The sequence below is a fragment of the Nyctereutes procyonoides genome, unplaced genomic scaffold, assembly GCF_905146905.1.
Source record: "Nyctereutes procyonoides isolate TBG_1078 unplaced genomic scaffold, NYPRO_anot_genome, whole genome shotgun sequence".
Lineage (NCBI taxonomy): Eukaryota > Metazoa > Chordata > Mammalia > Carnivora > Canidae > Nyctereutes > Nyctereutes procyonoides.
The window spans coordinates 19,384,779-19,456,867 of NW_026575044.1; positions in this window are offsets into that span (position 1 = coordinate 19,384,779).

Sequence of the window (72,089 nt, forward strand, 5' to 3'; positions counted from 1 at the left end):
CCCCCAAATAGCAAAGGAACAGGAAGTAGGAAAGGAGTAAAAAAGAATGTAAGATGAATACATGAAAGGCACATTTTAATCTTGTCTAGAATTGAAATTTGGACCATTAAAAGGAAACATTCTCTAATGTCATGGGGCCTAGCATACCCTTTATTCCCTTCTATGGTGGTCAGAAAGTCAAAGATTTTACATGATCTCTAGTTAAGTCTTATCTTTACCATGAATCTGAGCTTACCATCCCAACCACAGAGATGGTCTCCTTTTCTGAAGTCCTTATCATTTATTGTTTTCCCTGTTCTGATCCCCAGTTCCCAAAGGTGTGTATTCAGCCACAGAATGGAGGAATGTGGAGGTGTATCTCAGGCAAGAGTGGAGCTGAAAGACAGGAACCATCAGTGAGGCGATGGGTTTTGATATCTTTGTGAAGAAAGCCAGGAGGGAACATAATCATTTCTTTCAAAGAGTTGGTGGGTTGACATGTAGAAAAAGAAATAGGTTTCTCCTCTACTTTCCCAGAGTACAAGGAACTAGGCTAATAAGTAGATAGTATTGGGAAAAGGTTTCAGTTTGACAGAAGAAAAAAATAAAATTAATAGTTGAAGATCCCAAAATAGAACATAGAATAGCAGCTTCCTCTTTATCTGCAATACTCATGAGAAACTCAGTTATCATCCATCAGGGATGCTTTGTACAGGGGATTCTAGTGCAGGTCTCCAGTATGAACTAGATTAGATTATTTTAATGATTCCTTCTAAATTTAAGACTATATTATGCTAAATCAAAAGCACAAATTATGTATGTTTTACAAAAGTAACCCACGTTTATGCTAAAATTAAAATACTGATAAGAAAAAAATTACTTGTATAAATCAGTCAGACTTAAATTCACTTGTATTTTATTTTAATCTTTTCGTAATTTTATTTATACACAAATCTCCTCAAGAATTAATATTCCATGGATTATTTTCCAGTCTACAATTCCACCTCATCAATCCATCTTGAGCATCTTCCTATTTTAAAAGATATAGACCTAAGTCGTATTAATAGCTGTGCTATATACTAATTCTTACTATTATACATTAAGGTTATCTTCAATTTTTTCACTATTAATAATGGGCAATGAATATCCCTATACATATATCTTCATAAATTTGTTTAATGAGGGATCCCTGGGTGGCGCAGCGGTTTGGCGCCTGCCTTTGGCCCAGGGCGCGATCCTGGAGACCCCGGATCGAATCCCACGTCGGGTTCCCGGTGCATGGAGCCTGCTTCTCCCTCTGCCTGTGTCTCTGCCCCTCTCTCTCTGTGTGTGACTATCATAAATAAATAAAAATTTTAAAAAATTGTTTAATGATTTCTTCAGAATATGTTTTTATAAGTAAAGCTAATAGACCAACTTTATGTACATTCTTCATATTTTTAAGGAAATATTACCCTCTAGAAAAGTAGAACTAATTCCAACTCTCAATAGCCATATATGAGAAAGCCTGTTTACTCAAAACCTTGCCAAAGCTGAACACTCTTTTTTTTGATCCTTACCAATTTGACAGTTGAAAAATTATACCTTGTTTTAATTTTTTTATTCCTAGTGAAATTAAGCATTTTTTTCATACATTTACATTTACATTTATCTTCTATGATTTGCCAATTTATATCCTTTGCTCATTTTTCTCCTGGAGAATCCTTGTTGATTTATGACAACTGTTTGCATATTAATGATATTAGCCCTTTTTATTTTTGCTGCCAGTATTATTTTCCATTTTGATATTTGTCTTTTACTTATACATTGCCTTTTTTACCTAGAGAAGTTTTACATTAAAAACATTTTTAATTCTAATATAGTTAACACACAATGTTATGTTAGTTTCAGGTGTACAATATAGTGATTCAACAATTCTATACTTTAGTCAGTGCTCATCATGATAATTACTCTTAATTCCCATCACCTATTTTACACTCTCCCCTCCTCAGCCACCTTCCCTCTGGTAACCATCAGTTTGCTCTCTTTATAGTTAAGAGTCTGTTTCTTAGTTTGGCTTTTTTTTTTTTGAGAAGTTTTACATTTTTATTTGGCTTAATTTCCCAGCATATTCTTTTATAGTTTCTCATTTCTACACTATGGGAAGTTCATTTCACCTCAAGTGTGAATATCAACTTTTGAAAGCAAGGCCTGTATAATTTAATTGGAATAATATACTTCTTTATATGCCCTATGTACTTCTAGACTTATATTTACTGATTGAGGAGTCACTGGTAAAATATATATATAATTTAAATAGACAAACAGACCCCTTTCATTTACTCATTCTGATCAGAGCCCTTTTTATTATATATGGTTCCTATATATTTACCTTCTAAGATATGGCTGTGGGTAGGCTTTGAAGCAAAGCTCTCTAAGAAATTTGCATTGTTGGGAGAAACGTTTTGGGACAGAGTAGTTTCATTATTATAGGATGGATTGAGTTCACTTGTGTGTGTGTGTGTGTGTGTGTGTCTGTGTGCATACACACCTTATATATAATTATTTCTCAATGTTACCTCCAAGATCTTTGGATTTCTAAAAGCACTGAAAGTTTATCTGTGGTAATCATCTTCATGGGTTCCATATAATATGGAGGCTGTATAAGTATATGTGGATAGTCGTTTGCATTCATTAACAGATCTTTGTCATTATAATTGTCAATAACAAAGTAATTTATTAAGTATCTTCTCCCTATAAGTCACTATACTATGTCATGGAGATAAAAAGGAAGAAATATATGTCTGGAAGTAAAGGTGGAATATATTGAAGAAGAGATTGCGATGCCTCTGCAGTGGTCAGGATAGGGAGGTAATGAGGACCAGAACCACACTGGTGGCCACATCAGTGTGAAAGGGGGAGGTTATCTGAGCTGTGCTGTATAAAAAGCACTGTCAGGACCATTAAGAGGTCCATTTCAAGGCTGAGGGAATCACAACTATATGTTAGGGAAAAGAAAATCATGCCATCCACAGATTATAAGACTCATTATAAAAGAGTACAGTGAGAAATGAGTTTTATCTTTGGTGTATTTAGTGGAATCAGAACAATGCATGTTTGAGTAGAAAATGGTGTTTTTGCCTGACTATAAGCCTGGCTCTTAGCATTTACAAGGAGGAACAAGTCCTTGAAAATTTATACAATGTTTTAAAAAAATCTTTGCAAAAATATTACCTACAGAAGTAAAATAGAAATTTTCTAAGAGGAATTAAGGGAAAATCACATTCAGATTAAGGGTAGAGCATGGGCAAAGAAAAAGATGAATGGAATAGTATGCCTATTCAAAGGGCTATAAGTAATTCAGTATTTGTGAAATGAAAAGTGGGACTTCAGAGGATTTTGAGAGATGGAACATGGTTTTCTCTGTCTTCTCTGTAAGAACTTGGAAGTCATATACTTAAGATGGCAGTACCACAAGATGGAAGGAGCCTGAATCTTGAGTCATCATCAGTTGGCAGAAAACTATAATAAAGAGCCTTTCACCTTAACTGAAGCATAACCATTATTATGTTATACTATGAAAGTTTGGGTTTGGTGTTTTTCAACAAACTGACTTAAATAACAAACATAAGTATTCCCCTCATAAACTTATTTTAAGTTTCAAAGTAACACATGATAAATGCTCGTACATTGCCTAGCACCAGCACAGAGTAAGTTTTCAATAACTGTATAACAATCAATAATTATATATTATCATAATAAATTATGTTACATATCTAACATGACTATTAGTTATCCTTTTTTAGACAAATGAGAAATGGAAAAATAAGTAAAATCCAGTGCTCACTATTCACATTCTCTCCACAGTCTGAATTTTGAATTCTTCCTTTGCTACCACATCTCACCAGGAATCTTGATTATAGCACTCATTATCATATATTGTGCTTATTTATTGGTTTTTGTAGGCTTCACACCAATTTTACTACAATTCTTTAAGGGTGGACACTGTATTTTATATATCTTTCTAAGTCTAGAGTCCAGCATAAAATCTGGGACAGAGGAGCAGAAAACAGATATTTAATTAGATTGATAAATGATTTCTAAACATAGGGTGGTAAACTTGGACCAAAGTATGGAGATTGGCATCAATTTAACACTTTTTCTTAAGAAAAAAAAAGATTAAGAATATTTCAACAAAATAATCAGTGAGATTTTTCTCATTCTGAAGGTTTCTTTGGACCAGTGAGCTTTCCCAGTAATAACCTTTAAAGTTCACAAATTCTCTAGAAGAGGAAGGGGCAGCTTACACAAAACCACAGACAGGATTTGAGCCATGGAGCTTATCTTGAAGCTCGGCAGCCTCGTATATGCACCTGCAATGGGGCATCAAAGAGACACTTATAAAACCACAATAAGATTCTCTTTTTTTTCCCTTTTTTTTGAGAGTGTTAGCTTCTGCCTATGGTTATGAGGAATGAAATAGCTTCCAGGAGAGATTGCTTGGGCTAATGAAACTTTAGAACCTAAAACTGAAATTTGCCACTGGGGGAGGGGCTGAGATAGTTTTGTTAGTGCACAGCTGTGGCAGGAGGCTTCAAAGGAAAGAAACAAAATTAAGAAGCAACAACCCCCTCCCTTTACCATCAAGCCCTACTGATTTCAAATCTGCTGAATGAGAGTGCAATTTAAGAAACATCTGGCACATTGGGGAGCTAGAAGGGAACCAGAACACCAGAGAAGTGAACCTGGGAACACACCTGGTGGGGCCCACTGTAATTAGGTCATGATGTGTATGTGTCCAAATAAACACAGCCTCAAAGTCCCTTAATCTCAACACATTCTCAAGGGCTCTCAATCTTAAAGCCAGAATTCTAAATATGAAAGTAAGAAATGTATCCTCCCTCCTCCACAGAGAAGTACACACATGTGTGCATGTATGCACAGGGACACATATACATGTACACTGGTGAATATTCAAGGGAAAAAAAAACAAAGATAAAGACTCTAAGATGATCCTATTATGCTAAAGACATGAAAGATCTTACAGTTGAGTGATTATGTTCCAAATTAAAGTGAATAGTGGGATTTTGAGAGAGAGAGAAAAAAAGAGAAGAATGACAGTTGTGTAGCACTAATGCACTGTAAATTTTGTTTTTTAAGGGGCCCAAGTAGGAGGATGCCTGGGTGGCTCAGTAGCTGAGCCTCTGCCTTTGGCTCAGGGTGTGATCCCAGAGTCTCAGGATCAAGTCCCGCATTGGGATCCCGCAGGGAGCCTGTTTCTCCCTCTGCCTGTGTCTGCCTCTCTGTGGTTTCTCTCATGAATAAATAAATAAAATCTTTAAAAAAAAAGGTCCAAGTAGAAAAATGTATCCTGTGTTTTTGCTATCAAGATCTAAACCTTGTTGGTTAACACTGAGATGAAGGGTCAGATGTATGACAGTTACCTCTATGAGGGAAATACACTTATGCCAATGATTTAGGTCCCACAAAGAGAGAGTTCCAACATGGATACCCACAGCTTTAAGCAATTTTTTAATGTTAATACTTGGTTTTATAAGAAAATGTGTATTATGCCTTGTCTATACTATCTTGTTTGCCAGAATGGCTTGCTGTGAGGATCAAATCATATAGCATATGTACCCACCTTGGAATCTCTACTATATAGATGTAAGGATTAAGGCTAACCTGGGACTATCTAAATCATCCTGTCATCTCATTTCCCTGTTCTTATTCCACTCTTTCTCTTATATGCAATTAATTCATTGTAGACTTAGAATTATAACTCAAAACAAAGGAGATGTGATTTTTTTTTCTCAGCCTTGTGCTGGTCAAAGCGGTACCTGAAGCATTGGTACCGTTCTTAGAGAGAGTTCTTAGAGAGTCATTCTATTTTACTTTTTTTTAGAGAGAGAGTGCACGAGCATGTGGGGGAGAAACAGAGGGAGAGAGAGAGAAGCAGAGGGAGGGAGAGACAGAGAGAGAGAGAGAGAGAGAGAGAGAGAGAGAGAGAGAATCTTAAGCAGGCTCCATGCCTAGTGCCAAGCAACTCAAGGCTCAATCCCCATGACCCTGAGATCATGACCTGAGCTGAAATCAGGAGTCAGACAATTAACCACTTAACTGACTGAGCCACCCAGGTGTCCCTAGAGTGTCATTTTAAAGTGCATTGTTACTCCTAACAACCAGAAGAGTGGGAAATGTAACCATTCTAAATAAGAAGACTATCTTCAACTATTTAAATGACTTATGTGAGAGAATTTTGAGGGAGGGTGGAGAGCCAAAGTTTTTGGTTTTTAAAAACCAAAGTTTTTAAACCAAAGTTTAAACTCACGGTGAATCAATACTCTGGTCCTTGGAGAAGACCACTTTGTAAGAGTGAAGAATCAAATCCAGTTTTCTTGAAAGGCAGGGGAATGACAAATGTGGAGATATGCTGTGTCAATGTACAAAGAGTGGAGCTTGGCTGCGTCATAGAAGCCTCTATTTGAGGCAGCGGTGAATCTTAGTCAAGACGATGTCTCCCGACAGATGGCATCTAGGCTATTTCAGCGAAATTCAAAGTAATAGTAGCAGCTATAGTATGAAAAGAAGCCCATGGCCTCAGATTCAGAGCCTGTACTCTAGTTCTATGTCTACTTTAAATCTAGCTTAATTACCTAAGGGTGGACTTTTTGAGCTTCAAATTCCACTGAGTTATATAACCATTCCTATAGACATATATCTGGAATGTTTTCTGGACAGCTACATTCTTTCCTTTATTAAAATCAGTTATCTATGTTTTGTCTTGTTTAAGTCTTATGACATCTATGTAGGGCATAGACAAATTGAAATAGACAGATCATGGTTCCTTTAAAACTAGGCTACTCTGATCTGAAGTTTAGAACCACCTAGAGTTTTGAAGGCAGGAACTCTCAAACTGGGGGCCTTCATGGAAATAATTATCTTAGAAATTCTACTTAGCTCTAAGATGACTCTGAGTACATATACGTGTGTGTATGTGTTATGACCATGCTAATTCTTGGATTCTTCTATGATCTCTCTGTATATTTGGATTTACTGCTATTTCAAAACTGTTAATTGTTTTGTTCTACTTTACTTTTTCTTTCAGTTGTTGGTTCTGTTCACCTTTAACTCTGAATTTTGGTCTTCCTTAAAAGATTTATAATGTAAGCTGTCACTTGGTGCCCACTGTTCTCTCTTTGGTACTGATGACTCTTGGTTATATTTGCAAAGGGGGGAGAGACAGTAAGAAAGTCATGAACTAAGTGTCCCAAATATAAGCACTCAACCTTGTCTAGTCACCTGGCATGATCATAGGCAGGTTTAAGAGAGATGATGTTTAAGGAAAACAAAAATGCATAGCTTATTACTATGCGATGTTGGTCCTAGAATACATAAGCTGGGCTACACTGCCTATGAGGACTCACTAGTAAGGACTCAATGCAACCATCCTGATTCCCTTGTATGAAACTTCATGACTTAATGAAGAAAAAAGTAGCAAACGAAATCCAGTGGAAAGCTCAGCAAAGTATGTGTTTCTTCCCAAAGTGTCAGCAGCTGGTTTAGTCATCCACTGCCTGCCCTTTCTACCTTGATCCTCTTCCTGGTCTGGTTAGATATTGTAAGTGCCAGGAGCCCTTACTACTAAAAGGCATCTCAGGCCAGTTTTTATGTCAACCTCCAATATATTTCTGAGAAACAAATTTCCAAAAAAATGACTAAATGGCAAATTCCAAAGAGGGCACAGCACCTAATAATGCAAGGGTTTGTACCCTTCATGATGTCATAAGCTTCAGGGCCTGGCTGGCACCTACATGGAAAAATATCCTTGGCATTCAACTATACTGGCATTTCTCCTTTCCGGAGCTGAGCCCGGAATGAGGTCTTGAACTCCTGCTTGTGAGTGGATTGTACTGGTGCCAATCACTAAGCTCAGATTCATATAACTGCAGTAGTTCAAGGATGCTATCTACTGAAGACTTTGTATCATATTAGTCTTATTGCATGTTGTTTTGCTGGCCATATATTGTGAATATATTTGAATTTGACCAGAGAGTAAGAGAAATTTCAGATGAGGAGTGTGTCACAAAAAAAGAGTCAATATCAAAATTAATGTTTTTGCAATCTGTAAAAACAATTTCTTTTGGAAAAAGAAACAAATAACTAAACCTCAGAATGTGCAAGTGGGTGATTCATATATTCCATAGAGTGAAAACGTTAAATTCTGAAAGCCTTTAGGCTGTGATTTTCTTGTCTCTCCTCTGTAACTTAAAATAGATGGAGGAAAAAGACAGCAGAGAGAAGGAGGGGGGATTAAATGAATCAAGAGGGGGACTGTCAAAGCTGCTATAAAGTCTGCAGGAAGGCAATAGCAGTAAGGAAAAGTAAAAAGGCTACAGTCATAAAGATGATGGCATTTGTGAAGCAGCGGAAAGAAATGTCAGAAAGGGTGCTTTCTAAATCTGAATAATATAAGACTTAGACATTTCACATTCTAGATTATTTTATTGGTTCAACCAATCCACCTTGTACTAAATTTTGCATGTGCAAATAATTGGGCGCTTCAATAGTAAGGCCTTAAAGGCTTAGGAAATTCATTTATTATAACAATCTATATCCATCATGAAGTTTTTTTTGTTTTTGTTTTAGATTGGGCTAGGTATGTTCCATAAGATTAGTTTTAGAGTTTTTCAAAATTTGATAATTCTCTAAGACAGTGGTTTCCTAGCCTAGCTGTGCTTTTGGATTGCTTAGAACTTTTTTGAAATTTTATTATTTTTTTATTGTGACTTCCCAGAGGCTATCCAAAATCGACTACATTCAGAATTCAGAATTTTTGAGGTGATATATCTGGGAATCTGTGACCTAAAAGATTTGCCACATTTGGGAACCATAATTCTGAAGCAATGGTAAGGAAATTGATCGATTAGATACTAATTTTCTAATACTCTAAAAAGACCAAAGTTACATATTAAATAATTACCATTTCAACATTTAAGGAAAAATGAGCACACAAAAGAATAATTATTTTGTGTATGATTTGCCTGATGGTAAGGTATAAACTATCATGAGACCAGTTTTGACTAATAAGTAATGTTCTTTGAAAAAAGACAATTGGAAATGGATTACAGGAGGATAAAAATAGGACCTGTAAGTTAAAATGAAGAGTGAAGAATAGCACGACTAGACTAGAAATCAGAAGAAATATGCTCAGTGTCATCTTTAAACTGGAAACTAGCTCTACTTTTCCTTTCCTGTAAAATAAGTCATTTGGATTTTTTTAAAAGTCTGTCTTTTCAAATTCTAACATTCCATAATTCCATGATTCTGGAGACTATTGGATTTAGAGATAACACAATGTAAAATAATAACTTAATTTGATATGCCAGTATATTTGAAATATCTTTAATTGTCTTAGCATTTCTCAATAATTAAAATAGCTTTGTTTCAGTTAGAAAAGGTGGCATTTCTTTACATTCTATCAAGCTTTGAACTAAAAGTCCACCAAAGAGATTAATACATTTTTTAGTTAAAAGATCTTTAAAAATTCTGCCCTTAGTTTTCTCGATTACCACACTTTTTCCACACTTCATTCACATGTGTGTTATTTACATCTAGACCATAGTAATAAGTACAGTGAACCAGTATTTTAATATGTTTATTAATTTATTCATGTAGTGATTGAACAATGTTGAATGGATACCTAAAATGTGCCAGAACTATAGGGGATGTTAAAGGTAGAACAGGTCAAGCTTTATGGGCTGAAGTGCTGAAGAGACATTCATTACATGATTTTATAATCAATATTAAATTCCTGTTGTGATGGGCATTCTGAAAGAAAAGGAAAATTTAGCCCAAGAACTAAGAGTCAATGTGTCTTCAGATGAGTAGGGTGGAACTAGGGCAAATCTAGAGAAGGAAAGTTAAAGGAAGCTGCATGTATAAAAGTCCAGCAGTTGAAAGCAATATGAAAAATATGGAGAGTCAAAGAAAGTATGGGGATCAGAAAGCAAGAGGGGAGGTGTTTTAGAATTGGTTTGAGTGGTAGTAAGAGAAGTGATCATGTAGACTCTCAAGGCTCTCTGTTGTAGTCAGTGTTGTTCACCAAATATTTTCAGTATTCCTTCTGGGAACATGGGCAGGATGGCACCTCCCTGTGCATTTGGAGTTAGGTGAGGCCTTTGCCTTCTTTTGATTTTAGACCTTCTCACAGATTTTAATTTGTGGTTTTAATTGTTGTGGTTTTAATTTGTGATTTACTAAGAAGTAATGATATTGAACATTTTTCACATTTGTATTTTTCATTCTTAATCTTACATTTTCATTGAAGTGTTTGTTCGAATCTGTTACCTGTTTTTTTTCTTTAATTGGGTTATACGATTTCTTATTATTGAGTTGTCCAAATTCTTTAGTTTGGATTACTAGTCCTTTATCAGATGTGTTTTACGAATATTGTCTCCAATCTATGCCTTGTCTTTTTGGTTTCTAAATGGCATCTTTTGACAATCCAAAGTTAATAACTTCAATAAAATCTACTTTGTCAAGCTATTATTTTAAGACTCAATTTATAATAGAACTGAAAAGATAAAATATCTAGGTATATATTTAATAAGAACTATATAATGCCTATATGAGGAAATATTGAAACATTTCCAAAAAGGACATGAGTAGGGCACACCTGGGTGGCTCAGCAGTTGAGCGTCTGCCTTTGGCCCAAGGCATGATCCTGGGATCCAGGATCAGGTCCCACATCAGGCTCCTGGCAGGGAGCCTGCTTCTCCCTTGGCCTGTGTCTCTGCCTCTCTCTTTCTGTGTCTCTCATGAATAAATAAATAAAATCTTAAAAAAAAAGAGAGACATGAGTAAATTTGAATTTTAAAAATGCCATGTTGAATAATTTTGTGTGTGTGTTAGAAATGTTGATTCTAAAGTTCATAGAGAAAAATAAATAAGACTAGCCAGAACATCTTGAAGAAGTGCAATGATGAATAGTCTCACTATATATTAAAGTCTATAAAAATATTTCTTTGTAAAACACTGTTGTATCAGAATAACAGCAACAACAAACTCTATCATCAATGAAATGGAACAGAAGACTGGAAAAATGAACAATATGTATATATATGGAAATTAGATATATGATAACAGTGACATTTCAAATAACTATATAAAAATGTACTTTCAAATTAATGGTTTTAAAAATACAGGTTAGCAATATAAATTTTGTTACACACTTATACCCATACCTGAATAAATTCCACATAGACCTCAAATATAAAAAATAAGACCAAGCAAGTACAATATAAAAAGTGAATTCTGCAATAATCTGCAGTGTAAAAAGTTTTTCTTATGTGTTTCAAACCCAGAAGCAATTAAAAAAAACTTAAAAAAGGAATAAGAAATTACATGGCAAAATCACCATGAGCAAAGTCAAAATATAAATAACAAATTATCCTGGGATAATCCTGGGATCCCTGGGTGGCTCAGCGGTTTGGTGCCTGCCTTCTGCCCAGGGCATGATCCTGGAGTCCCAGGATCGAGTCCCGCATCGGGTTCCCTGCTTGGAACCTGCTTCTCCCTCTGCCTGTGTCTCTGTCTCTGTCTCTCTCTCATGAATAAATAAATAAAATCTTTAAAATAAATAAATAAATACATACATAAATAAATAAAAAATTAGAGGGGCACCTGTGTGGCTCAGTGGTTGAGTCCCCCTTTGGCTCAGGTCATGGTGATTCCAGAGTCCTGGGATCCAGTTCCTCATCAGGCTCCCCAAGGAGCCTGCTTCTCCCTCTGTTTATGTCTCTGCCTCTCTCTGTTTGTCTCTCATGAATAAATAAATAAAATCTTTAAAACAAAACAAAAACAAATAACAAATTAGAAAATATCTCAAAATTAAAGAAAATCTCCCTAAAATATAAAATGTCCTAAAAAATAGAAATGATAAAATTCAAAAATATAGTAGAAAAAATAGACAAAAAACACATGCATGGAGTTCATTTTCACAGAAAGTGAAACAAAGCAAAAAGGTTCTTAAATGCATAAAAAATATTTTCCCCTCTATTTCACTTAAATAAGAGAGATTGAGAAGATTATTTGAAAATAAAACTTCTCATCTATTAGTTGAGTTGAGTCAGTATTACCCAGCTTCCTCCATCTCCACTCCCACAAGGAAATAAAATGCCTTGACAAAGCTGTTATGAGACAAGTACTCTCTCACAATGCTAGAGGGAGTAGAAAATGATACAAATATTGTGAAGAATTTCACAATATACAACAAAATTACACATGTACTTTCCCTTTTACTCAGCAATCCTATTTTAAGGAATATATCCTAAAGACACACTTCAACAAGCACATATGTACAATTTTACTCTCTGTTCAGCAGTAGGAGTTGCAGGAGGGGGCATTTAAAGGAGCTCTGGATCCTGCTGCAGAAGAGAATACCATCAAATCTTGGAACACAATGAGGATTATCTCTGTGCTGATCTGACCTTCAGTGCACATTATTAGAGGAACAAACCAAGTCTCTGCAGAGTATTCAAACAATGCTGTCATTCATGTAAACCAGTGGTTCCCAACTGGTAGTGATTTTGCCCTCCAGGAAATAGTGGGCAACGTTTAAAGACATTTTTGGTTGTCATAACCGGAAAGGTGCTACTGGTATCTAGTAGGTACAGGTCAGTGATGTTTAGAACAAACTAATACAACAAAGAACTAATATATCTAGCAATCAGATCTTGGCTCTTTACTCAAAGGAATCGGGGATTTTGGAGAAAATTACTGATATTATATCTGAAAGAGGGAAAATACAAATTGACTTTGGAATGTCATCTGGAATGTGCATCTAGAACCTACTGAGAGTGTGTCAAAAGGAATGAGAAGCCAGCTTGCAGGGGCTTCCATTGGCCAATATGAGCAAATTTGAGCATGAAGAGTTGCATAAAAAGAATGTCTATAATTGACTGTATAATCTTGAATATGTATTTCATTTAGTGATAAGTCAAAGATAGAGATGAGAGAAAGGGAGAGAGATTGTAAAAGGAAAAAGGACATTTCATTACCATTGGCAGTGATTATTATACCAACTCCTTGCTGAAGAAGGAGTAGAAGGTGGTGGTAATTAAAGGGAATTAAACATTTATTGAGTCTACTTAAGAGAAATGATAATTCACCCTTAGTTAATGTATTAGCTCAGGCTGCTATAAAAAATACCATAGACTAGGTGGCATAAACAAAGCAAATTTATTTTGTCACACCTGGAGATTGGAAGTCCAGCATCAGGGTGCCAACATGGTTTGTTTCTGGTGAGAGCTCTTACACTCTTGCTGTGTGTTTACATGACCTCCACACAAATGTTGTCCCTTCTGATGGACACTAATCCCATCATGAGGGCCCCACCCTCCTGATCACATCTAACCCTAAGTATCTCGTACAGACCCCTTTCCAAATACTGTTATGCTGGAGGATTAGGACTTTATCATATGAACCATCCCCCTCCATTAGGGGGGATGGTTACACATTCAATCCACAAGAGTTGATAAAAGAAGATTTTCTTTGCAGAAGGATACTGGATAAGGCATGTTGAATAGATAATAAAACTTGGAGTCACCTTACAGCAAACTCCAAGGAAATAATTGATTCAGATAAGAATCTTCAGTGGATGCTAAAATAATCAGGCGAAAGTTTGTGGAAAACAAGACATTATAAAAATGTCAAAGCTTCACCCCAATTATTTATTAGTTGTAAAAATCAAAACAAAATACATATCTTTTAGACAGAAAGAGATGATGATTTTCCCTTAACCAAATTATCAAACTTACTATCACTAATATTTGGCAATCTAATATCTGCATCCTGAATGTGATCTAACATGTTGTTCCCAGCATCCCCTCTAGAGTCAAAAATGTTTAATCTGAATTGAATCAAGGCTTTAAACCTAAATGCAATTTTAAAGAAATATAGATAATAAAATATTGGCAGTAATATGAGGAAACAGATAACTCTGGAAGGTAGAAGAATTATTTGTAGAAACACTGTCCTACTGCCTCAATAAGGAAAAAAGGAGTGTATATTGTTTTAAAAAGAAGTAATCAAATTTGGTGGACAATTGGAAAATTTGAATGTGGGCAAGGTACTGGCTCACTGAAAAAAGTTGCTTTCTTTAAGTGTGATATTGTTATTGCAATGTTCTTAATTTTAGGAAATGCACACTGAAGTATTTGAGAAGTATAGCATCTTCACGTTTTTTTCAAATGGCTTAACCTATACACAAATGTGCATACACAGGTAAAGCAAATATGGTAAACTGTTAATTTTTATCTAGGTTTTAAATTAATCATATCATTACATTTTCCATAAGCTTGGAAAAAATTTAAATACAATCATGTTTTGTTTATTGTACTTTGCTTTATTGCACTTTTCAGATACTACGTTTTTTACAAATTGGAGTTTTGTGGCAACCCTGTGTTGAGGAAGTCTATTAGCACCATCTTTCTAATATTAGCTCCTTTTCTATCTATGTCAAATTTTTTAATTCTTACAGTATTTCAAAGTCTTCCCTTATTATTATATTTGTTATGGTGATTTGTGACTAGTGATCTTTGGTGTTACTATTGTAATTGTTTTTGGGTGCCACAAACTATAGCCAAATAAGATTGCAAATTTGATTTATAAATGTGTATATTCTTTTTAAAAATATTTATTTATTTCGTGGGGTGGTGGAGAGCATGAGCATGAGGGAGAGAGGCAGAGGGAAAGGGAGAGAGAGAATCCATAAGCACACTCCCCACTGAAGGAGCAGCCTGACTTGGAGTTTGATCCCAGGACACTGAGATCCTGGTCTGAGCCAAAACCTAGAGTTGGCTGCTTAACTGACTGAGCCACCCAGGTACCCCAAATGCTGTGTATGTTCTGACTACCCCACTGACTGACTATTCTTCTACCTTTGTCTGTCTCCTTGGGCCTCCCTACTCTCTGAGACACAATATTGAAATTAGGCCATTAAAAAATTTACAATAAATAGCCTGTAACTGTTCAAGTGAAAGGAAGAATCACACATCCCCTCACTTTAATTGAAACGTTAGAAATAATTAAGGTGAGGGAGGAAGGCATGTCAAAAGTCTGGATAGGCCTTCTGCACTAAGCACCCAAATTGTGTATGCAAAGGAAAAGTTCTTGCAGGAAACTAAAAGTGTTACTTCTATGAACACACAAATAATAAGAAAAAGAAACATCCTTATTGCTGATTTGGAGAAAATTTTAGTGGTCTGGAGAGATCAAACTAGATACAACATTCCCTTAAGCTAAAACTTAATCCAGAGCAAGGCCCTAATGCTCTTCAATTCTATGAAGGGTGACAGAAGTGAGGAAGCTACAGAAAAAAAAAAATTGGAAGCTAGTAGAGTTTGGTTCATGAGGTTTAAGGAAAGAATTCATCTCCGTAATATACTAGTGCAAGGTGAAGCATCATGTTATCTAGAAAATCTAGTTGATTAGTGAAGGTGGCTACCTTCAACAAAAATATTACCATTGTAGATGACACAGGCTTATACTGGAAGATGATGTTAGCTAGAGAGGAGAAGTCAACACTTGGCTTCAAGCTTCAAAGGACGGGCTGACTCTCTTATTAGGGACTAAAGGCGACTTTAAATGGAAGCCAGTGCTCATTTAGCTTTCTGAAAACCACAGGGTCCTTAAGAATTATGCTTAATTTAATCTACCTGTACTCTATAAATGGAATAAAATCCAGATGATAGCATATCTGTTTACAACATAGTTTACTGAATATTTTAAGCCCACCATTGAGAGCTCTGATGGAGATAGATTAGTTTTGTTTTTATGCCTGCTCACAACACCTATTCTGCAGCCCATGGATCAAGGAGTAATTCCAACTTTCAAGTTTTATGATTTAAGAAATACTTTTTGTAAGGCTATTGCTGCCATAAATAGTGGTTCCTCTGAGGGCTCTGGGCAAAATTAGTTGAAAACCCTCTGGGAAAGATTCACGATTCTAGATGCCATTAAGAACATTTGAGGAAAGAGGTCAAAATATCAACACTAAGAGGGGTTTGGAAGAAGTTAATTCCAACCCTTATGGATGACTTTGAGGGATTCAAGACCATAGTCTTGGAGGAATCAACTGCTGATGTAGCGGAAATAGCAAGGGAACTAGAATTAGAAGTGGAGTATGAAGATATGACTGTATTGCTGCAATCTCACGATAAAATTTGAACAGATGAGCAGTTGCTTCTTATGGATGAGCAAAGTGGTTTCTCAAGATAAAATCTACTCCTGGTAAAGATACTGTGAAGATTATTGAAATGACAACAAAGGATTTAAAATATTGTATGAACTCAGTTGATAAAGCAGTGGCAGGGTGAGAGGATTGACTTCCATTTTGGAAGAAGTTCTACTCTGGGTAAAATGTCATCAAACTGCATGGCATGCTACAGAGAAATCATCTGTGAAGATCTAGTAAATGAGGAAACAGAAGGCAGAGTCACATGATGTGATAAACTCCATCGTTGTCTTATTTTAAGAGATTGCCACGGCTTCCCCGTCCTTCAGTAACCATGAATCAGGAGCCATCAATTTGGAGGCAAGACCCTCCACTGGCAAAATGATTAAGGCTTGCTGAAAGCTCAGATGAGTTAAAATTGTTCAGTAATAACATGTTTTTAAATTAAGAGATTTGCAATAGCATTGTGCCTAAAAAATGCATTATCAATAGACTATAGTATAGTGCAAACATAACTTTTATATGCACTAGGAAGTGAAAAAATTTAATTGGATTTACTTTATTGCAATATTCTCTTTGTTGCTATAATCTGGACCTGAACCTACAGTATCTCCAAGATATGCCTGAACCAGAAATATGAAAAAATGGTGGGAGGGACTTCTGGTCAAGATAGAAGTTTGTTTGTTTGTTATGCATCTATTTTTTTCCCCAAGCCTTACCCACAGCAGTTATAAGAATTATTTCGACAGAAATTCACTAAGATTAGCTCACAACTTTGACATCCAGACTTCTGTGATTTACACGTGGTCTTACAAGTCCTGACACACAGTGCCTGCTTTTGCATCCACCTTCATGATACTCCTGTTTCTTTTCTTTCCTTCTTCTCTCTCTCTCTTTTTTTTTTGATACCCCTGTTTCTGATCCTTCTCACTTTACAGGGTTTTCTCTTTTTAACCTACCAATTTTATCATTATGTATTTTACACACATGCACATACACAAACATGCAAGTTCCTATGTGTTTGGAGTTGAGTGGTAAAAGATCATGCCTTTTCATTTTGTTGGTGGTTTCCTTGACTGTGCAAAAGCTCTTCATTTTGATAGTCCTGATTATTTATATTTGCTTCTGTTGCTCTTGCCTGAGGGGAGAGATTCAGAAATATATTGCTAAGGCCAATGTCCAAGAGATTACTGCCTATATTTTTCTTAGGAGTTTTATGGCTTCATGTGTTATATTTAAGTCTTTAATTAATTTTGAGTTTCTTTTGTGTACGGTGTAAGAAAATGGTCCCCTTTCATTCTTCTTCACATAGCTATCTAGTTTTCCCAACATCCCAACATTTATTGAAGAGAATGTCTTTTCTCCATTGTATATTTTTGCCTACTTTGTCATAGATTAATTGGATGTATAAGCATGGATTTATTTCTGGACTCCATTCTTTTCCATTGATATCTGCTCTGTGCCAGTACTCTATTGTTTTGTTTACTATAGCTTTGTAGCAACGTTTGAAATTTGGGGTTGTGATATTGATAGATTTTTCTTATTTCTCAAGATTTATTCAGTTATTCAGGGTTTTTTTGGGTTCCAGGCAAATTTTATAATTTTTTGCTCTAGTTCCATTAAAATATTATTGATATTTTGATAGGGATTTCAGTGCTTGACATGGTAGAGCTTTCCATTTATTAATATTCAATTTCCTTCATCAATGTCTTACAGTTTTCAGAGCACATTTTTTTCACCTCCTTAGTTAAATTTATTCCTAGATATTTTATTCTTTTGATGCAAGTAGGATTGTTTCCTTAATTTCTCTTTCTGCAGCTGTCTTATTAGTATAAAAAACGAACCGATTTCTATATATTGCTTTTCATCATGCATCTTTATCAAATATATTTATTAGTTCTAATAGTTTGGTTAAGTGGAGACTTCAGTGTTTTCTATATATAATATCATGTCATCTGCAAATAGTGACGACTTTACTTATTCCTTACCAATTTGGATAACTTTTATTTCTTCTTCTTCTTTTTTCTTTTTGTCTGATTATTGTAGCTAGAACTTCTAGTGTTATCTTGAGTAGAAGTGGTGAGAGTGAACATCCTTGTATTGTTCTTGATCTTAGAGGAAATGCTTTCAGTTTTTCATTTTGAGTATGATGTTAACAATGGATTTGTCATATACGGCCTTCATTTTGTTAAGTAATGCTCCCTCTATATTTACTCTGTTGAGAATTTTGATCATAAACAGATGTTGAACTTTATCAAATGCTTTTTCTTCATCTATTGAGATAGTTATATGATTTTCATTCTTCGTTTGTTAATGTATATCATGTTGATTGATTTGCAGATATTGAACCATCCTTTCATCCCTGCAATAAATCATGCTTGATTATGATGAATGATCATTTTAATGTATTATTGAATTTGATTTGCTAATGTTTTGTTGAGGATTTTTGTGTCTCTGTTCATCAGGTATACTGGTCTATAATTCTCCCCCCCCCTTTTTTTTGTTTTTGTTTTTTTTGTAATATCTTAGAGTAAATTTGGAATCATTCCTTCTTCCAGTTTTTGGAATAGTTTAACAAGTATGTACTAATTCTTTTTAAATGTTCACTCAAGTTAACCTGTGAAGCCATCTAATCCTGAATTTCTGTGTGTTGAGTGTGTTTGATTCAGCTTTGTTACTAGTAATTGGTCTTTTCAGATTTTCTATTTCTTCCTGATTAATCCTTGGAAGATTATAGTATGTAGGAATTTTTCCATTTATTCTATGTTGTCCAATTTGTTGGCATGTAGTTTTTCATCAGTATCTTAGTTTTTGGGGTATTGGTCTTTGACTTCTTTGGTTAAATTTATTCCTATATTTTAATTTTTTCAGTGTAAATATGAATGGGATCATATTCTTAATTTCTCTTTCTGCTACTTTGTTATTAGTTTATAGGAACATATTTCTGTATATTGTATCTGTATATTGCAACTTTACTGAATTTATTTCTTCATTCTAATAGTTTTTTGGTGGAGTCTTTGGAGTTTTCTATATATAATAGCATGTTTTCTGCAAATAGTGACAAGTTTACATCTTTCTTACCAATTTTAAAGACTTTTATTATTTCTTTTCTTGTCTGATTGCTGTGTCTAAGACTTCCATTACTATGTAGTATAAAAGTGGTGACAGTGGATAACTTTGTTTTGTTGTTGACCTTAGATGAAAAACTTTTATTTTTTACCTTAAGTGTGTTGTTAGCTGTGGGTTTGTCATATATAGCCTTTGTTATGTTGAGGTTTATTCATTCTGTGCCCACTTTGTTGAGAGTTTTTATCAGGAACAGATGTTGAATTTTGTCAAATAGTTTTTCTGCATCTATTGAGATGATTATACGATTTTCATTCTTCATGTTGTTAATGTGGTGTATTATGTTGATTGATTTGCAAATATTGAACTATCCTTCCATTCCTGTGAAAAGGGAGAGCTTGGTTCATGACTCACAGAGTCCAAGAATAAATCTTGCAGATGAAGGAGAGGAGTGAGTAAAGTAATAGAAGTTTATTAAGCAAGGATACAGAGAAAACTCTCAGAAGTGAGAGGGATCCTGACAGGGTTGCCACTGAGGGCTTTTTTGGCTGGTCTTTTATAGAAAACCTGACCAGGAAATTGGTGGACTTGAGATTTCTTGTGCTATCTTGAGTGAATGACATATGACTGTCTTGAGTCTCAGTGATTACTTGATAGCCGTCAAAGGAATATACTCGCTGGTATTGTGGAGCTGCAGGGGGGGGGCAGATTTACTTCCCTTTCTCTTTTTGTTGCCTTATCTCAGGTGCATTTCAGTGTCCTTGGAACTTATGGGAGCCCAGAGATTTGTAGGAGACTGACTCTTTCCCTTATCTTTCCCTACCTAGCCCCATTTGTCCCTAACTCACCTGGAATAAATCCCACTTTATTGGGGTGAATGATCATTTTAATGTATTATTGAATTTAACTTGCTAATATTTTGTTGAGGATTGTGTACCTGCATTTGTCAGGGATATGGATCTATAATTTTCCCTTTTTTTGTAGTGTCTTTGTCTAATTTTGGTATCAGGGTAATGCTGACCTCTAATAATTAACTTGAAAGTATTCCTTGCTTTTCTGTTTTTTGGAATATTAACTCTATATGTTTGGTAGATTTCTCATGTGAAACCATCTAGTCCTGAACTTTTGTGTGTTGGTTGTTTTTTGATTAGTGATTCAAGTTTGTTATTAGTTATCAGTCTCTTCATATCTGCATGTGTCTTTGGTCTAAAGTTAGTTTCTTGTAGGCACTCCATGTTATAGCAGTTTTCAGCTATTATTTCTTCAGGTAAGTGTTTTGACCCTTTCTCTGTTCTCCTTCTGGGACCCTGTTATGTAAACATAGTATGCCTGACACTGTTTCAGAGGTCCCTATTCTTATGTTTTAAATTCTCCTTTTTTTTTTCTGTCTATCCTGAGTGTTCTCTACTACCCTGCCTTCCAGATCACTGATCTGTTTTTTTTTGTATTATCTAATAAGCCATTGATTTCCTCTGGAGTGTTTTTCATTTCACTTATTGTACTCTTCATGTCTAATTGGTTTTATAAAATATATATATATTTTTTTCCTTGTCCACATTCTCACTTTGTTCATCCACTCTGTCCACCCTTCCCTCAGATCTGGTGAGCATCTCTATGACCATTATTTTGAAGTCTTATCAGGTAGATAGCTTATCTCTGTTTCATTTAGTTCTTTTTATCAGAGTTTGTCTTGTTCTTTCATTTGGAACATACCTATTTTATCATTTTGCCTTAATTTCTGTGTTTGTTTCTATGTATTATGTAGGTCAGCTTTATCTCCCACCCTTGAAAGTAGTCGCTTTATATAGAAAGCATACTGTGATGCCCAGTTGTGTAATCTCCCCTAGTCATTAGAATCAGGACCTCCAGGGATATCTCCTATGTGAGCTGTGTGCAATCTCCTATTGTAATTAGGTTGTAAGTACTATAAGCATATTGGTGGATGCTCAGCCTGGTTGTGAGCAATGACCAGCCATGACTAGTGCAAGCACACCAGGGCAGGGATGGCCTCCAGCACATCTATCTGAATGACCACACTGTAGCTCCTATGGGCACACTGGTGGGCAGGGCTGGCCCCAAAACCAGTTGGCTGCAATAACCAACCATGATTACATCCTGGTAAGCAGTGCTGGCCCCTGGCATGGTCTGATTATAGCTGCTGATGACTTGATGGTATTTGGGGTTAGCTCTCAGCACGGCTGGCTGAGAGGCTTAGCAAAACTGCTATGGACATGCTGAGGGGCAGGGATGCCCACCCTTACCCAGGGCAAGAATTGCTCTGAAGGGGTATTGCCAAGTGTGGTGGGATGATAGTTGCTTTGGAGGATGCTAGTCCTGACCAAGGCTGCCTTTTGAATGTGGCAGGGAGGGGAGCTAGTTTGGAAGGGAACCCCCTGAAGTAGGCAGGTTGGGCAGGTGAGTATGCCGGGGAATGCTAGGGCAGGGCAAGCCGTTCTGGTAAGGTAGATACAGAATGTCACAACTGGCTCCCACAAGTATTGCCAATCAAGCAAAGGAGGGCAAGATAAATGGCACCCACCAGTAGTTCTATTCTCAGAAAACTCCTATAGATTCCTGCCCCTTTGGCACATGTCCTAAAATTAGTCAATAAATCTCCTTTGCATATAACCCAGATGCTGGGCTTGCCTGTCTCCCTCCCTCCCTCCCTTCCTTCCTTCCTTCCTTCCTTCCTTCCTTCCTTCCTTCCTTCCTTCTTTCTTCCTTCCTTCCCATATTTATTTTCTTGTAGTTCTGGAGGTCAGAAGTCTGAAAAGAATCAGGAAGGATGTATGCCTTTTGGACAGTGTCTGAAAGAATCTATTCCTTTGCCTTTTCTAGCTTTTAAAGGCTGCCAGCATCCCTGCTTCATGGCCTCATCATTTGGACTTCTGCCTTTGCCATCACATCTGCTTCTCTGACTCTGAAACCCCTGCCTACCTCTTTAATTTACAAGGATCCTTGTGTTCATCGGGCCCAGACAGATGATGCAGGATAATCTTTTTATGTCAAGATCCTCAACCACATCTGCAAAATCTCTGCCACATAAGGAAACATATTTACAGGTTCGAGGGATTAGAATATGGACATCTTTAGGATACCATTATTTTGGCAGGAGCTTTTCAAACTGCTAATTCCTGTTGTGTCTCAACCTGAGTGATCCAGCTTTCTGGTCCTTTAAGAGTAGAGTTTCAGTTTCCTATAGTCCTCTGCTCTCCCAAAGTTAAGCCCTGCTGATTTTCTCAAAGCCTAGACATTATGGAGCTCACTTTAGGAAAGTAGGTCCCAGGGAAGGGGGCGCCCAGTGTGGGGCTTGATCCCTTTGCTCCTCAGAGGGTGGATCTCTGTACCTGTGATGTTTCTCCAATCTTTGGGTTGCTGTGCTAGGGTTTGGTTCCCAACCACGTCTGCCCCTTCTGTCCTCATTGTGGCTTCTTTATGTCTTTAGCTATGGAAGATCTGTTCCACTGATCTTCAGGTTGTTTTCAGGGTCTGTTGCATCATATGCGGCTGTTGCCATGATGTATCTGTGGGAGGAGGTGAGCTCAGGTTGCTCCTAGTCTGCTGTTTTCTCCAACGGCTTTTGAGACATGTAACAGATTTCTACTTCTGATATTATTAAGAAAAAATGCCTGGCAGTTTTTTTTATCATTTTCTTTCTTTATATTTAAATCTTTGATTTTATGGATACCTAGCTTTTGGAAGGCATGCAGTAGAGAACTATATAGAGAACTATAGTTTTCTATAGATGGTTTCTACAGCTTGTCAGATGGACCCACATTAATGGGAAGGAATTAATACATAAACAAAGAAGCATACACAATGTTTTCAGAAGAAAGGTGGCTGCCCAGGTTGGGAAACGGCATAGTACAGCACATAGGTATTTCACTTGGCCTTCAGAGTCTTGAATGATGCCAAGGAGCTATGAGTGATTTATTCTTCATATCAGCACAGCCTGCTGGATCTGGAATGCTTAGAGGCTGCCATGCCACAGCCCTTTACGACTTGCTGCTTTATGATCCATCAAGAAAAATACACATGTACACAAACACACACACACACAATTAGGCATTTCTATTTGTGAAAATATATAAAAGCATCTAGTTCCTCTGGATAAGCTCAATGTCAGCAGGCCTATATATCACCTGGGGGGAAAGGTGAAGTCACTGCCCTGGTGTTCCTAAATAAAGCATCTTAGTTTCTCATTTCCTATCATTCTATCATTTTCCCAAAGCTACCCATTTGTCTCAACCAAATATATTGACTACAAATTTTCCCCCAACTATTTGAAGCACCTCTGTACCAAGGACAAAATTCCCATAGGCATTTAAATTAATTTTTAAACTCTATTCTGTTTCATTTATTTTTCTGGTTTCTTTTTCCTCTACTGGTGCCAAACTACTTTATTGCTGTTTATTATGTTTTTTCCTCTCTGATGGGCTAATTAATCTTCTAACCCTTCTTGTTAAGGTATTTTTTTTTTCATATAGCTGCGTGAATCTTTGTCCTACAAGAACTAGTTTGGGTACCCATGGACTATGCTGATTCATTGGAAGTGAGGGGACTTGAGGAAACCAAAATAAAGAAATTATACAGAAAAAAAAATAAATTATACAGTGCCTGATTTGTATAGTTTACACTCTTACTGATAAAGCCACTGATATTAAAACTCTGCAGTATACCCTCTGAACATGAGAGGATAAATCTGAGATACCTGTATCTATGTATCTAAATCTCTGTGTCTGTGTGTTTGTGTGTGTTAAAACCTCATTAAGGATTTTTAAAAGTTATTGAGAGACCATTAGGAATTTTGGTGAAAACTTAGCAAGTACAAGATAAAAATCAGAAAACTCTTTACAGATAGGTAACCACAAGTGTAATTCAAAAAAAAAAAAGAAAATATATTGCCTTTTAGAATTCCAACTTGCTCTTAAAGAAAAGGCCCCACCAAGACCCCAAATCCAGCTGGATTTAGGTGGGCAGGTTGGGAGAGGTATTTGGGGAAGCTAAATTGCTCTATAATTATGGGTGAAATTAGTTGGAGGGTGGGGACCTGGGAGACAGAGACCAACAAGTGGGGGATTGCATGGGCATGAAAGAGTTTTGAGATACTTTGGGAACAGAAAATCCTCAAAAAGACTTAAATAGGCAAATATTACTAAATATTAAATTATTAAATTTTCAATACTACTACATTATTTTCCCTGGAGTGTGCTAGAACTTCCCTTCCACTTTGTCACTCTTAAAGTAGCTTTATTAAAGGTTATGTTGCTTATTCATGTTTGTTTATTTTATTTATTTATTTATTTATTTATTTATGAAAGTGGATTCATTTGTACAATCTTGAAGTGGGTTGCTGAGTTCTATGTTTGGGTCAATAATGCAAGCCAGATTATGTTGGGATGCTGGGGCTGAAGAAATCCCAAAAGTATAAAGTTCTGGGGATTAGTAAAAATTCATTGGAAAATTTCAAACTTGAAATTGATGCTGTCAAATCTAAGAATGTTAGGGGGTGTCCTTTCACCAAGATGGTGCCAAAGATGAAGAAGGAAGCCCCTACCCCTCCCAAAGCTGAAGCCAAAGCAAAGGCTTTGAAAGCTAGGAAAGTGGTGCTGGAAGGCGTGCACAGTCACACAAAAAAAGACCATCCGTAGGTCACCTCCATTCCGACGACCCAAGACTCTGCGTCTCTGAAGGCAGCCCAAATATCCTCGAAAGAGCGCCCCCAGGAGAAACTAGCTTGATCACTACGCCATCATCAAGATCCCCCTGCCTACTGAGTCAGCCATGAAGAGAATAGAAGACAACAACACACTTGTGTTCATTGGGGATGTCAGGGCCAATAAACACCAGATCAAACAGGCTGTGAAGAAGCTTTATGACATTGATGTGGCCAAGGTCAATACCTTGATCAGGCCTGATGGAGAGAAGAAAGCATATGTTCGACTGGCTCCTGACTATGATGCTTTGGATGTTGCCAACAAAGTTGGATCATCTAAACTTTTATTTAGTCCATTTATAAACTATAAATGTTTATAGTCCAGCCGGCTATAAATCTAAATATAATTTTTTTTCACCATACAAAAAAGAATGCTAGGGGGTAAAACTAGACTTCATTCTTTTCTGGATTTGGGAATAAATAGAAAATTGTGTGTGTGTATACATGCACACACACACATATATACTACACATACTTTAAATTTAGAGTTGGAAATTAACAAGACCTAGAGAAGGGAGAAGGGTAGTAGTAGTTCAGGATGTACTGTTGGATCTAGGCAGTGAGGAGGGGTTAGAAGTTCATTTTTTATTTCCTGTCCCCTCTTTCATGTGTTGAGAGTCATCTGTGATCATCCCTTGGCTCTGTGACAGAGGCCTGGATCTCTAGGTTGGAACATACAGGTTCATAGTTCAGTGTTGATTGCTGCTAGAGGGAACAAAAGTTGGAGACAGATTTCTATCTCCTGAACAGCCACAGTGCCCCAAGCTCAAATTCTTGAGTCATCTTAACTAATATATTCCTTTTGTGTCTATGAGGAAATTCCTTATTTTTCTATACTACCTACAGATGAATCCATTTGTGGAAAAAAATAGGCAGAAATAGGCAGAAAATAGACTCAAGCTCAAATTCTTGAGTCATCTTAACTAATATATTCCTTTGTGTCTATGAGGAAATTCCTTATTTTTCTATACTCCCTACAGATGAATCCATTTGTGGAAAAAATAGGCAGAAACAGAGAAGGGAACCCTAAATTCAGTGCTTAGTGTGGAGGGACTCATGCTTTCCTTATTACTCTTCCCACTTTACCAAATCAATTATGTTTACATAAGCAGATATCTGAGATGGCCTCTCTCAAGAAACATGAGAACATTTTCCTTTTAAAAGAGCAGAGTGATCAGGGCAGATTATTTTATCCAAAGTTCACAAATACATCTGTCTGGGGGTGGTAGAGAACTCCAGGATAAAATCTAAAATATGATTCTCTGTCCTTGGAATGGATTATTAAGAGGGTGTAGGATATGTCTAGGGGAACAGAGTCACACCATAACAGTTCATTATTCCTCTTTCCATACCTCATGTCTCTGGCTCATTCTTCATCTTAGAAATGATTCTTAAAGTGAGTATGAACCTCTGAAAGCCTTTCATCAGATGCTAAAGCTGAGCTCTGGTCTCAAGGAGAAGAATCGTATCTAATAAATCATACATCATCTAAGGTCAGAGATTTTGTACCTGTCCTCAGTAGAGGGCTATTGACTGGGAAATTATTTAGAAGATCACAAAAAGGAAGCCCTTATTTTTGAGTGTTTTTTAAATACATGATAGGAAATTCTTTTACCTTCTTTTAAAAAATAACATGGAAGGAACATAGAGTCCCATGAATTCAGGATAGAAAGTCACATTATTGATGAAAAATTATAGCCTGAAGTTTGCCTAAAGAGATTAGTGAGAGATTAGTGAGAGCTAGTTTCCAGAATCTTATTCTTTCAGGATCATGGTAGTTTTGAGGAAAGGGAAGGATGTCCTCACCTGATCTCATACCCTCTCACTGTATTAGACCCACTTATGGATCCCACTAAATCATTTGCCTCCCATTTTCTGCTACTACTTCACCATGACATATACCATCTTGATGCTCATTCAATCTGAGTTGCTTCCTTTTTTGTTGAACACTGTCCCAGAGAGCTCATCTTCAGAGTGTCCCTGTGAGTTAGCCTCTTCTATTGAAACATTCTGAATCCTGGGGGACTTAATGCCTGTGTACTTTAGCTTTTTTTAAAAAAATTTTTTTTTAGTTTATTTATGATAGTCACACAGAGAGAGAGAGAGGCAGAGACACAGGCAGAGGGAGAAGCAGGCTCCATGTACCGGGAGCCTGATGTGGGATTCGATCCCGGGTCTCCAGGATCGCGCCCTGGGCCAAAGGCAGGCGCTAAACCACTGCGCCACCCAGGGATCCCACTTTTTAGCTTTTTAATGGAGGAAGTTATCTGACAAGAGATTGTCCATTTCACCATCTCACACTGTGTTCTACATAAAAAGTGTCTCTTCCTCCATTGTTTGCAGGCTTTCCTCTGAGGATGCTTTCCAAGTAGGTATGTAAAGACTAGTCATTTCTTTATGTTTTTACTGTCTAAGAGCACCTGCAGATATGAGTCATAAAAAGAGTGGACATCCAGATGTTGTTGGAGAAACAAAAGGAGAGATAATTTCTAAAACAACTGAACCATGGCTATGAGTGAATTCTAGAAAAGGCTTAGTATTACTTGCTGGAGGACAGGATACTTCAGCCCTCGATTCCTTCTGGAACACTGAAGACAAATAGAGTAGTTGTCCAAGTAAACCATCAATGGAGTCTACTGCTTGAAAGCACAAATAAAGAGACATTCTGAAATCCAGTGATCTTGGAAGTTCCCAAACTCAAAATGGAGAATTGAGTAGTCTAGGGGGTACAGGCACTGAGGAATGCCCTGCACCCCCAAGAATACTGGAATGGTAAGATCTAGGGAAATCATGTATAAAAGACTATCTTGGTAGAGAGTCAAAGTTCTAATTGGTCGGAAAATGTATTTTTCCATACAGAGACAGGCTCATGGTGATGTTGTTGAAGAGTCTCTTGACTCAGAGAGTTTGTCTTTTGAGGACTTAGAGCTCAAGGCCCAGAGCATGTGCAGAGGAGATAGGACAGCGTCCCAGGGATACTACATCTACCTGGATGACAAAGGAAGCTATGGGGGTGGCAGGAGCATAGGACCTAAGGTTCAAGTCCCATTGAGGAGCCAGGACACAAACTTAGTTCCAAATATAAAAAGCAGGACCCTGAGATACTCCAATCCAGAAGAGGATGCAGGGTTGGGGACCTACCTTGTCAGAGAAAAGATGAAACACTCGTCCTATGATAGGGGACCAAGACATCCATGTTTCTGCCCCTAGAAGAGACTGGCTACCCAAATGAAAAAAAAGAAAAGAAATTAAGACAAAGGATAGGTTGTTTGTTATAGTGGATTTGTATCAAGGGAAAAGGGAAAAGTCAGCAAGTTCCCCTGGAAAAAAAATGGACCAGTGTCTGTCTCCTAGCAACTGTATCCAAGACATCCTCCTTCCTTGCCTCCCTGTGAACCTGTGTCTTCTATCAGGCCCACTAGTAGGTGTCAGGGGTTCCATGTCCCCCAAATCACCATCATCACTGTCTTCTGCTCTGTATCATGGAGTGTGTATCTTCCACTGAGCCAGAAAGTCTTCCTTTGTGCATGTAAAATGGTCTCTTTTACCCCCCAAATTATCTTTTAAAATGTATTTGTTTTGTAAAATAGGAGAGCTGTGTCTTCTGTCTTAGAGGCATTTGAGGCCAAGGTTTAGGGTATCTCAGTGGCTTGGACTTAAACAAAAGAGAGTGGTAGCTTCAGCTCCTATGAAGTACCTGCTTTGCCTCTAAAAGATCTTCTTTGGCAAGGTAGTTTTTTAGGAAGCTTGATTGTCAATCAAGCTGTTACTTTTGTTTCTATTTTCATACAAAGTGCCACAGTGGCAGAAGTCTAATTTTAAAATCCTTTGTTGGACATTCCATATGGAAAACAACTAATTTCTTTGAGTCTAGAAGACTGTTCTGTCTAGGGCTCCTGAGAGGGTTCAGAAGCAGTACCATTCTTAAACTATACTAGAAGCATCTCCAGATGTACCAGAGGAATATGCTAGCAGCTTCCTATTCGTATGCCCTCCCCTACATAGTTCTGACCAATATCAAGTTATTAGCAGGGCTGCTTTCCTTCAGAAGGCTCTGGGGTGGAAATGGGACAGAATCCTTCCTTGCCTCATCCAGCTTCTAGTGGCTCTGGGTGTTCTTTGGCTTACAGCTGTATCACTCTGATCTTTGCCCTCATCTTTGCATGGTCTTCTCCTCTTCTCCCTCCTCTAGTCTTTAAGCAGTGTATGTCTATATCTATTGGGATGGATCTATCTGGGAGTCTCAGCAGGCATCTGCAGTCATCCAGAACAGAGCAGCACCAGTGAGGACACCATCACAATGATAGAAGGTTTCGAAATTGTCTACTATAGCCCAGTGAGTGATCTCAAATCTTGAGTCATGAAATTCAGAGAATTTACTGCCTATTTGGAAAGAAGTCAGCTTAGGCTAAAAACATGGATAAAACTGATTTATTATTAGCTCGAGTCTTTACTTCTCATTCCAAGAATATACACATAGTCAAGATGTTTGTAGTAAAGCTGGCAAAGACACATCTGTAATAAGTCATCTTCCTCCAGGGTTGTAGTGCTGGTCTACACAAATGAATTTTGTTTCTCTCCTTATATGCTAGAATTGTAGTTCCTGCTTCTTCTTTCAGTCAATGCTTTGTCTTTTCTCTTTCTTTCTGGTAACTACAGTGATACAGTAGTTGGTCAGTAAATATTTGAAGATAGATAGATAGAATGAATTAAGCACAAACCTAACTCTGGCACCTATTATGTGTCCTTCTCTAGTCTCTATTGCTTCCCAGAAGCACTCACCAAACGGCCTCTGCTGTGTTCAGGGTGTGCAGCTCTGGGCCTGGCTCCTTGATGAGGGGAAGCAATCACCAGTACCTCAAAAGGCAGGTGGCTGCTGAGCTGATGTGCATCTCAGCAAGGCTAGCCTGGCTGTTCTGCTCTAACCATATTTCATGCACTGCAATCTCTGCTAAGCAGTCATGGACCAAAGGGCCCTTGACAACAAGAATAGCAGAAGAAGAACAGGAAGACAGTAGCATTTTGTCATCCTCCTTCTCAGCTAACCCTCATGAAGGTGACTCATTAATGTAAGAAACTACAAAGGAACCAGAACAAGCCAGGCCTGGGCTAGATGGTTGAGGGGCAACTAATTATTATGTCACTCTGGTCCTCTTTCTCTCAACCTTCCTGCACTGACCTGCTGTTGCCTAATATTCTGCAATTGATGGATCAGCCAATCCTTTATGTCCCTGCATAAGTAGTCCCTTAAGATAAAGCAATGGACCCTAGGAAGTTAGTAACTTATCATTCACATTTTACTATGGATTATATTGTCAGATTTCTTTGAGATGACAACTGGATAGCACAGAGGTAATCCTGGAGAATGAAAGTATGGATCCGTGCCCTTTCCAATCAGGATGCAAATGAATGGCTTCTGGAGGCACACGAAAGCAGTGGGGGAGGGACCATGGAAGTAACACACAAGGCAAGAGGCAAACCAGATATGTCTTAACAAACTAAATATGCATACTGGAAGGATGGGGGCAGGGTGAGAACTGAAGCAAAAGAAAAACAAGGGCATATGAGAGGACACAGGAAGAGAGGGAATGGGAAGAGCGGGAAAAGGAAGTCAATTACTACACGGAGTGCTGTCATGTGCATCTTATTTGATTTTCAAAGCAGCAGTGCCAGGGCTTTATTATCTTCCTACTATACAGATGAAGAAGCTAGACTGATAGGAGATTAGGGATTTGCCCAAGGGTGTGGGATAAGTAGAGCAGGGTGAAAGTTCAAATAGGGTCCTCCATACCAGGCACAAGAGATCCTGTTTGCAGGTTGTGCTGTATGTGTGTGTATGGGAGGATTGGAGCATAACATCCTTCCTAAAAAAATGGTTATCTGATTTCTAGATCAATATGTAAATATTTCTCTGGATTAAATGCAAATGTTAATAAATAGCAGGAACACTCTGCTCAGATCATTTGGTCAGACCAGCTTACTTTAGTATAAAGGCCTATATGAAACTAGAGCTGAAAATAAAAGAGAAAGTAAATTTTGATAGAGGAGTGAAGATGGAATGGTCTAGAACAAGATGTGTGGATGAAAACAGGCCTAGGAAGATAGCTCATGGGTGTAGCACAGAACTGGGAAAGGAACCATGGCAAAGTGACTTGGTCTGCATAGTGTCATCATTTAGATCCATGTTTTTCAAGGTGTGAGTTGTGATTTAAAATATACAAAAAGAAACCTCATAAAATAGAATATAAAATGGTAAATGACACATGGTAAGGTAAGTATCATGTCATGACATTTCAGTTACAGGTAAGGATACATGTGTGAATATGTATACTGCATCATGATGTTAGACACATTTCGTGGCCAGATTTTAGTGTGTGTGAGATTTTGGGGGGGAACTCATTAAGAATTTATCAATGAGCCCCATTTGCTGACTCACGAGTTGTCAATGAATTCTAGGGATCTGGATTTTTAATAAGCTTCTTAAGAGCCACACTTTGAGAAGTGCTGGTTTTAGAGGGAGGAATCTGCTTGACAACTCACTATAACTCAGGCCTAACAGTGGAAATAACCAGAAATATGCGCATCTGGTATTTAGTTTTAAAGAATTTGCTTGTTAACTACTAATACATTGTATTTTGCTAAATACTCTCACAGACATGAGCTTGGCAAAGCTTTTTCAAAGGTACAATGAGGGGCAATTTGAGAGCAACCAGAAGACTCTTTCCAAACCAAAGTATTTCTCCCTATACTATATCTGCTGGCCAAAACACTGACTGTATTTCAGACCACTAGAGTCAAGGATCCAAGTTAGAAGCAAGAGGCCCAAAGTCTAATATAAGGTCTGGACAAAATCAAGAGTTTGGGAGCTAAATAATTGCAGAAATTGAATGGGAAGTAAACAACAGAGGCAAAAAAGAATGGAAACACGCCACTATACTTTCTAAAGGAATCATCCATCCATCCTCCCAACTGACCTATGCTAACTCCATTTTTCAAGTTTGAATGTTGTTAATAGTTAAGAATACAGACTCTGGACTCATCCATCCTGGGTTCCAATCCAGTCTGTTCCTCACAAGCTCTGAATTTAAATTCTTTAACCTTTATTTATTGCAAAGAAATGCAAACAGATAGTATTAGCACCTTCTGTGAAGTGATGAGAAGACATGGGAAAATTGTACATACAAAGTGCTTGGAGAATTGCTAGGCACATGGCACACATTCAGGAAGTGTTGCTGTTATGATGAGGGGATATATCATTCATTGTTTTTTGTGTGATGAGCCCTGGATTGGGGATCCAGTGGGTGGGTCAGCATAACATGCAAGTATGTGGTTTCAGGAGACATTCAGTGCCTCCCTCTCCCTTAGGGTAAGCATCCCAGCTCCTCAGACTGCTTTGCTACCCTTCAGAATCTAGTGATCTTCCTTTTGGGCATCATCTGCTCTATCCACATAGAAAGACTGCGTGTTCCAAAATATACAAGGCAATTTCTGGAGAAATAAACCTTACTCGTTGTGGCAGGTGAAATCCTATTCTGTCTTCAAGGGTTTGCTCAAATGACTTCTTTCATGAGATGTTTTTCCAATTTACCCTCCATTCTTCCCATGGATACCTGTTAATCACCCTCCCCAAAGCATGTCCTTTATTTTCATAGAGCTCTCCAAATTGTTACCTTTTGCTTACCTTTCAGGTTCCTTCTCTATTTTTCCTGTAAAAGAGAAGCAGCTATCCCTCAGACCAGGGCACACATGACACTTGTTTTGTTATCATGACTGCAGTTTTTCTTTTACTTCTGAAGCCTCAGTTTACTTGACTCTGGTAACTTACTCTGTTCCTTCTTATGACGTCCATTCCATTCAGGGATTCTGCAGTCTAAGGTGGTTTACTAATACCTTAGTAACTGCCTAATTTGTCATTTCAAACTTCTGTCTGTATCTGTCCTTCTCTTTCTCTCCTCTCAGGCACACTTCTATCATCACAGGGCTTTTGTTTGCTTGTTCGTTTTTGTTTTTATCTGAGCTTTTTTGGTACAATCTGATGTGACTTTTGACAGTGGGGAAAAGAACGAATTATAGTGGTTGTGGTTTATAGAGACAATATTCAATTTTATTCCAGCTCCCCAACAATAATGGCACAGAGGTGATGGCTGAATTTCTTCTTTGTCCACACCAGCCTCATGATTCCTTTACTTCCTCTGCTTGGGATAGCCTCTGTGCTCCTTTCCTTGGGCTTCTAAGAACCAGGCTGGTCTTCTTCAAAAACTTCCAGAAGTCTGCAGGGAATTGGTACATGGATAACCTACCCTGTCCATGTGAGCAGCTGCACCTCAATTCCGTCATGCTGCTTCATCTTCTCACAGGGAACTAGAGAGGAGGAAAAGGGGTACTAGTTAATATTTTATTTATATGAAACTCTAAGCATCCCTAAGATAGACAGCATATTCATCTGAATGTAGCTCTAGTTTGACCAAAATACCTGGTAAACAGTTGGAATACAATAATTGTTTATGGAATGAAGGAATGCCCTGAACTTTTATAAGTGGCTCTCTAATACACTATGTTCAGACTCTAAGAGGATCTCAGTCAGCTCTGGGAATTTTGCCAGTAGCAGTTGAAGCCAAAGGTTCATGAAGAAGAGGAGATCCCAGAGTTGGTGGTTTTTTGGAATAATAATGTCAGACTAGAAGCTGGAAGTACTGTGGCCACTGATTAAGGAAACTAGGGAAAAGATTTCCAGTTTTTCTTGTTTTTAGTTTCCTTTGTAAAATGAATGGTGACATGGGATAATTCTTAGTCTCTCTTCAACTTTAAATACGTTATGAGTATATTGCTCCCTTTTTGTTAGTTCTTTGGCTTTAAATGAATCACTAACGACCCACCACCTCAGGTACTCAAATAATGAAGGAGGTGGACTGTGTATTTACATATTCATTCTTCCCTCCATTTATTAAACAACAATATTTTGCTTCTGTTTTAAAACCCTGAAAAAGAAAATGCTAGGTAGAGATGATGAATTTTAAGAACTGAAATTGCTAGTTTGGCATTAATACCCTACTTGGGTGGTGCAACTCTTGTCCTTGTGTTTCAAACTAGGCTTTCTGATGAAGGCCGTGTATGCTACTCCTTACTTGTTCCAGGGCTTTAGAGACCAGAGGAACTGTTTCAGAGGCAGAGCTTTTACAAGATGAAAGACTGGGTCTAGACTCTAGATTCTGTGCCACAATCCAGTCAAAATTGCTCCACTTTCTGCTGGCAGACCTTTTGTGCTTGGAGTTATCCCAGAAATAACATAGTTGGCAAGTTAGAGAGGGACTGTCAGTAACAAAGATATTAGCTCAAGACCTTCTTGGTATAGCTCTCCTAGGTCAAGGAGTCAATTTCTCCTCCAACAGACACTGGGGTTCTGTGAGAGCTATCTTTCTGGGAACTCCTCCTTTGAGGTCATGAGAAAGTGTGTCCACTTCTCTCAGGCACTGGAAGGCAATCTCCTTCATACTACCTTCTCATAGGACTTTGTTATCGGCAATTTTGGAGTTGGGTACATTGTGATCTGTCTTGATTAAACACTTATTGAGCCCTATTATGTTCCAGGTGCGGATTACCATGCTGACAGTTGTAGAAGTAAAGATTACAAAAGTCAATCGGAGAAGGACAAACAGTGTATGTTCTCATTCATTTGGGGAATATGAATAATAGTGAAAGGGAATGTAAGGGAAGGGAGAAGAAATGTGTGGGAAATATCAGAAAGGGAGACAGAACATAAAGACTTCTAACTCTGGGAAATGAACTAGGGGTGGTGGAAGGGGAGGAGGGTGGGGGTGGGGGTGGGGGGAATGGGTGACGGGCACTGAGGGGGACACTTGACGGGATGAGCACTGGGTGTTATTCTGTATGTTGGTAAATTGAACACCAATAAAAATTAATTTATTATAAAAATAAAAGGTATCATTTTTCAAGATGTCCACAGCTGGAAATAGAGAAAAATGTAAACAACTATGTTCCAATAGGAGAGATGCTGTAATAAAAGCATCTTTTGAGGGTTATTATTATTTTTTTTAGATTTTATTTATTTATGCGTGAGAGACCGAGAGAGAGAGGCAGAGACACAGGCAGAGGGAGAAGCAGGCTCCACGCAGGGAGCCAGATGTGGGACTCAATCCTAGGCCTCCAGGATCCCACCTGGGGCTGAAGGCGGAGCTAAACTGTTGAGCCACTGGGGCTGCCTTCTTTTGAGGGTTATAATGAGGCAAAGGGCACTCTTGACAGAAAAGGCGACAACTGTGAGGATGCATTCTGGATTAAGTGTAAAGGCAGGAGCTAAGCACCTGGGCCAGGTAACCTCAGCATTTGATGGCCAATGTCAGGAATCTGAACCCAGGTCTACAGTTTGCAGTCTGTTAGTCTCATTAGTAATGCTGCCACATATACTTTTCACATTGATAATTCACTATATAAATTAGTTATAGTTTTATATGCACCATTTTAATGGAATCCTATGATAATTACTAATTGGGATAAATATCAATAGCTGTATTTTATTTCTACAGAATAAGAGTTGGAAAAATATAGCAGATTAAAATTTCAGGTAATAGTAAAGTGCTACTATTATATCGACAGGCTTTAAACAATAATCTTCATTAACTATTTGATTTTATAAATAAAAGCCTTAAATAGGTCAAGTAACTTTTAAGAAACAGGAATCATGTAAAATGCTCAGAGTTAAACTGTGAACCTAGTGTGTAGAATCCAGGTCACTTGATCCTAAGGTTTGAGAGATTTTCACTAAACAGCCTGCATCTCTAAGCACAGGACTAAACTGCTTCTATTCTAAGGCAGACACTCTTCAAGGACATATGACAGCAGGTGAACAAATTAAATGCTGCCAAGTATCTTAGCATAGGTTCTGATTTGGAGGAAAGAAGAGGGTAGAGCCTAGGGAAGGGGGGAGAGCATAGAAACCAGCTCTGGCAATACCTCTGCAGAGCAATGCCTGTTGATATGCCAGCTTTCAAAATCAGCTTTTCTCATCTCCCACCCTGGCCAATAGAATAGCCAGACAGTAAACTACTTAATTTAAATTATGTTCTCATCTCACTGAGTATGGGACACAATTCTCTTGTATTTTCTGATAAGACTGATAATGAAGCGATCAGTCTATAGGATTCCCGAGTGGCAGTGAACCTGCATTTGCATAATGATATTATAGCGTCTGTCGAACCCGCTAGCGGTGATCCATCCATATGCGAGAAATATAGGTCAGCAAAGATGCAGCTGCAATGAGAGAGGCAGGGCTATTCACTTATTAGAGTAAGAAAGGTCTTCTCTATCCTTTAGCTCAGCACGACAGAAATAAATGTAATGGAATGGATCAGGGGATTCTATTGGCTTTTGAACAATCAAAGAAGATGCATCAATTCTGTCTCCTGGTTTAAATTCAGTTCAAAGTCTACTTAACCCTTTCATTACCATTGGCAGCATGTTCCTCCTACACTTTTCTATCTAATTCAGGAAAGGTAACATGTTCTTTTTTTTTTAAGGTTTTATTTATTTATTCATGAGAGATACAGAGAGAGAAGCAGAGACACAGGCAGAGGGAGAAGCAGACTCCTCACTGAGCAGGGAGCCCGATGCAGGACTCCATCCCAGGACCCTGGGATCATGACCTGAGCCAAAGACAGATTGTCACCACTGAGCCACCCAGGCATCCCTAATGATATTATAAGAGACCAGGAGTCCTAGTGACCCCATTTGGTTGTATGAGGGGGTGGTAAAGGGGGCCAAGGAAATTAGCCACTGTGGTTGTCCCTTGTGTTCCCTGATCTGTAAGATCTGTGAAATTGCCAGCCCACACACATTATTCAGTTTTGGGTGCTTTTTCCCTATTTATAGTCTTTGTTTCTGTTTGGCACTTCATTTATTTACCAAATTTTGCCTTTGCTCTTCTTTCCACTGTCTTCAGATCTTATATGCAAGGTAAAGCTTACTTTCCTTACAAGAACTGTACATTTGCCAGTGGCAAATACCTTACTTTGTTTTTCCCCTGGAAAGCATTTACCACAGCACCCAATAAGGCTGGACACACATGGAAGGCTTTCTAAGGCTTCATTGAATTGATTTGGAGTTCTAGTATCACCATAGAATTAATTTCGAGGAGGCAAAAATTTTTTTTAAGATGTTATTTATTTATTCATGAGGGACACACACACACACACACACACACACACACAGAGAGAGAGAGAGAGAGAGATAGAGAGAGAGAGAGAGGCACAGACACAGGCAGAGGGAGAAGCAGGCTCCATGCAGGGAGCCTGACATGGGACTCAATCCTGGATCTCCAGGATCACACCCTGGACTGAGGCAGCACTAAACTGCTGAGCCACCGGGGCTGCCCGAGGCAAAGGAACCTTAAGAAATCAAGTTATCTTAGAGCAAGACAATAGTACAGCTACATTTGGGCAAAATGGTAAGATACTTTATCCTTAAGTTTATAACATGATATGCACATTATTTCAACTAAACACAAACTCTTCTAACAGTTATTTTAACTTGTCCTATCATAGCATATTGTTTTTTATCAATTAAATATGTGCTTCGTCACTATGCCAAGAAACTATAATTATTCTCTAATGGCTTCAATGGTTATTAACAAATAGAAATTGATTTTATATTTTGGTGTGTATATAGGTGAAGTGAGAGAAAAGATCCTTTATATAAGAAAAGATCTTGTTGTTGGCATGTTCCCTATGTGACTATTGTATTAAATTGAAATGTTAAATTACTCTGAAGGAAAATACACATGAATTGTACACATATAGAATGCACACACACTTGTATACCTACTCCTACATTTCTCACATCAATTAGCCTGGGGTTATCTTGATTGTGAGTACATTTTCGGATAATGGGAAGGGAAAACTTATTGACTGAGAGTAACTTCAGTGTGATGACTTTATGGCCAGATGATTTTCAGAAATCATCCTTAGCACAGGATTGATTTCCAAGGTAAAATGCTACTGGGAGTATTTTACCCCTGCACACACACACACACAAACAAAAAAAATCCCCCAAACAACCCAGTTCTTGGCTCAAACTAGCAGGGCCGTTCAGCTTTAGTTAGCTCAACTTGTGGCAAGGGAAGGAACTTGAGGTTTGACCAGATCCCAGGAACTCTGGAAACTGGATTACCCCAAATGAAAGAGTTGGACTAGAATGGAATACAAAGTTTATTTTTCTTCTGGTTTAGGCCTCAGTCTTTGTTCTTGATCTCTGATCTCTGGGCTGCCTTCCATCATCTCCAGGCTCTGCAGCTCTTGCCAGTCTGAATTTTGTCCACAGACTGGAGTCAATAAAGAAAATGCCTAAACCTAAGGACATCCAAAGCCAAAATATAATAAATCACTGCCACCAAAGGAGAAAGAAATTCTATCTCCCTTTTGTTAACTATGACTGAAAATTTTATGTTGCCTGCCCATCATATTGAACAGAGATCATGCCTTGGAGTTAGGCATTTTGGCATGTCCTGCAGCTGTTGTTTCCATGGTGGTGGTCAAAGAATTCCTGCTGCCCTTAATTCACCTTGCTGACCTAGGCCTCAGGTCACTATCTGCTGATACAGAACACTTTATGAGGCATTTGGTCAATGCAATTGTAAATATGATGTTTTTGTTTGGAATGAGAAGCATGCCATCCCTTTCCCCAAACCCCCAAATCTTTAAGAGCAATGTATGTTAGATTATCATGCATACAACAACCATGCAAAACTGTAATAATCATACCCTTAGTCTGATTGCCTTGGTTTAGATAACAAATGGGGAGAAAATGGGATTTGAATGCTAGGGAAACCATCTGTTTATCGATTGCCTAAAAGACTTAAGCACTTGCCCCAGAATCTTGGACAGAAATGAAACTTGGAACTTCCTTGTTGTTATCTATTGTGTGTGAGAATTTTTGTAGCAACCAAAATGTCACCATTTTTCCTTGGAACAGCGTTCTTCTGGCATCATTTGGTCTCTTTATTTTCACTGATGATTTTCATTTTGCATTTTGTATCCAACTACTCTTGACAATGTTTCTTAATCCATCAGATAAGAACTTTGTGGGAAATTATTTGGTTTATAGGACTTTCTTTTATATATGTTTAGTTTATTTAGCAGTAGTGGAATGTGGGAGAAAAGGATGGAAGCTTGGCTTGTTTTCACTAATCATTGTCTTGGTATTTTGCAAGATTGATGGCTTTCTTTCTTCAAAGACATTGTTGGCCCACTTTCCACAAAGGCAGTTGAAGTCTGACTCAAGGCTTAAAGAAATCTCAGTGACCTCATGACTCATTCCACCTCCTTCTTGATCTTTTTGCTATTATGTTGATGTGGGTCTTGCACACTAACATGGGGCAGGAATTTTGTGACTGTTGTAAATTTAACCCATGCTAACACCATAATTTATTCCCTTATGGTGCAACATTGCCCCTCTTTGGATAGTTTCATTCTCTATTTTCACTTTGATTTGGTATTAGAGTAAAAAGTTTAAAACACTTTTGTTTTTTTTTTTAATTTTTATTTATTTATGATAGTCACAGAGAGAGAGAGAGAGAGAGAGAGAGAGAAAGAGAGAGAGAGAGGCGCAGAGACACAGGCAGAGGGAGAAGCAGGCTCCATGCACCGGGAGCCCGATGTGGGATTCGATCCTGGGTCTCCAGGATCGCGCCCTGGGCCAAAGGCAGGCGCCAAACCGCTGCGCCACCCAGGGATCCCCTAAAACACTTTTGAAAGTAAACTTCTGGAGCAGAAAATATATGTTATATTTGATACTAAAAAGTATTTGTGATTTATTTTTTGTTATTGATCTTTTTGAGGACTGAGTGGGGAGTGGGAGGAACCTGTTATATTTAAGCTATCAAGGGTTTGAGCACAACTTACTATCATATTTATGATAGCATTCAATTAGTTAGTTTATTTACAGTTAGCCAATTTCTAAACCAATTTGCATGCGTAGACACACTATGGTTTTTTTGTGGTAGTTTTTATGAAAAAAAAAAACCTGCAAATTAAAGAGTCTGAGAGATAAGTTCTTTTAAGAACCATTTTCCAAAATACAAACTATTCGTTTATAACACTTATAATAGATGGATAGTACAAACTAGAAAATATGGTCTAAAATGTAGGCATGGATAATATCTATAGCATGGGAGACAGGTCAGCCATCTTATCCTTTAGCTGTTGTAGGTCAAGAGGCAAAATCAAGGCTATCATATAGTTATTTATTTAACAAGAGAGAAAACAAATTTCCACACACTTTTGTGGAAATTCAAAATACGAATTTTGATGAAATTCAAAATAATTATAACTACTTAGTGCCAAATATATGTATGGTTGTATTTGCCAAAAATAATATGCCCAAGTCCTAAACCCAAGTACCTATAAATATGCCCTTAGTTAGAAATTAGGTTTTTGCAGGTATAATTAAATTAAGGTCTCAAGATAATACTATCTGGATTTAGAGGTGGGTGAGTGCACTCTAGATTCAATAACTACTTTCCTTATAAGACAAAGGATGCAGAAATTCAGATCTAGAGAAGTTGGAGGCAGAGGGGAGTGATGTAGCCACAAACCAAGGAAGGCCAGGAGCTGCCAGAAGCTGGAAGAGACAAGGAAGGATTATTTTTTAGAAATTTTAGAAAGAGTGTGGCTCTGCAAACACCTTGCTTCTGGACCTCTGGCCTCCCTAACTGTAAGAATATAAATTTCTGCTATTCTCAGTCACCCAGTTTATGATTCTTTATTATAGCAGGCCCTAAAACTGATACATACTAATGAAAAGAATGAAGTTATTTTCATACGGCAGGGTAATATTTTACAGAGTTGAATTTCAAAGTTAGTGTTCCCTATCATCAGATTATTCACAAATGTTCATTTGTAAAAACTGTTCTTAACTAGCAGTCCTTGCAAAAATAGGCAGCATGCCAGATTTAGCCCACAGGACTTAACTTACTTGTTATAAACGATCACTTGCCTAATTTATGATTTGCTTATATTATTTGTCCACATCTAAATCTTTGTCCATTTGTAAATGCTATTTTTCACCAAGTTTTCTTTCTCTTATGAGAGTAAAAAATATTTGTTAAAATGGTTGGAAAAGAAAAATCTGTGGCACTTTGGGAACAATTTAGGAATAGGTATTTGTTGGGAAGGAGGAGCGTGGATGGCCATGGAGAAAATGAAATTCCTGGAGTCTAGAATATGACAGTGAATATAAAGAAAATAAACTATCAGCTGAAGTTAGGCCCACATCCCAGACAAATATGGCCCAGAAATTTGGTGTGCAGACCAACCTGCAACTTTACCTTCATACGGTTTTCCTTTCTCTTCCTCAACTTTGGAAGTCCTTGCTGGCTTTTGGGGGAATCTTTCTTATGAAGAAACACCTGAGCTGCAGAAAAGTCTGTCTTCCCAGTGTGTGCAGGGACCACCAGTCACTGGCAGCAGCTCACTTTGTGCCATTACATTGTGACTGAGATTACCCTGTCCTGAAAACTGACATGCTTCCTTTTATTGCCAAATTACTTTAATAAATGACCTGTTAATTGCTTTCTGACTACCTCAAAAATCTAGTTTTTAGATGGTTTGTAAAATCCACTATTTTCAATATTTTTTAACTGAACATTCCATAGTTCCCCCTCCCCTTTTTAGGTATCTGCTCGTTCCAGTTATTTATCAATTATCCCCAACAAGGTGAAGTGATTGGAGCTATTATAGAACCCAAAACAGGTCACAATGGCCATATATTTGGAACAGGAGAGACAGTTTCTGGGAAGCAGAAATGTAAAGAACACATGAGTTATTCTAGGAAGCCATTATTTAATCTTAGAGCTGGATGCCAGAGAACTCAGAAGTCTAGAAAAATAAAATATTGGGGGCAGAGTGTCAGGGAGATTAATTTTTCAGCTAAGAGCAAATGCAGAAGATTAGACAGATTTGCTAGAATATTGCTTTGATCATGGGATTGGGGCAACAGTTAAATTTGAATCCTTAGTTTAGGGCTCCTGGATTTTCTCTTTTAGGAACTTAAAAAGAGTAGAGAAAATGTAACTTGTTAGAGAAGACCAGATAACAGGCCAATAACCAAGTATGCACTACTGCCTCTCTGTGCAGTGCAGGAAGGGGTCGATTAGCATCCCTCCATCAATGAAGGCTGAAGGTTCTTTTCCTCTTTGCTAAGGACCCTTATGAGACTCAAGTTTTTAGTTTATTATCTTATTCATGGAATCTCTCTCTATATATAAGTCCATTATCTAGGTAGACTTGTACAGTCAATAAAAATACATGCAAAAATATCAAAGGTGAGAGGCTATTCCACATGAAAATTCAGAATAATAATTATAAGGAGAAAATGTGAACTTATAACTTTACCTGATACTCATGTCTTCAGGTTCTCTGGACCAAATATGTGAACAAAGATATGGCGCATCATTATTCACTGTTTGATCCCTTTATACCAGCCTTGCCTCTACTTTACCCCCTTTCTTCTCTAAGATCAGTGGTTAATTAACAAAGGAAAAAAATCTGGGGATCCCTGGATGGCGCAGCGGTTTAGCGCCTGCCTTTGGCCCAGGGCGCGATCCTGGAGACCGGGGATCCAGTCCCACGTCGGGCTCCCGGTACATGGAGCCTGCTTCTCCCTCTGCCTGTGTCTCTGCCTCTCTCTCTCTCTCTGTGACTATCATAAATAAATAAAAATTTAAAAAAAAAACAAATTTTAAAAATCTGCCCATTAGAGATGGGTCTAAGGAGAAATGCTTGAACAATGTCAAGGTCAAACCATGGTTGTATCTGGAGACATGGTCAGTTACAAGTTATGACCTCTAGTGTTTCTCTGTCATTTTTATTTATTTATTTTTCTCTATCACTTTTAAAACACTTTCAAGCTATTTTTGGATTAGTATAAAAAACATTTAATTTAGATACCTTGTTCATTTTTTTTAAATTTAAGAGACAGAAATTCAGGATAAGGCAGACTAACCTTTCTTTTTCTTTTTCGTTGAAAAAAAGATTTATTTGTTTATTTATTAGAGAGAGATAAAGAGAGAACATGGAAGGAGAGTGAGAAGCAGACTCCCTTCTGAGCAGGGAGCCTGATGCAGGGCTTGATCTCAGGACCCCAGGATCATGGCCTGAACCAAAGGCAGACACCCAACTGACTGAGCCACTCAGCACTAGAAGCCCAGCAAATCATAAGCAACACTACACCTTGAGATCCTACATTAAAATATTTTAAATTATTTTTTCAAAATATTATACTTTTACAGAGCAATTAAATATACTTGTGATTACATGTGAAATTAGTTCTAGACATCTACTTGCTAACTAAGCAAATGTTTTTAAGTATGAATGTGCATATAGGGTCTAAAAATCTTTATTTTCCAGATGAAGCAACTGAGACCAAAAATTTTATTTTATTTTTTTAAAGAATTTATTTATTAATGAGAGACACACAGAGAGAGGCAGAGAGATAGGCAGAGGGAGAAGCAGGCTCCCCATGGGGAGCCAGATGTGGGAATCGATCCCAGGACCACAGGATCACAACTTGAGCCGAAAGCAGATGCTTAACTACTGAGCCCCCCAGGAGGCCCAAGAGGAAAAACTTTAAATGACTTTCCAGATGCAGTTTTGGCCAGTCCAAAAACAGAACTGGAGCTCAGGGATTCTTGACTTCCAGGCATGTGTTTTGTTCTGCAGCCAGTGGTGCCAGAATTAGGATTTAGACACAGGTAGGTGAGGGCCAGATCTCTTGCCTTTAATTACTACCTCTAGTGACTCTGAATCCAACCCACTTCTCTCCAGTACCAGGTTTCCTTTCATTTCACTGCAGACTACTTTCTTCTCAATGTGGAGTAGAGTTCCAGCTTGTCTTTATATTAAAAAAAATCATCAAATAAAGCACAAATGTGAATTCTCTACAGATACATAAATTGAACCTGCCATCAAAAATAGAGACAGCTACTTGGAAGGTTGAGGATATGGGACAAAAATCCCAGATTTGCAATGCTCTCTTATTTGAAATTAAATTTTTGGATGGTCTAATGAGCTCTTACACTAGTGCATGGAGGAGTTTCAAAAGTGCATGACACATGTCATTACAACAAATGACTCTGGCTCAGACACTGAACAAGTTCACTGGCTTCAATAAATCCTAATGTTTCTCATCTCTCACCTATATTGGCCACACATCACTGCAGTATTCATGGAAAATAGGTGATTGACATCTCAGAATAAGATGTATTTTTAAGTCGAATAGCTTTTTTTCCCTTTCCCAAAGAATACAGATTAATTTTTCATTAAGTACATATGGAGATATCTTGCAATGATACTTCAGAAAGCCCCATAGACATAGCATAATTTGCTTCCACTCCATCATCAAATGAAAATGAAATGCTAGTGTGGGGACCAAAGAAGATAGACTAAGACAGTTGAATTATTCACTTTTGAAGGCTTCCAGTTCAAATGTTTTGCAAGCTCATTTGCAGCTGGGTTGCAGCAGGCTCCATCCATGTCTGTCTAATGAAACTCATGCTGAAAATCTCAGTTGGAAGTTCAGAGAATCAGGGCCATTCATCAAACCTCGTCATAATTATTTAATAAGCAACATTAAATGTTCAGTCAAGTCTTTAACTCATCAGTTCAGTTATCACAGTTTAGTGCATGCAAACATCATTTACAAGGTTTCCCGCTGAACGATAGAGGATACAAATAAACCCCATAAATTAAACCAGCCCTCAAAATAACCTTCTCCTGCCTGTCTGCCCCCTGCCTCACCTTTTCTATGCTTGAAAGGGCTTTTCAAATGGGCTCCCTTACCAGAAATGTAGTAGGTGGGGAGTTTATTTAGTTGGTGTCAGTCTCTCTCTCTCTCTCTCTCTCTCTCTCTCTCTCTCTCTCTCTCTCTCACACACACACACACACACACACACACACACACACACACACACTGTTGGGCCAGGGAAGGTTCACATTTTTTCCAAGGCTGCAGATGGCTTGCTCCTCTCAGTATGTCTAGTTCGTACTTGCATGCCCATCTTGAAGAGAAAAGTAAGCATTTTTGTAAATACTTGGCTCTTCTTTCTCTTTCCTATGATAATTAGGACACATAGAATCATCTGCAGAGGCAGGACACGAGAGGGAAGAAAACAAGGAAATTGAGGGGTTGAAGGGTAAGGAAAAGTGAGAAGAGGTATTTAAAGTAGAAATTCTCAACTGGGCTCTCAGGACATACTGATGTGCTGTTATATCCTGTGAGTGTGTCACAGGTAACTTATTTAAAATATGTTAGGTTCAAGATTATCCTTACTGTAACATTCACTCATATTAATTCTATCATGCTTTCTTAGGAAAGAGAATGCTTTTGATCAAACTAGTGGAGGAATTTCATAAAACTGTTTATCTAAGCTTCAAGCCTTGGTATGTTGGGTGTACAGGCACCTTACTCCTCCCGTACATGTTGGTGTACTCACAGATAATTGTTGCATTAGGAGACTTAGTAAAAGGAAGTTAGATGCTCAAAACTTTGCTTTTGTTCCTCACTCCAGTGGTTCCAGGGGAGTGGTTGTAGCATTTCTTGACTGTCATTTAAATGATCTGGAGTCAGCAAGCTTCTATAGCTTTCTAGGGCGATGAAATAAACAGTGGTTGAGAAGTCATGATCTAGGTTTTCACTCCACTTTTGCTAATTACTAGCTGTGTACTTGTCTACAAGCCTTGTTTTCTTAATTACTATTGGAACGCCAAATTTCTGGTAAAATTCTATTAAATGAATTCTTAAATAAGAAATTGACTTAAAATACAAATGCCCCTCAAATCTTAGTTTTTAGGGTTTAAATTAATGTTTCCAGTATATATTGTAGTAAGAAGTAGAGCTATATATATAATACTAAATATATATACTACATATATACCAATTACATATATGCATGTGTGTGTGTATATATATATATATATATATATATATATATATATATATATTTCTCTGTATATATAGTTGACTCTTAAACAACATAAGTTTGAGTTCTGTGGGTCCGCTTCCATGCAGATTTGTTTAGATAAATACAGTGCTATAAATGTATTTTTTCCTCCTTGTTTTTCTTGATGACTTTTTCTTTTCTCTAGCTTACTTTGTTTTAAAAATTCATCATATAATGCATACACAAAATATATGTTCACTGTTTATGTTATCAGTAAGTTTAAGGTCAACAATAGGCTATTAGTAGTTACGTTCCCGGGGAGTCAAAAGTTATATTGCAGATTTTTGACTGTATAGGGGGTGGGCACCCTGAACCGCTACATTATTTACTGGGTCAGCTGTATGTATGTGTGTATATATAGATATGTATGTATGTATATATGCAGAGATAAAGAAAGTAGATATCTCTCTCCGTGGATAGATAGAAAGAATAGAATATATATATATATATATATATATATATATATATATATACACACACACTGTGTGTGTGTATACCTTCATGCTAGAGGTAAAAATTAGAAACTTTAAGATTTATATATTGTAATAAATTCTAGCAAGAAGGAATGATCAATACTTTAAAACTACACCTGCTATGATCATTGACCTTTGGAGAGCATTCCACCCAAACAATGCCACTGAATATTCATGATTTCTCTATGGACAGTCATAATGCATTGAAATAAATATTGATATCTTGCATGTAATGGGGAGATTGATGGATATGTTATGGTAAAATGTGCTTTCAGAATTGCTATTCAAATCACTTTGAGACCTTATCAAGCATACCATATTTTCCTTTGATTTCTGTGCCCCAGTCTCACCAGATCCCACTGGGTTTCTTTTAACTGTTCCTCAAAATAAGGTCTTTCCACTCATAAGGTCTTGTAAATATATCATTTCCTTCACCTATTGTTTTCTTTCCTGTGCCCTCTTTTCGATCCCTTCCAACACATGCCCGTCTGATTACCTTGGAGTTATGTTTCAGGTCTCACATGCACTGACCTCCCTGGACAACTCAAAACCACTCCTTTAGTTTTCTGCTATTACAACACTGTATTTTTTTCTCTCGCACACTTACCACGCTTTTAAACATGGATCAGTTTTTCTATGGCCATTGGTTGCCTACTCTATTTTTCTATTATAACTACCATAAGATTACAGAGTAAGTTTTCTTTCACTCAGTGCAATGTTCCCAGGGCCTCACCTGGTGCTTTGTGTATTAGAGGAGATCATTGAGTGTTTGGGGAAAAGACGACTTGCTCTTGCTCCCTCGCTGGCTCAATTAGGTTATCCAAAGTTTCAAAATAGTGCAATGCTCAAGGAGACATTTATCATCCAGCTAATTTAGTGCCCATGCATCTATTATGTCCCTGTCCTAGGCCAGCCTATGCGATGTAGTCATTCAGTGAGAGGTGGATCTCTGTGTTAGACATAGAGACCAGTGAGATTTAAATCAGCAGAGAGAATAATCAGGAGGGTTTCAAGGTGGAAGAGAAAGAATACCTCAGAGAGGCAGAAGATTAGAAATCTATCACTATCAAAGTGATAATAATCACTTTGGTATAAATCAAGGAAACTGATGTAAGATGTATGTAGGAACATATGTAGCAAATGTGTGTAAAAATCATACTGTGGATAATATTCTACACAATCTAAGGTATTTGTAAGCAGCTGATATTGTTGAAATTTTGGTCTACGCCTACTCTAGTTACTTGGAGTTCTTTAGAATAATATTTGTGAAATCTTTCTATCCACAGTCTCACATACTTGAAATGTGATATCTAATTTAGCCCCCACACTGGCCCTTTGGTTCTTAGAGACGAGAAATCTGAAACTTAAAGAAGTGAACTAGTTTCACCAAGTTCCCTGTAGTAAAGGGTAGAGCTAGAAGTTAAACTCACGCAGTCGGCCTCAGAACCCACACCCTTAGGTGGAACATGGAGCTAGTAGAAATCATTTCCACAGGAGGACCTGATGTCTTATCATTTCACCTTACACTGCAGGGTAGATTATGGCCCCTGTATACTACCTGGTACCTAGTCAGAGACTCATGAAAGAGTTCTGGTCATTTCCAGAGGAACTGAAAATTTATTTAAAAAAACTTACATCTAAAAAGAACATAGTGAACGTAGATTTGTGAATTTTTTGTTGTTGTTTCACCAGCAAGGAGAAAATAGGCAGCAGACAACACTGGCTTAGGAGTTACTAACATTTGTCTTAGCCCTGTTGCTATTGTTAATGACGTATGAGATGTTGGGCAAATCACTGCTCTTTGGCCTGCAGTTTCCTCTCCCATAAAAAGGTCAAGTTCAGCTAGAATATCTCTAAGATCCTGTATCACACTCCTTTTGTGCTCCACTACAAATCCTCTTGGTCCTAATTCAAACACCAGCCTCTGCTTCAGGGGCATGTCGGGTTTGCTCAGCTTAAAGTAGGTATAATTCCTTGGGACTCTGCTGAGTACCCCTTCCTTCTTGCCCTGGGACTTCTCTTACATTAGAACATGCTTGCATGACCCTGACTGGCACTCAGTGTACGCAACCTGAAAGTTCCTTTTGTCTTCTGGAAGATGATTCTGAAAGTAATTTTTGAGGCTCCTTCAAAGCTCCTGTAGGTTTGTGAGTGAGGGAGTGTCCTTGTGATGGCCAACTCAATGCATCCTTTATTGCCTTTCCCCTCTTTGATATTCATTATTATCTGCTTTATTCCCTACATACTATCCTCATGCAAGCCTTCGTCTTAGGCTCTGGTTTGGGGATCACACTAAGAGGCTAAGAGAGGCCCCATCCACAATCAGGCTTGTTGACTCTGTGAGCATCTCTTTGGTGAGACTGACATGGCGAGATGAATTCCTAAGAGCCTTGCCAGGTTTTCCAGTCAAACTTTTTGAAAGTTGCTAAAAAATTATTGGGTACTTTTTTTTTTATAAAAGTTTTTTTTTCTTTTTTTTTAAATTTTATTTATTTATTTATGACAGTCACAGAGAGAGAGAGAGAGAGAGAGAGAGAGAGAGAGAGAGAGGCAGAGACACAGGCAGAGGGAGAAGCAGGCTCCATGCACCGGGAGCCCGACGTGGGACTCGATCCCGGGTCTCCAGGATCGCGCCCTGGGCCAAAGGCAGGCACCAAACCCCTGCGCCACCCAGGGATCCCTTATTGGGTACTTTTTAAGTAGGATTTATATTTTTTAGGAAAATCAGGAAGGATCTGAAATAGTTAAAAAATTATTATAATAACCACTAGCAACTACATTGTCACTTTGTAAAATGAGTTGGAGACAGGTTCTGAACTGAATTACCCCAATTCCAAGGGTTTGCAATCTTTAGCATAATTTTTAAAAATGTCTAAGTAATTATACATTCATACTATTTTTCTTAAGGATTATTTCCCAGTAAGTGTACATTAGTATAGATTTCAGAAGGAGATCTCCAAAATCTGGTGACAGGTTTGGTAAGGTGGTGATGAAGTTAATGTGCAGAATATTGGAGGGAGATGGGATGGGGGTGGCTAAGGAGAAGGTGGGAAGAAGGTAGAAGAGATGTGCTGCTATTCAGGGTTCTGAAATCCCTCAAAAGACAAAAAAAATTTTTTTGGGAGGCTTCATTGACTTCATTAAATTACTATTATCTCCAAATACCAGATAAAACGATCTTCATAAATGAGTCCTCAAATACATTCCACAGCAAAGCACGGGAGTGGAAAGAACATTTGCCTTTCATGACATTAAGTTCATGAACTTGTGTTTATTCACTCATAAAATGAAAGTGTTGGATGGCTAAAAGTTCTTCTGACTCTCCAATCAAAGAACCAGATACTAGAAAATAAAATCTGTGAGATCAGATGCCACTACTCTTTTGCTGCTGGTGTTTTCAGATAACACAGATCTTGGTACTTGCACAGTTTTTGGTTACAAGATCAAACCTGATAATCCATTCTTTCAGTTTGTGAGGTTGTCATGAACATCACATGAAACACATATAGAACAATGCCTGACACGTGGAAAACATTTGTAAATTTTAGCTTTACATATCCATTGTTAGAAAAATATAAATGATTACTATCTAGGGTATTCTTTTATAATGAAGATGGGCAGTAAAGTAGAATTATCCAGTTATCAAAATTATTGGCTTAATAAACAAAGGTGCTGCTCCAAGTTGTTTGAAAAATACAACATGTTTTAGTTGACAATAAACTAAACAAGACTTTAGACTATGACATAGAGGGAAAAATAATGACTTCATTACAAATATTTCCCTTCCTGGCACAATATTGACGTAGTATTAACTAAAATTCATCAGGGATCTACAGTATAGCCAGGCCTTGTTATAGATATGTTATATGCAATTCCCACAACAACCTTACAGGGTCACTGTTACTGTTATGTTTTAGAGACAGTGACTTGAGACACAGAGAGGCTAAGTAATCTGCCCAAAGCAACACAACTACCAAATGTGGGAGCTTGGATTGAAACCTTGGCAGTCTGATTGCAGGATATGTATACTCAACCAATATCCTATACTAACTCTAAAGTTGGCCAAATGGGATTTATAAGCACCCTCTAGGAAGAAGAACACATTACTACTCAATAACTGATTAAACTTCAAGCCTCTTTTCCAGACCTGGCTTCTCTTATTTTCCAGCCTCACTCAGTGCTCCAAGAAACAAAACTTCCTTTGCCAATCTTGCATGTACCATTCTCAATCTATGTCTTTCCAAGACATTGCCTCAAGTTACCCTTTGTATCTGCTCTGCCTAATCAGATTTCACCTATCTTCCAATACCTGTCACAAGGTTCAAGTCTTTCAAAAGGTTTCCTTTGTTGTTCCCAAAACAGATCTTTCTCCCCACTGAACTACATTTTCAGTTTTCACTGATCATCTTTTTTTTTTCTTTTAAAGCATTCTACAGGTTTTGATTTCTAGTAAGGTAAATATCAATCACTGTAACCCATATGAACAAAAAGCTCTTTGCCCCCTCCTCTTCTTCTTTTTTTAAAAGTTCTTAGATCAGAAAGTGAAAAAAACCACTGAGCATTAGCTCTCAGCACATAATGGGCTCATTTCTTGCTATGATCTCATAAATCATTGTTATAGAATTCCAAGCACCTATACCAGTCCCTGTGTAGGCCTGGATTTTGGTCCTTCTAACTATGAAGCTGGTTTTTGGTGACCTGAGAGATTTTGACCAAAGTTAGCTTGTTTCCTCCTTTGCTTTTTGTCTGTTTTGGGGGTCATTTTTTTTCTCTATCCCCCCCATAAGTACATTCAGATATTGTAAATCCTATTATAATATTGGTATTTGTAGAGGGTGCATGGAGGATGATGCGACCTGTCTGGTAGTTAACGTTCACAGGCATCGTTTGAAGATGTAAAGAACATCACTGAGTCAGTGTATTTACATATTGAAGTCCACAATAACAAAACATACTGAGATAAACATTTGAAAGAATAGTATAGTTTAGAGAGTGTTCTGGTTTCTACTGCTGCACAGCAAAATATTCCCAAAACTCAGTAGCTTAAAACAATAGCTGTCATGATTTTATGGGTTGACTGGGCTCAGCTATGAGACTGTTGTTTAGGATCTTTCATGCGGTTATCATCAAATGATGGTTAGGCCTGAAGTTATCTGAAGGATTGATTAGCTGAGCATCCAAGATGGCTTATTCATAGGGCTGTTGGCTGATGTTAGCTGTCAGCTTGGGCTTTCAACTGGACTGTCAACTGGATAGTGTACATGTGGTCTCTTTTGGCAACTTGACCTTCAGTATAATGGCTAGGTTTCTAAAAAGAGAGTCAAAAGTGAGTGTTCCAAGTTAATCAGATACAAGCCACAACACTTCTTATAATCTACCATTGGAATTCTCAGAGTGTCACTTTTTCTGCATTCTATTGGTCAAGGCAAGTCACTAAGGACAGTATAGGTTTAAATGGATAGAGATTAGGCTTCTTTTGATATAAATAGGAATATGCATTTATGCAGAAGAAAGGGATTGGTGGTGGCCATCTTAGACTATCACAGAAAGTTTTAAAAAACATCCATTACTGAAAAGCTTGTTATTTATTAAGAGGTATTTCTTGATCACTTATTATGGTCCAGGAGTTGTAATAGCAGAATTGCAGAAGACAAAATAAGGTTTGACTTGAATACACTCGATGGTTAATTTTATGTGTCAACTTGATTGGCCACAGAGTGCTCAGATTAAACATTATTTCTAGCTGTGTCTGTTTCTAGATGACATTAGCATTTGAACCAGTAGATTCAGTGAAACAGATTGCCCTTCTCAATGTGAGTGAGTATCATCCAATCTATTGCAGACATGGGTAGAACAAAAGGCAAAGGAAAAAAGGAACTTATTTATTTTTTTCTTGCCTGATTACTGAAACGAGGATATTAACCTTATCCTGCCTTTGGAGCTCCTGGTTCTCACAGTTTCAAATCAGGACTGGAATCTATTTATAACATCAGCTTCCCTGGTTCTCAGTTCTTCAGACAAACTGAATTACACCATAGGCTTTCATGGATTTCCAGCTTCCATACAGCAGATCAGGGTACCTTTCAGCCTCTATAATTGTATGAGCCAGTTCCTTACAATATTAATCTCTCTCTCTTTCCATCGTATTGGTTTTGCTTCTCTAAACCCAAATATTATCTATCTCCATCTCTAGTGTGTGTGTGTGTGTGTGTATGTGTATGAGAGAGTGAGAGAGTAATGAGTGCTATGAAAACAAAATAGGAAAAAGTTAAAGTAATAGGAGTACTCATTTAGAGAGAATCATCAAGAAGACCTCTCTTGGGAGTTAAAATTAAATGGAGCCTTGATTGAAGTGAAGGAGTGAGCTGTGCTGTTATCTGGAAAAGTATACTTTAGGTAGAGAGGTGGAGATGTGCTTCATGGAATATCAGGGAGGCCAGCATGTCAAGAGTGGAAAGAGAGAGGGAGAAAGAGGTTGGAAATAAGTTTAGAGAGTTTGACAGGAGTCAGATAATTTAGTACCTTGTAATCCATGGGGGCAGATATACTTAATTTTTATTTAATTATATTTTTTATTTAAATTCAATTAGCTAACATATAGTACATCATGAGTTTCAGATGTAGTTTTCAATAATTCATCAGTTGCATATAATACCCAGTGCTCATCACATCATGTTCCCTCCTTAATGCCCATCACTCAGTTACCCTATTCCCCCCACCCATCTCCCCTTCAGCAACCCTCAGTTTGTCTCCCCAAGTTAAGAGTCTCATGGTGTGTCATACTCCTTGACTTCTTCCCATTCAGTTTTCCCTCCATTCAGTTATGATCCTCTGCACTGTTTCTTATACTCTGCATATGAATGAAGCCATATGATAACAGTTCCCTCTGATTGATTTACTTTACTCAGCATAATACACTCTAGTTGCATCCATATCGATATAAATGGTAGATATTCGTCCTTTCTGATGGCTAAGTAGTAGTCTATTATATATATATATATATAGACCACATCTTATTTATCCATTCATCTGTCAAAGGACATCTTAGTTCCTTCCAGAGTTTGGGTATTGTGGACATTGTTCCTGCTATGAACATTGGGGTGTAGGTGCCCCTTTCTTTCACTACACCTGTATCTTTGGGGTAAATACCCAGTAGTGCATTGTGGGGTCGTAGATTAACTCTATTTTTAACTTCTTGAGGAACCTCCACACTGTTTTCCAGAGTGGCTGTATCAGCTTGCATTCTCACCAACAATGCAGGAGGGTTCCCCTTTCTCCACATCGTCACCAACACTTGTTATTTCCTGAATTGAAATTGAATTGGATTGAATTGAATGTTAGCCATTCTAACTTGTGTAAAGTGGTATCTCATTGTAGTTTTGATTTGTATTACCCTGATGACAAGTGATGTGGAGCATTTTTTCATGTGGCTGTTGGCCATTTGTATGTCTTCTTTGGAGAAATGTCTGTTCGTGTTTTCTGCCCATTTCTTGACTGCATTATTTTGGGGTTTTTTTTTTTTGGTGTTGAGTTTTTATTTCATTCTATTTTTTAAAAGATATTATTTATTTATTCATGAGAGAGAAAGAGAGAGAGAGAGAGAGGCAGAGACACAGGCAGAGGGAGAAGCAGGCTCCATGCAGGGAGCCCGATGTGGGACTCCATCCTGGGTCTCCATGATCATGTCCTGGGCCAAAGGGGGCTCCAAACCACTGGGCCAATGGGGCTGCCCTTATTTCATTCTAATTGCGATGAGAAACCACTGGATAATAGAAGATCCATTATTAGATTTATGCTTTATATGTTTCAATATAGGTATTAAAAAACTAGAGACTAGGTGATGAGGCTGGGGGAGAAATCAAGAACAAGAATGGGAGCAAATAGACCAGTTAGAGGACCTATAGTGGTCCATGGACGAGTTGATGGTGGCTTGGACAAGGATACTAGTAATACAAAACTTAAGTTCAATAATATTTTGAAGTTAGAGCCAACAGGATTTGTTGATAGAACATAAACCAAAGATGAATCCAAGATTTGACTCTGAGTGAAAGAGTGAATGATGAAGTTTTATAAGACTAAGAATTACTGGGATGCCTGGGTGGCTCAGTGGTTGAGCGTCTGCCTTGGGCTCAGGGCTTGAACTTGGAGTCCCAGGATCGAGTCCCACATTGGGCTCCCTGCAAGAAGTCTGATTCTCCCTCTACCTATGCCTCTGCCTCTTTCTCTGTGTCTCTCATGAATAAATAAATAAAACCTTTTTTTTAAAAAAAAATACCGAGAATTACTAAGAGAAAAACAGGTATGAAAGGTTGTAAATCAATTGATTTTTTAAATTTACAATGAAATGCAGTAATCTTAAGTGTATGTTTACTGGGATTTGGTAATTGTATGCATCTGTATAATCTAAACTCTTATCAAAACATTGACCATTGCTTTAGAAAATTTCCTATTCTTCTTCCCAGTATACCCATCACACCTCCAGAAACAACCACACTATTTTTTTACCCACTGTAAACTCCTTTTGCCTATTTTAGAACTTCATATTGGAATTATATGATTAAACTGAGGAGAAGGTGAATGGTTTTTGAAATGACATGTTTATTATCTTTATTAAATATCCATGTAAAGATGCCCTATAGTCAGGATCAACTAAAGATGGCCAGTAAGGTACTTTGTTGACAAGGTAGTAAATAAAGTATATGGGATAAATGCAGATGAGGAGTCCTACTGGAAGTAAGTTTTGATCATAGTTTTCAGAAAGGTGGCATTTTTTAATTAGATTTTTGGGAACTGACAGTAGGGTGGTAAGACAGTTTAATATGTCAGGAATCCATTTTAGGGATAGCAAAAAATTGGGTAGTCTGGGAGAAAATTGGCAGGGCTGGTGGGGGGAAGGCTAAGGAGACTGAATTAAAACTATTAGACAATGTCAGTAGAACCACAGAATACTGTTTGGGGAACTTATTCTTGCAAGTTTCTATTCTAGTATTGATTTGATGATTTCAGGATAATGGTGGAGAACCAAGTTGAATACACGAAACTTTATTCTTCAACACAGCTTGTAAAACCATGGTGAGAGGCTGAAGTTTGACACCTCCTTTGTAAAGTGTAAGAAATCACAATTTTTAATCATTTATTTTAGATGAGATAGTGAATAACTGCCTCAGAAGAAGAGATGATTGTTACTTGTTGCGAATGTGAGTGGTATATTGGATCCACTCAAACTGACTGGAGCTCTAACATTAAGACAGAGGAAGGGTCCCCCCCCCCCCATCCTACCATTCAGAGGAAATTGGAGATGGATCCTAATCCTGAAACTGACATTACAGTTGTCTCTATCATTTTCTCTTAAAATATAAAACATGAAAGAAGTCCATTTAAGAATACATAACTTATTAGACAGATGTCTATAGGGAGCAATGGTTTGATAAGGACTAGAAAACTCGTAGGCCCAAAATATCTCCTCCTTCTTGAAATCTGTTGTGTTTTACTTTGGACTAGGAAGGCTCTGAGGTTTCTGAGAGTGTCTGTTATCCCTGTAAATATCCTTCAGAGGGAGAAGGTGTTAAGCTTTCATCCGCTGGGGGATAAATTTCATATCTGAGGGCAAAGTTTTGTGGGAAGAGGACAAAGAAGGGAGGTGGGATGTTCAGATGGGGAGAAAGAACCTTGAATTAAAGGCTATTTTGTAAGGGGTAGCCCGGCAAAATACTGAAGATAACTCCCACTTTCCAAAAATTTGTATTATGCCAATCTACTTTTATGAAAGACCTCCATTAGTACCTGTTTCTGCTAACTGAAAGGAATAAGAAGAAAATTTCTGCTTTTATGAAAAAAAGAGGAACAGCAAAAATAGCGTTCGGTGTTTATTTTGCAGCAAGCCAGTACAGAGGGCAGTACACACTCCGAGCAGCAAGGTTGGCTCTGCCAAGCTTCTTCCATGGGAAGAACATTCAGCATCTCAGCATTAGCTGCCAGAGCTTTGAACTGTGAGTATCCGCACTTTATCTCAATTTATTTTGTGCATCCATTAGCAAGAGGTGTCCTAAGGTATCGAAAAGCCCAAGCGGTTACTTTTTGGTCCTGAGAATGCTCAAAAGTTTTTTCCATATAAATTGATGGCAAGTGCCTGATCACTTTACACCATTTCAGCCTAAGAGAGGTTTCATAAGAACACTCTACTTTTGGATAGTGCTGAAAGCCTGTACTGGCTTCAGCATTCACCAATGTTTGCATCTATCTGTCCATATCATAGACCTGGGGTCCCCTTCCAAAGCCATTCACTGTTTTCCTCTCCTCCTCCCCTTTAACGTGCTGTAGGCTGTACCTCGTAGCCATTATCTGAAGCACTTATGCATACTCATCCATCAGGAAGCATCCCTTTCTCTCTTTTGCCCTCTCTCTGTCCTTTTGGCTCGCCTTCTATCTGCTCCATTTAGAAATGTTGACAAGGCATTGTTCGCTGCTGACTAGTTTGGTTTTTAAGTTTAGTTATTAAGCGGCTCTTTTGTTGTTATTGTTGTTTTCCACAGCACTGGATCTTAATAGCTGCTGAACTGCAAATAATGAAAAAAGCAAACAACTGGAAAAAGAAAATGTTGAGAAGTAATATTTCCCAGATAATGACACCTGAGCTGGCAGAGCAGGAGGCATTTCAGTAGCTTGGATTGAAGAGGAGAGAACTGTTAAAATCTTTTAGGCTGGAATTCCATTAGTGGCAATGGGGAATTAGGGAGTTTATATGTCTGCTATTTTTAGTGGAGAAAACTAAGGGATTGTAATAGCACCGGCTTGCTGCATGTTTGAGGCATTCATTGGGCTTAGTAGAGAGAAGTGTTTAAGTGAAGAATGGGATTGGAAAAAAGAGGGGCAAGGTGTGTGGTGTGGAGTGTGAGGGTGTTTGGGATCACTGGAGAAGTGACCATGAGAATACTTATTGAGGTAGGAATATCTCACCTCTTACACATTTCTCCACTTGATGTGGTTAAAGACAAATATGGAGAATTAAATTTTCCTTAATTAAATTAAGAACCACATTTCCAGTTTTCTCACTCAAAACTTTGTTTTCATGATCAATAGCTTTGGTATTTTATAAGTCCTATCTCGTATCAAGGAGGAAGGCCCAGGGATCCCTGGGTGGCTCAGTGGTTGAGCGCCTGCCTTCGGCCCAGGGCGTGATCCGGGGGTCCTGGGATCAAGTCCCACATCGGGCTCCCTGCATGGAGCCTGCTTCTCCCTCTGCCTATGTCTCTGCCTCTCTCTCTCTCTCTCGAATAAATTATATATATATATATATATATATATATATTTATATATATATATAATTTTTTTTAAAGGAGGAAGGCCCATAATTCAAACTTTTGGCCAGGGTAGAGTAACTAAGGCTAGCAAGAGGAAGCAGTATACAAACGTGATTACTATGCTAATTGTTCCTCTTCAGCTGTGGAGCGTGACCAGCATTCTTTCTCCTGGCATGGGATGGTTGATAGGTTGTCTAACTATACCAAGTAGTCCTTTTAGGTATAGCATTGCTCCAAATTTGGGGGAAAAATAATTATTCCAAATCTGGAATTGGGTAAGCTTAGCCATGCTGTCCAAGCTACGGACAATTAGGAGGTATTCTTTTAGTATTAGAGTTGTTGTAAGACAAGTCCATGGTCAACCTGGTAGCATCAGCTATAAATAGATCTGATTCCCCTAATTTAACTTTGGAAAAAGAAAAAAAAAAAAACATTTGAAGGCTCTGGAATTGAGTGGCTTTGCCTTAATGCTGCTTCCAGGTGTCCACAGGAACCAGTCAGAGACCTACAAGACTACACTAATCCTTACTTCTGTGAGACTCAAGGCTGCTGTAAGATTTATTTGCACAGGAACCTATCCCAGCCTGACTAATTAAACCTGGTATTACCTAAGAACATCTGGCTGAAATGAAGAACCTTGGGACAGCAGGAGATGCAGATTCTGGGAGATAGATTTTGATGGGGTGAAACAGAGGAAAGCAGAAATATGAGCCAGTTATTGAGCACTTTTATGTGCCAGACACCATGCTAGGTGCTTTATGTACATTTTCTCATTAAATTCTTATAATCATTATATGATATAGGCATTATGACTCTCATTTTCATGTTAAGTAAAGTGGCATTTGGAGATGCTGAACAACTTGTCTACTTAGAACACAGTTGCTAAATAGCATACCAGGACTCAAACCCATGTCTGTCTGAACTGAAAGGCCATATTATCAACCACAGAATTTAATTTTCCATCAAACACAAGAATAACCTCAAATTTTGTTTTAGTTATTCACCCCAGATCAACAATTTGGGAAATATTTTGTGCTATAAAATTGCATGCTGCCTTGCATGACTTAATGCTGAACATTTATGCAATTTTAGCCCGTTATATTCCAATTCATCTATTGTAATCTTTCCTAGAGGAAAGAGGGGGGGTGACTGGTGAAGGGGGGAATCCCTCATTTACCATTAATTTGTGTAAAAAAATTCCATTTGAAATGTCTAACAAATTGAATTAAATTAAGAAAGGTCATAAGAGTTTATCAGTTGAAGTCATCAAGACAGCAGTAAAGAAAGTAGTTAGAAGGCTGATTTTATATTAGCTGGCAAGCCAGCCAGGTCACTCTATTAAAATTCCAAGAAAGCCTGCATAGCAGTGCTGCTCAATGTGACAATTAAATGTAAGATGTAATTTCTTCCACTACCCATTACATTGATGGCTAAGGTAGCCACTCAAAATGAAAGCTATAGGAATGATTAACGCAGTATAGTGTGGGATGTGTGTGGTAAGGCCATGTGGTTTGTTTCATTACAACATATTAGTCCCTGCTATTTTCCTCCCTTTGGTGGCCAGTTTTAACTTTGAGCTGCAGTCTCAGTCCTAATACATTTATTCAACTTTATCATTGATGCATAAATAGCAGTTATGCAGGGTTCCCCTGTTTCCTAACATTGATATGTCATCCAATCATTCACATATCAAGAGCATAGTGCATAGGGTTATTTTACTTGGCAGTTTAAAGTTATGAATGTATTTGTTTTTATCTTAAGCAAGCACATAAGCAGTCTCATTGAAAGCTCTTCATGGGAATGTTTCACTGGCTTGACTTAGAGTCAAGGAGCCTTGCATCCATTTTCAACTATGTGGCCCACTGGCTGTAGCACCTAGAGGCAGTCACATTCCCCCACAGTCCACCTGGAACTGAATTTGCTGTCTTTAAGAAAGGTTATTTCTCTGACTAATCCCAAAAGGCTCTTCCAAATGAACAACCAATGGTCCTTAAGACCAATAGGTGAAAATATAATCAAAGAAAGCCATTCAATTCCAGGTAATAGGATTGGTATAGAAGTAAAACTGTCACTTTTCTGAATGATGAAACAATTAAATTCAAATTTCTAAATTGGACACAATAATGGGAGAAATTGTATTGTTTTAAAGAAAACAAAAATATATTTATGAACTTATCTTTCTGCTAATAATAAGCAGGAGGGAATTATTTCCTACACATTTTATGGGTGAAAGGTTATTATCTCAGCTACACCAAGAGCTATTAAAATCAATGCTAAGGGATCCCTGGGTGGCGCAGCATTTTGGTGCCTGCCTTTGGCCCAGGGGCGATCCTGGAGATCCGGGATCGAGTCCCACGTCGGGCTCCCGGTGCATGGAGCCTGCTTCTCCCTCTGCCTGTGTTGTGTCTCTGCCTCTCTCTCTCTCTCTGTATGACTATCATAAATTAAAAAAAAAAAAATCAATGCTAAAAGCATTATTATCTCAACTGAAGAAGACACATAAATATAGGTATTGGGTGAAAAAATCAATAATATATTTCTTAATAAATTTTCAGAATTTAGAATTTTAAAATATATCATACTTTTTTAAAGAGTACATCTGATTATTTTTTTAACAGTTCTTTTTTTTAATTTTTTTTAATTTTATTTATTTATGATAGGCACACAGTGAGAGAGAGAGAGAGGCAGAGACATAGGCAGAGGGAGAAGCAGGCTCTATGCACCGGAAGCCCGATGTGGGATTCGATCCCGGATCTCCAGGATCGCCCCTGGGCCAAAGGCAGGCACCAAAATGCTGCGCCACCCAGGGATCCCGAGTACATCTGATTATTGTTCGGTAGCTCCATCCATCTTAAAGAAGAAACCAGTACATTCAAAATCCTCAGATTATACTTTTAAATCCCCTCTTTTCTTTACCAGAAATATCGACTATTTTCAATTTCACATGAATTATTTTCTTGAATCTGTTAATTTTGCTACATATATATACACATGGCTTAATATATAGATTTGCCTGTGCTTAAATTTCATGTTGATAGAAACATAATGTATGTGCACTTCAGTCAGTTCCTTCTTTTACCCAAAGAATTATTTTGTTGGATGTAAATATTTAGTTATTTTTATTTCTATATACTATTCCAGAATTAAAAACATGTCTCATTTTATTTATTCATTCTACTGCTGATAGGTGTATTTAGTTTGATTTCAGGTTTTGCTATCACAAATAATGTTCCTAGAAGCATTCTCATAGAATTATCCTGGAGCACATGAATAAGAATTTTTCTTGTTCTACTCTATCTACTTCTATATATACTTACCTGGGTTATAATAGGATGATCACTTAGTGTATTGTTCAACCTGAAACACTTTGGAAAAGGGGATAACATAAAAGATTAAGAAAACAAGGGTAAGCTGGACACATACACATGTATGGCTCCCCACATCATAGTATATGAGTATATTCAATTATGGTGGCTAATTTCAAATTGTTTTACCTCCTTTTTAAAATTGTTTTCCTGCTCGATATAAAAATAATTGAAAGAGGCATATTTTGGATTATTTTCTGTTTGTTTGTTTGTTTGGTTGGTTTTTGTCTTGTTTTGTTTTTGTGGGTAAGCATTTCATTTTCCTAATTCTTCAGTGAATGTATCATCCTTCAGGAATTTTAGCTTTATGCAGAGATTTATTATTTAAACTTCCTTGAGATGCAGGCTTTTTTCTCTTATTCCAAACTCAGGCAGATTCTGCTCCAATTTGCTCACACTAGTAATCACTCTCTGATCTGTTTGAAATACAGAGACTTCTGTACTCAATAATTCAGAATACATTTGAAATCTGTCTTAAAATATGACAATATAAATAGGCCATAAGGCAAATCTCAACAAAAGTTAATGGGTTAAAATCACAAAGAATATGTTATTTGATGACAGTGGAATTAAGCTAGTGGAAAAATGCTTTATAAAAATAATGATTTCAGTTAGAAAATATTTGCAAACTGAATGATAAAATACAACAGATCCTATGGGTTATCACTAAAGCTGTGACTCGAGGGAAATTCATAGCCTTACACGTATATATTAAGAAAAAAGAATACACGAAAATCAATGAGCTAAACATTCATATGAAGAACAATTGAATCTAAACAAAGAATAAGAGGGGCACCTGATGGCTCAGTGGTTGAGCATCTGCCTTTGGCTCAGGTCATGACCCCAGGGTCCTGGGATGGAGTCTCATATCCAACTCCTTGCAGGGAGCCTGCTTCTCCCTCTGCCTATGTCTCTGCCTCTCTCTTGGTTTCTCTCATGAATAAATAAATAAATAATCTTTAAAAAATAGAAATAATAAAAATTAACAAAGAAATTAATATAGAAAATATATTGGAGATATTTTTAAAGACTCAAAAATTGGTTTATATAAAAGGTTAAATTATAAATTTCTGGGAGAGACTAACAACAAAAAAGATAAAGTGCAAAAATCAATATTATGGAAATGGTAACATTATTTAGATCTACAATTTTAGGATGAAGATATAAAAACATTACAAACAAATTTATGACAATAAATCAAAAAATGTAAATGAGATAAGAATATTTCTAAGGAGAAAAAAAGTATACATATTACATAAGAGGAAAATTGAAATCTAAACAGAATTTTATTTATTTATTTATTTATTTATTTATTTATTTATTTATTTATTTTTTAACAGAATTTTAAAGAAACATTATCCATAAAGAAATCTCTAATATCAGATCAGATTACCAGTGAATTATTCCAAATATTTAAGAAATTAATAATTCCAATGTTACATAAAAATTTTCATATAAAATGAGGAAATCTCTCCCTCACTCTCCCTCCTTCTCCCTTTTTTCCGTTCCTTTCCCACCCTTTTTTTTCTGTTTCTCCCCTCTTCCCTCTCTCCTTCTCTTATTCTTTTCATGAGACCAAGATAACCTGCAAAGTTCTATCAAAAGAAATTTAAAAGAACAGTATCCTCACGAACATAGATTTAAAATCCTAAATAAAACATCAATAATAAAATCTAATTTATATACAAAAATGCATCACAAACAAGCTGTGTTTAATTTTGGAAATTCAAATTGGGTTAATATAAGAAAAATCTATCAGCATATTACACCTTTATAGATTAAAGGCGGGGAGGGGGGTGGTTATGGGACACATGGTCATCTCAATGGGTGCAACAAAGATATTTGAAAAAAGGAAAAGATTATCATGCCAGATATGGCAGGAATATTGGATCACCAGACTGGGAATTTAAAACAACTATGGTTAATATGCTAAGGGCTCTAACAGACAGTATGCAAGAACAGATGAATAATATAACCAGAGAGATGGAAATTCTAAGGCAGGATTAAAAATGCAAGAGATAAAAACCACTGTAGTATACATAAGAATGCTTTTGATGAGCTCATTAATGGACTGGACATGGTTGAGGAAATAATCTCTGAACTTGAGAATATGTCAGTAGAAGCTTCCTAAACAGAAAAAAGAGGAATAAATACTGTAAAAGAAAAAGTAGGAAGAAGAAAGGGGTAGGGAAGGAGTAGGAGAGGAAGGAAGAGGAGGAAGAAGAGGATATCCAAGAACTATGGGACAACTACAAAATATCTAACATACAGATGTGTAATGGGAAACGAGGAAAAGAAAGAATGAGAGGAACAGAAAAGATATCAGAAGCAATAATGTATAAGAATTTCCCCATATTAATGTCAGCCACCAAACACAGATGCAGGAAACTCAGAGAACACCAAGCAGAATAAATTAGAAAACAAACAATAAAAAAAAAAACAAAGAAATTACACCTATAAAGATAAATTTCAAAGTACAGAAAATCAAAGATAATATAGAAGTAGAGAGAATACTTCTTAAATCATTCCATGGGGCCAGTATCATCTTAGTAACAAAACCAGACAATGACATTACAAGGAAACTACAGACCAATATCTCTCATGAACATAGATACAAAAATGCTCAAGAAAATATTAGCAAATCAATCTAACAATGTATAAAGAGAATTATACACCTGACCAAGTAGGATTTATTCCAAGTATAAGAGGCAGGTTCAATCTAATCCATCACATCAACAGGCTAAAGAAAAATCACATAATCATATCAATGGATGCATACAAAACATTTCACAATATCAACATCCATTCATGATAGAAACTCTCAACAAACTAGGAATAGAGGAGCCTTCCTGAACTTGATGAAGAACATCTACAAAAAGTTGTAGTTAATGTCATACTTAATGGTGAGAAACTATAATTTTTCCTACCAAAATCAGGAATAAGACAAAGATGTTTCCTCTCACTACTGTTTTTCAATGTGATACTGAAAGTCCTACCTAATGTAATAAGACAGAAAAGGGAAATAAAAGTTATACTGATTTGGAAGGAAGAAATAAAAACTGTCTTTGTTTGTAAATGACATGATTGTCTATTTGGAAAACCTGAAAGAATCAACCCAAAATTCCTGTAAATAATTAGTAATTACAGCAGATTTTCAGGTTATAAGTTTAATACAGGAAAGTCACTTTCCTATATACCAGAACTAAACAAGTAGAATTTGAAATTAAAACAAAGTAACATTTACATTAGCACTCAAAAAGTTATATTGTTAGATATAAATCTAACAAAATGTGCACAAGATATATGTGAGGAAAACTATAAAACTGTGGTGAAAGAAATCAAAGAACTAAATAAATGGAGAAATATTCCATGTCCATGGATAGAAAGATTCAATAGTGATGTTAGTTGGTCCCAACCTGATCTATGGATTCAGTGAAATTCCAATAAAATTCCAGTGAGTTATTTTGTGGATATCAATAAATTGATTCTAAGGTTCACAGAGGCAGACCCAGAATAGCTAACACAATGATGAAGGGAGAATAAAGTCATAGGACTGATGCTTTATGACTTATTATAAAATTACAATAAGTATGAGTATGATATTGATAAAAAATAGAAAACAGATTAATGGAACAGCATAGGAAGTCCAGAAATAGGTTACATAAATATAATTAACTGATTATTGAAAAAAGAGAAAAAAACAGATAGTCCTCTCAGCAAATGGTGCTAGAGCAACTTAATATCTATATGCAAAAAAAGTGAATCTAGGCACATAGAAACAGACCTTGTCTCCTTCACTCACACACACACCCTGGAATGGACTGTAGATCGAACTGTAAGCCATGAAAAGATGGAGGAACTTTAAATACATATTACTAAGTGAAGGACGCCAATCTCTAAGGCTAAACACTGTAATTCCAAATATATGACACTCTAGAAAAGACAAAACTGTTAACTATAGTAAAAAGATCAGTGGTTTCCAGAAGTCTGGGAGAAGAGAGTGGGTGGTTAGAAAGGAAAGGATTTTTAGGACAGGGAAACTACTCTGTATAATAGTATAATAGTGGATACATGTCATTATATATCTGTCACAATATCAAGATTGAACCCTAATATAAACTATAAATCTTAGGTAGCAGTGATGTGCCAATGTAGGTGCATTGAACTTGATAACTTGGACCACTCTCCAATGGACCACTCTCATGTGGAATTTTGATAGTGAGGAAGGCCAAGCATAATATGTAGGGGCAGGAGATAAATGGAAAATTTCTGTACCTTTCTCTTAATTTTACTATGAATCTAAAACTGCTTTAAATATAAAAGCTATTAAAAATCATATGAACAAGAAGACAAGGAGAGTTAAGACAATGTTGAAGAAGAAAAAAATACCACATATTAAAACTTATTATAAACCTTCAATATTTAAGACTAGAGTTACTGTAAGAATAGTAATTAATGTAGTAGACAGAATAAAAAGCCAGAAACAGCCCATAAATAAATAGACTTGAAAATAACTCCTACAACAAAAATGGCACTACAAAAGAGTTAGAAAGGCTTTCCTCCTCATAAATTGCATTGGTTTAACTAAATATCTGCAGGAAAAAAAAGACTTGAAATTACTGCATGCTAACAGGAAATAAATCTAAGGGTTATATATCTCAAGGTGAAAGTTAAACAAACCTTTTATAATAGATGAGAATATCTTCATGAACTTGGGATAGGTAAAGATTTCTCAAACCACAGCCGACTCTAATTATAAGTGAAGAGACTGCTAGAGTCAACTAGATTAAAATTGGGAATTTCTGATCATAGACAATTTTAAGAAACTTAAAAAGATGAGGTGCCTGGCTGGCTCAATCAGAGGAGCTTGGCACTCTTGATCTTGGGGTTGGAGTTCAAGCCCCATGTTGGGTGCAGAGATTACTTAAATAAATACAAACTTAAAGTCAGAAAAGCAAGAAAAGTTATTCAGCAACACATATGCATATATACAAAATATAGAAAGAACTTCCCATCATTAAGAGAAATACATTTCAGAAAAATAATAGGCAGGAGAATCAGGTATTTCACAAGAGAGGGTATCTAAATGATTAATAAACATGTAACTCAGTGTTCATTGGTCAACAGAGAAATGCAAATTAAAGCTACAATGAGGCATCACTACAAGCCTTGTTAAAACAGCTGGTGGGAGGGTAAACTGGTACATTCACTTTGAACAAACATTGACTCAGATTTTTTTACTAAATCTGAGTATATATACACTATGACCAGGTAATCACCTCTTCATATATACCCAACAGAAAATGTGCAGCAATAGACAAGTACAAGAATATTCATAGTAGCACAATGCTTAATAGCATCAAACTGGAAACATCCCTGTTTTTTTTCTTTAAAATTTTTATTTATTTATTCATGAGAGACACAGAGAGAGAGACAGAGACAAAGGCAGAGGGAGAAGCAGGCTCCCTGTGGGGAGCCCAATGTGGGATTCAATCTCAGGACCCCAGGATCACGACCTGAACCAAAGGCAGACGCTCTAACCACTGAGCCACCCGGGTGCCCCTCATCACTGTTTTATAGGGATAAATAAATCTGGTATATTACAGTTGATTCCTAGACAGCAATTCTTTTAAAGATGTTATTTATTCATGAGAGATACACAGAGAGAGAGGCAGAGACATAGGCAGAGAGAAAAGCAGGCTCCATGCAGGGAGTCCAATGTGGGACTCGATCCAGGGACTCCAGGAACACGCTCTCAGCTGAAGGCAGATGCTTAACTGCTGAGCCACCCTGCCGTCCCCCTAGACAGCTATTAAAATGAACAGATAATGTGTGTAAAAAAAAAAAGATGAATCTCACATTTATATAGAATTCTGAAAACAGACTAAAGTGGTATGTGCTATTAGAAAATAGGAGATTTCTTTACTCTGGTGAGATGGGAGATGTGTGATTAGAAAAGACCAGGATGTGAGACCTGGATGTCAATAATGTTTCTTGATCTGGCAGTATTTTCACTTTGTGATAATTCATTTAGCCATTCATATGTGAATTGCACATTTCTTTCTTTGCATGTTATACTTCAAGTAAAAGGTTCTTTGTTACTAGCTCAGTTATTATTGCCCAGCTGATCAATTACCATATGCCCTATTATAGGATCATCATCAACATCACTAAAATATTGGTAACCTGGGCAGTATCAATGCTTCATTTGCAAAATACAGAATTACTAATCAGATTTCTGTCCTTGTGTGGTACAGTCAAGGCAAAATCATAACATGATTTTTAAAAAAAATTCCACCTAATTCTTATCACTTTCAAATTCCTATTGTCGCATAAGTTTAAATGATATAGCCCAGTGCTACATCTCTGACAGGTTCTTTTATCATTCTTCACCTTGTTCACTCCTCTCCAGCAACACAGGACTCCCAGTTCCTCAGTGTTCCTGGGTTTTTCTTCCATCTGGAAAGCACTTCATTCAGATACTCAGATGCCTGGTTCTTTCACTTTATTCAGATTTCTGCTGCAATATGACCCCAGAGCAGTCTTTAGGCTCTCCTATCCAAAGTAGCCCTCTTTGTTTCTGTTCCCATAGCCCACTTTATTTTTCTTGTAAGACTTATAGCTACATGAAATTTCATTATATATTTATTTGCTATTGTTTATAATCCCCCTCGGTGTAAACTCCACAGGCACAGGAACTTTGTTCTGTTCACTGCTACATCTTTAGCACTCAGAACACTTTCCAATTCACAGTTGGTACTGGATTATTTAAATGGCTGAATAAATGAATGCTTTATTTGCAATAAAGGTCAATGAAACACCAAAGAGACAAATTACTTCGTTGATTGGTGGCAATTTATTTGAACTAACAATGCCAGACTCTGGACAACTTGGTGTTAACCTACCTTTGGTTTCTTTAAGCAGTCTTAAACCTCAAAGCTCAGACTTGACCATCCTCCTCCTTTATCCCGCTGTGCATATGCTATTGAATTGCACAGTCCCTGGCGGGAAAACATTAAACAAACAGAACCCAGGGTTGCTATGCTGTTAAAGCCAGAAGTACATCATTCATTATGTGAATAAAATACATAGAGAATAAAATAGCCACAGAGTAATGGGAGTTTTATTCTCTCTCTATTCCATTTCACTCCCTCTCTATTTTACTTACGTTATGAAATGATGCTCCCGCCGCTGGCTGATAAATGTTGATTAATCTGATGGAGAGTTGGATTTGTTAGCGGGCAAAAGCAATGTAAATAAATCGAGCAGGTGAACTGGAGTTCACAGTGTCATTTCTGAGATTAAAGAGCCTGTCTAGCCCTCCAAGCTCACTTATTACAATCAGGATGCGTGCTCTTGTTGTAAACAGACCGAGTAAGCCCCTTCAAGCAGCTCAACAGTCTTCCTTTTGTGTGGTCTACTGCCTGTCCCTTCAGCAAGTTTCATCTCTTGGGAATGGCCTGTACTGTCGGTTTTTGTTTCTCCTCTCGGGGCTAGAGTTTGGGGGGAAGGAGGCTAGAGAAAATAGATAGGTCAGTTTTTCTTTTTCAAAAAACACCCAGACGGCCAGTCAATAATTGCATTTATAATATGCAAGAACTTATAATATGCAAGGCTCTGAGCTAAATGCTTACAAAATAATAACAATAAAGAGAACAATGAAAGCAGCAGTAGCATTTAACACCTATATGGCAGCTTACTGTTTATAAAGCACTTTATTTACTGCTTGATGCTTAAGGTAATCTTAAAAATAGGCATTATTGTTATATCTAGGTCAGCCAGGTGTCAGCCATGTCTCCCTTCATTTGAAATGCATTTATATACTTACATAATTGACTGATCCCCTCCACTTCAGGTTCTGCAGGTGGTTCTACCTTGCCCAAAATTGGTTGCAAGTCAGGGAGAAGTTTATGATTTTCTTTTCCTTTCTGGCTCTGGGTATTGGCTCTACTGAAAAAAATCACTCTCCCTTCCCCCACCACAGCTTGGTCCTGTGATTTTCCTTCCCTTCCACATTGGCTAAGATATGGAATTCAGACCTGTTTCTTCAATTGTCTTTCTGATAATAAGCCACACTCTTGAACAGAGCTCTGATACATATTCATGCAAACCTTCGAAGGCTTGGCACCTACTTCCCTCCAAGTTTCCCCTTGTAGCTTCCAAGATAGTAGTGTGGATTTTTTGTTTGTTTAGTTTTTGTTGCCTATTCTTTTGATGTCTCATCCAAGAAATTGTGCCAAGACTAATGTCAAGGATCTTTTGGCTATGTTTTCTTCTAGGACTTTTATGGTTTTAGGTCTTATATTTAATCTTTGATCCATTTCAAGTTAGTTTTTGTGAGAGGTGTAAGCTGGGGGTCCAGTTTCATTCTTTTGCATGTGGATATCCAAGTTTCCCAACACTATTTACTGATGAGACTGTCTTTTCCCCATTGCGTACTTGAAAAAGTTAGTTGACCATATATGCATAGGTTTATATCTGAGCTCTCTATTCTACAATAAATAAATGGAGCTACATTAAACCAAAGAGCTTCTTCACAGAAAAGAAAACAATATGTTGAAAAGATGACCTACAAAATGGGAGAAAATATTTGCGAAACATACATCTGATAATCTGATCCAAAATACATAGAGAACTCATAAAACTCAATAGCCAAAACAAACAAACAAACAAACAAGCCCCACCTAACCTCATTAAAAATGGGCAAAGGACCTGAAAGACATTTTTCCAAAGAAGACATACAAACGGCCAATAGGTATATTAGAAGGTTTTTAATACCACTAATCATCAGGGAAATGCAAATCAAAACCACAATGAGACATCACCTCACACCTATTAGGATGGTTGTTGTCAAAAATACAAGAGTAACAGGTGTTTGGCAAGAATGTGGATGTGGAGACCGTTGAGAATATAACATGGAGCAGCCATTATGGAAAGTGGTTCCTCAGAGCAGTTCCTCAAAAAATTAAAAATTGAACTACCATATGATCCAGTAATCCCACTCTAGGGTATATATACAAAGGAATTTAAATCAATATCCACAAGAAAGATCTTCACACTCATGTTTGTTACAGCATTATTCACAATAGCCAAGATATGTAAATAATGTAAGTGTCCTTCAATGGATGAATGGATAAAGAACATGTGAAATATATGGACAGATATAATGGAATATTGTTTAGCAATAAAAAAGATGGAAATCCTGCCATGTGAGACAATGGGGATGAATCTTGAAGGCATTAATAGTGACAGAAATAAGAAAGAGAATGCCAAGTACTATATGGTATCATTTATGTGTACTCTAAACAAAATACGAAAAATCCCCCAAAACCTGATTTTGCAGAAACAGAATAGAATGGTCACTGCCAGTGTTTAGGGAAAGAGGGAAATGGGAAGATGTAGGTCAAAGGGCACACATTTTCAGTTATAAAAGGAATAACTTGAGGCTCTAATGTACAGCATGGTGACTAGAGTTAATAATATATACAGTATTGTATACTTGAAAGTTGTTGGGGGAAAATTAAGCATTCTCTCCTCACAGTTACCTATTTTAACTAAGTAGGATAATAGATGTGTTCATTAGCTCGATCTTGGTAGTCATTCTATAATGTATATGTGTATCAAATCATCATGTTGTATAATTTAAATAGTTATATTTATCAAGTATTCCTCATGCTCACAAAAATACTAATGGCTGCTTTGCATTATAATATATATTATATAGTTCCAGTCTCAACTGTTGCTCAGAATTTGCTTCCAGAATTTGCCTCCTGTACTAAAAATTATGGCCATAATACCATCATTATATATTGATAACAATATGAGGATATAGACAGAAATTCTGAAACAATTTTTCCTGCTTCTTGGGCCAGATGACATTGCCAGGAAGCATGCTCCGCTGCTTTCTTCATTTATAAACTTAGAATGCAGCTGAAATATGTTGGTGAGGAAGGTGGTGCTGGTGTCCAGACTCTTGAGTAACTTTTGGCTCCACTGGCCCCCGTGTGAACCAGGCTCCCCTTTACAGTTATAAAGATTGTGTTCTGCACAAAATCTCCCAAGCCAAGGATGCAAATGGGACTAGAAATGTGCCTGAAGTCTAATCACTGAGACATAAACCTTGATATAAGACTGGGTCAACAAAGAGGAAAGTGCGCCTTTTAGAAATTAGATGAGGGGGTACTTTTTGAATTTAAACTAGGCACTATACCTACCAGCTGTTGTCCTGAGGGTGGCCTTTGACAAGTGACATAATCACTCTGTGCCTGTTTCCTCAGTGTAAGGACTAAATGAATTAATGTATGTGAGATACTTAAAACTAATATTGAAGCACCATTTTTTGGTTGGCTGATTCAACAGCTCTCTTTCAGCTCCTGCTGTGCCCTAGCTGCCTTATGGCTAGCAGTAGCCTGTCAAGTTTTTCTCAGGGTATTATAAGGCAAAGTCATTGGGTTCTTGGGCATACTCTTTAAAATGGAAAGGCTTGACTGCCATGATCCTCCCTTTGTCCTTCCCCTTCTTCCTGCCTGGGATGGGGATGTGATGCTGGAGGTGCTGCATATATCCTATAGTCCAGTGGATGAAAACTACATGCTAGGCTGGGAGCTGGGAAAATAGATCTCCTTCTATTTAAAGGTATGATTAAGACACAAAAGCATCCTTGGGAGGTCTGATCCTTGGGATTTTTATTCAGTGATACAAATATGCTTATGCCTTCCATGGTTCAGACACATTAGTGGGGTTTTCTGTTTCTTACAGCTAAATATATTCATGACAGGTACACCTATACTACTAATTATTATTACTATTATTATTTTCTGTGAGAAAAAGGGAAACACCATCCTGTGTAAGCAACCTCCGGAGGCCGAGGTAGGTAATTTCCTTTTGGTTATATCTACTTTACAGGTGAAGAGACTAGGCAAATTAAATTGCCCATATTTCACAGCTTGTAACCAATAAAGAGAGAA